This window comes from Rhinoraja longicauda, chromosome 17 (genome assembly GCF_053455715.1).
Source record: "Rhinoraja longicauda isolate Sanriku21f chromosome 17, sRhiLon1.1, whole genome shotgun sequence".
Lineage (NCBI taxonomy): Eukaryota > Metazoa > Chordata > Chondrichthyes > Rajiformes > Arhynchobatidae > Rhinoraja > Rhinoraja longicauda.
In genome coordinates, this window is record NC_135969.1 from 20,270,846 (window position 1) to 20,324,509 (window position 53,664).

The following is a 53,664-nucleotide window of genomic DNA, read 5'->3' on the forward strand; positions in this document are numbered from 1 at the left end:
GAAAGATGTCAATGTCAGGGGGTGGTGGGTGTATGGAACGAGCTGCCGAAGGAGGTAGTTGAGGCAGGTACTATCACAACATTTAAAAGACATTTGGACAGGTACATGGATAGCAAAGGTTTAGAGGGATGTGGGTCAAATGCGGGCAGGTGGGGCTTCTTAGTTGGCATGGACGAGATGGGCCGAAGGGCCTGTTTCCGTGCTGGATGCCACGGTGACTATCTACCTGAGGAGCACAGGCACAGGCATTGATAAGGATGGGGTGGACGGAATGAGCATACAATGCAAAGCAAAGAGGTTTTAAGAGTTTCTAAAGACATGTTTAGTTTAGAGATGCAGCATGGAAACAAGCCCTTCGGCCCACCGAGTCCACACCGACCATATATCACCCATTCACGCTAGTTCTATGTTATCCCACGTTCGCCTCCACTCCCTGCAAACTAAGGGCAATTTACAGAGGGCTGTTTAACCTATAAACCCGCACGTTTTTGGGATGTGGGAGGAAACCGGAGCACCCGGAGGAAACTCCACGCACACAGAGCTGAGGACAGGATGGAACCTGGGTCACTGGCACTGTGAGGTGGCAGCTCTGCCACTGTACTGCCCTACATATAAAACAAAGGATAAACAATATAGGACCCCCACACACACTGAGGTAGGAGAAATTGGGAGGTTTAGGTTTATTATTGTCACGTGTACCGAGGTACAGTGAAAAGCTTAGTTTTGCACACTATCCAATCAGGTCAGATAATAATGTGCATAAATACAATTGTCAAACTCAAGTACAATAGGTAGAGCAAAGTGCAGAATATAGTTCTCAGCATTGGAGAGCACTAGTTCCAGAGATAAGGGGAAGGGTGACCGTTGATGGCAAGACCCTTAACTGCATTGGTGAGCAGCGGGACCTTGGGGTCCATGAGGGGGGCAACACAAGTAGGTGGAGTGGTAAAGTAGGCATACGGTTCATCGGTCAGGGCATCGAGTGTATGTCTATGCCTTTGAGTGTGAACCCTCGGGATGCCTGGAGCTGCAGGGTGCTAGGTAAATGCAGTGCGCAGTGTCTTCCAAGGTGTGTGTGTATGGTGGAGTTTGCCCATGTGTCGTGAAGCGTGGGGAGGTTGGGAGGTGGAGGGAGAGGGTTGGGGAGAGGGAGATGGGGGAATTAGAGGGGGATTAGCCTTCACCAGACCACAGAGATGACGAACACTTGCTCTCATGCCCATTACAGCCTCTAACCAGCTGAACGGGACAGAGATGGGAAAGGACAAGACTGGCCTGGCCTCCCAGCCACCCCTTCTCAGCACAGTAAGTGACCCCGGGGTGGGGGAGGGGGCAAGGGTCATCCTGTTCACACACCCATCGCCTCTGTTTAAATGTCACCCTCACCGTGAACAGAACAATTAGACTTCTCCTTTCCCAATGCTGCAGCGGGTCGAGCCACTGCCTCGCAGCGCCAGAGACCTGGATTCCATTCTGACTTTGGGCGCTGTCTGGGTGCGGACTTCATACGTCCTCCCTGCGGCCGCGTGGGTTTTCTCCAGTTTTCTCCCACACTCCGTGCGGGTTTGTAGGTTAATTGGCTTCTGATAATCGCCCCTAGTGTGTAGCGAGTGGATGAGAAAGTGGGATAACATTGAAGTGGTGTGAAGCAGTGATCGATGGTCGGCAGGGGCCGAGGGGCCTGTTTCCACGCAGTATCTACACTATATGTTGCAGGGGTGGTGGTGGAGGGGGGCAGACACAATGGTGTTTAAGAGGATTTCAGATAGGCACGTGAATGGAGGGATATGGATCACGTGCAGGCAGTGGAGATTAATCTAACTTGGTATCATCATGTTGGGCATGGATGTTGTGGGCTGAAGGGCCTGTTCCGGTGCTGTACTGTGACACACATGCCCAATATCTTTCCAAACGGCACGTCCCATCAACATCTTGTCCAAATGATGGTACCCGAGGGTGACATTGGGCTCGGGCTCACTAAGCTGGGGTGTCTAAAGGCCCCCTTGGCAAAGCCATGGAACCTGGATTGCCATCCGGAGACGCAAGAGACAGCAAATGTTGGGACCTGGAGCATCTGCTGGAGGGACCCAGTGGGTCGAGCAGTGAGGGAGGGATTGGAGTCACAGAGTCACACAGCAGAGAAACAGGCCCTTCAGCCCACCTCGGCCATGCTAACCAACATGGCCCCTCTACGTTAGTCCTATCTGCCTACATTTAGCCTATATCCCGCTAAACTTCCTCCTCTTGTCAGCTTGTTCTATGAACCCTTCTCCCTCTGTGCGGAAAAAGTTGCCCCTTAAGCTCCTATTAAATCTTTCCCCTCTCACCTTAAACCTATATCCTCCAGTTGTTATCCAGGCTCTCTGTGTAAATAACCTGCTCCACACATCACTTTTCAGCTTTGCCCCTCTCACTTACAAGTTATGCCTTCTAGTTTTAGTTTAAGTTGTTTACTTTATTGTCACATGTAAAGCTTTTTTGTTGCGTGCTATCCAGTCAATGGAAAGACTATACATGATTACAATCAAGCTGTCCACCGAGTAGAGATGCAGGATTAAGGGAATAACGTTTCGTGCAAGGTAAAGTCCAGTAAAGTCCGATTAGTATTTGATTTTACACCCTGAGAGGAAGGTCCTTGACTGCCTCCCCTATTTATGCCTCTAATATTTTAATATATTTCTATCAGGTCTCCTCCCCACATCCTCCAGCATTCCAGAAAAACACAATCCAAGTGTGTCCAAACTCTCCCTGTGACTAATACCCTCTAATCCAGGCATCATTCTGGCGAATCTCCTCTGCACCTTCTCCAAAGCCTCCACATCCTCCCTGTAACAGGGTGGCCAGAACTGCGCACAATGCTCCTAATGTGGCATCATGTTTGTAGAACATAGAACAGTATAGCTCAGGAACAGGCCCTTCGGCCCACAATATCCGTGCCAAACATGATGCCAACTTGAACTGATCTCTGCCTGCACGTGATCCATGTCCCTCCATTCCCTGCATGTCCATCTGATGTACTGTGTACCTTTAAAGCTGTCAATGTCTGCACTGCAGGGGGCTCGGGGGCTGTGCCGGTGTTTGCTTCCCCACAGCTGTGTCAACAGACCTGGTTCCAGCACTGTGGTGTCCCCCACCCCCCATCCTGCCTCCCAGTTGTGGCCTGGGGCGGGCACATTGGCAGCAGGTTGTTCACATGTGGAGCCCACGCCTACTGACCACAGTCATTGCAACATTGCCATCACTCCCAGCTCCCCTGTCTACCCCCCCACTCCCCTCCCTGCTGGCTGGTGGCGGCGGGGGGGGGGGGGGAGGTTGTGATGTGAGACTCATAGACTTACACAGCTGGGGTCCGGATGGGCTGATGGCTTAGAGCGTAAAAGGGACAACAGTACTAGGCCCTTCGGCCCACAGCCGAATGTGATGCCAAGTGAAACTAATCTCCAAAAGCACACAAAGTACTGGAGTAACTCAGGCAGCATCTCTGGATGTCAAGAGCCTTCTTCAGACTTCTTCAAACTGATCTCCTCTGCCTGCATGTGATCCATATCCCTCCATTCCCAGCATATCCATGTGTCTTATCTAAAACCCTCCTAAACACTATCGTATCTGCTTCCACCACCACCCCAGGCAGTGCGTTCCAGGCACCCACCACCCTCTGTCCCGCACATCTTCTTTAAACTTTGCTCCCCTCACCTTAAAGCCCTCTCGTCCTTGATATTTCCATTCAGAGCAAAAGACGTCTACCCTATCCATGCCCCTCATAGTTTTATATTCTTCTATCAGGTCCCCTCCCTCAGCACCCGGTGCTCCAGAGGGAACAATCTGTTTGTACGATCTCTCCTTCGCTAACACCTCTGATCCAGGCAGCGTTCTGGAAAACCTCTTAATTTCAGTGAAACACTTCCAAGTTCTAGTGGAGCAGCCACGATGTAAAGACGTTTGGCTGTACTTCAGATTGAATATAAAGTTACAGATGTTTCAGGGTAGGCCAAGTCGGTCTGTCAGTGTGGTTGGAGTGCTTAGGAAACATAACGATTTGTGCCTGGCTCACTCTGGTTTCCATTATTTGCTGTATTTCTCTGGAGAGTTCTCCTTAACGTTTGCCAGAAATTTGGAATAGTTGCTGGGCTTGCAAACTATTGCATGGAGCAAGAACGAGTTGTTGGATGTGTTCTGTGTTTGCTTTAACAGAGGGGTTTTTAAAGTCAAGAGTATCGTTGTGGGGAAACGAGAGACTGCAGATGTTCAGATCTGAAGAATCCCAGTCTGCCCACCTCCCTCCCCTCCACAGAAGCTGCCCGCTCCTCTGGAACTTTCCCTGTGCTGCACAGGAACAGTGGGAGGAAGGATTCATTGGGAGACACAAGGAAATGCAGATGGTGGAAAGTGCCGGATCTGTAGAGGGCATGGTGAGGTGGCGTTTCCTGTCAAGACCCTTCTTCAGACCGAAGTAGGGTCCCAAATCGAGATGTTTTACAGTGCAGGACAGGCCCTTCGGCTGGCTCATGGTGCCCATGCCGATCATAATGCCAAGTTCAACTAACCTCTGCCTGCAGATGATCCACATCCCTCCATTCCCTGCATATCCATGCGTCTGTCCAAAAGCCTCTTAAACACCACCACTGGCAGTGTGTTCCAGGTCCCCACCACCCTCTCTGTAAACCTTGCCCCACATATCTCCTTTAAACTTTGCCCCTCGCACCTTAAAGCTATGCCCTTTGATATTTCCAGCCTGGGGAAAATGACTGTCTCCGCTGTCTATACCTCTCATGAATATATATACTTCTATCAAGTTCCAGAGAAAACAATCCATGTCTGTCCAACCTCTTCCTGTAGCTAATACCCCCTAATCCAGGCATCTTTCTGGTAAACCTCCTCTGCACCCTCTCCAAAGCCTCCATGTGTTTCCTGTAATGGGGTGACCAGAACTGCACGCTGCATTGTTGCCTCCTGACGTCACATTCGGTGTAGTTCACTGAAGCGTCCCGGCAATCTGCCAGTTTAGTTTAGAGATACAGCGTGGAAACAGGCCCTTCGGCCCACTGTGTCCGTGCCAACCAGCGATCCTTGTACAATTGCACTATCCTACATACACACCAGGGACAATTTACAATTCTACCAAAACCAATTAGCCTACAAACCTGTACGTCTTTGGGATGTGTGAGAAACCGTGAGCACCTGGAGAAAACCCACGCGGTCACGGGGCTAATGTACAAATTCCGTACAGACAGCACCCATAGTCAGGATGCAGCCTGGGTCTCTGACGCTGTGAGGCAGCAGCTCGACATTGTGCCTCGACACCACCAGTTGTTCAACAGGAAATCTTCTCCCATTGCTCTTAATTTTAAATGTGAAAGAAAACAATTATATGGTGGTCTCTTTCCCCACTTTGGGGCTTCAGCAGCAGTGAGAGCAGTCTCTGCTCTGGTGTGGAATGGGCAGGGATGTGACGGTGAGCTGCCCCGGGGCATTTGGCAAAGTGATGGACAGAGGGGTGGGGTTGGGGGTCACCGGGGCTGGGGGGTTGGAGGTACATGGAGAGACCACGAGGCACTCCTCCATGCTGACAGTGCTGCCTGCTGCCTGTTCCACATCCCTGGGCAGTGGTGACCAGTGATGGATAGTGACCAGTGAGCACCACCAGATGCTGACCATCACTGCCCACTGGTGGCCAGTAACCAAACGCTGACCATCACTGCCCACTGGTGGCCAGTAACCAGACACTGACCATCACTGCCACTGGTGGCCAGTAACCAGACACTGACCCACTGACCATCACTGCCCACTGGTGGCCAGTAACCAGACACTGACTATCACTGCCACTGGTGGCCAGTAACCACACACTGACCCACTGAACACAGCTAGACATTGACCATCACTGACATACAGTCCAACAGGAACCACCACTGACGAGTGACCCCCCACTGACTAGTGACTCCTATTGACCAGTTGACCATGGTTGACCAACGTTGACCACCACTGACTAGTATTGACCACCACTGACTAGTATTGACCACCACTGACTAGTATTAACCACCACTGACTCGTATTGACCACCGATGGTTGGTGTTGGCCAGTATTGACGACCATTGACCAGGGTTGACCATCATTTACCAGTGTTGACGATCATTAACCAGTGACTATAATTGACCACCATTGACCAGGATTGACTACCATTGACCATCGCTGCCACTAACCCCTGTGCCCTCTCTACAGCCGGCGTTCCCGGAGGCGCGTCGGGAGCAGCGGGCGCGGCGGGCGCTGCTGGACGAGGCGTGCACCTCTCACCGGCGGCAGGGTGAGGGTCCACGCCGGCTGCTGAATGCCAGCGACCTGCGGCACCTGGTGGTCGACGACCGGCACCGCCTGCTGTACTGCTATGTGCCCAAGGTGGCGTGCACCAACTGGAAGCGGGTGCTGCTGGTGTTGGCCGGGCAGGCGGCACAGCCACTGGACATCCCTGCAGGACGGGCGCACGTGGTCGGAGCCTTCCGCACGCTCGACTCCTTCACCCCGGCCGAAATCAACCGGCGGCTGCGGACCTACCTCAAGTTCCTGTTCGTGCGCGAGCCCTTCGAGCGGCTGGTGTCCGCCTACCGCAACAAGTTCACCCGCGCCTACAACACCGCCTTCCACCGGCGCTATGGCACCCGCATCATCCGCCGGCACCGGCGCCACCCCAGCGCCCGGGCACTGCGCCACGGGGCCGACGTCACCTTCGCCGAGTTCGTGTGGTACCTGACCGACCCACGGACCCGCCGGGACGGGCCCTTCAACGAGCACTGGGACACCGTCCACTCACTTTGCCACCCCTGCCTCATCCGCTACGACGTGCTGGGCCGCTACGAGACCCTGGAGAGAGACGCCCACTACCTGCTGAGCCTAACCACGCCCCAGCACCCCGTCACCTTCCCCCGCTCCTCCCGCTCCGTCACCACCACCAGCGTGGCAGCCGCGTACTTCCGCAACATCTCACCCTTCTACCAGAGGAAACTCTTCCAACTCTACCGGCTTGACTTTGCCCTCTTCAACTACTCTGCACCCGCCTACCTCAACATGGGTTGACCAGTCCCCCTCCTCCCCCCTGCCAGCCGAGTTGGAACAGCGTGCAATGGGCCAGAACGGGCTCGTCGGGCCGAGTAGCCAGCCCTTATCTTCCTGTGAATTTGCCTCCACTGCCATCATTATGCTTCAGCCGATGATCTGGTCTTCAAATGTCTCCCACGTGTCTGATGTGGACCTGCCCCATGGCAACTGTTCCCAATCCCCTCTCTCCACTCCCTGCCCAACACTCTCGTCATCTGCCTCTCCCCTGATTTAGTGCCTTCCCTCCCCCCAGGCACAGACTCACCTCTAGTTGTAACTATCATAAAAGGATGGACCTTTAGAAAGGAGACGGGGAAGAATTTATTTAGCCAGAGGGTGGTGAACCTGTGGAATTCACTGCCACAGACGGCTGTGGAGGCCAAGTCATTGTGTAGTTTTAAAGCGGAGATTGACAGGATAAATACAGGTTTTGGGGAGAAGGTAGACAGTAGATGAGTCTAAAACAAGAGGGCAAAGGCTGAAGGTGAAGGAGGAGAGAATTAAGGGGCAGGGTCAAGAGGATGGGGGGGTACATGGATCGAGCTGCCAGGGGAGGTGGTGGAGATGGTTACAGTTACAGCTTTATAAGACCGGGCTGGGACCATGGATAGGAACGGTTTAGAAGGTTGAAGCCCAACAGTTAGATGGTGCTAGCTGAGGGAAGGTTACCAAGCCTGGTGTCACCTCTGTTCCCTGTTGCTCTCCCACCGCCCTGGTTATCAACACTGTGGCGACCTCCATTCACTGTCAGAACCATGTGGCACAGCTCCACAGATCCGGGTTCGATCCTGACCTCGGCTGCTGCCTGTGTGGAGTTTGCTCGTTCTTCCTGTGACCATGTGGTTTTGCTCCGGTTTCCTCCCACATTCCAAAGACTTGTAGGTTAATTGGCCCCTGTAAATTGCCCCTGGTGTGTAAGGGATGGATGAGAAAGTGGGATAACGTAGAACTAGTGTGACTGGGCGATGGATGGTTGTCATGGACTCGGTGGGAAGAAGGGCCTGTTTCCACGCTCTATCTCTAAACTAAACTAGTCGTTACACCGGCAACTGGAGACAAAAGGATCTGCAGATGTCGGAATCCTGAACAAAACACAAAGTGCTGGAGGAACTCTGCGGGTCAGGCAGCATCTGTGGAGGGGATGGACAGACGAAGTTTCAGGTCGGGACCCTGCTTCATCTGCATTCTCTCTCCAGCTGTTAGCCACGTGCTAAGTGTTATGTCTTTTAACACAGAAGTATTTCATTGTTTACCGATGTCTTTTGTATCTGTGAATGGAGTGTTGGTACCACAGCATTGTTAATGTTTTGTTCATCAACAAACTGTTCTGGGGCTGGCCACGAGGAGCGTGGTGCAGTTATTGGATCACGACATGGAATGAGGGGGAGAAAGGTTGCAGGGGACCTGTTTATGAAAGGCCGTGACGGAGTGGATGTGGAGAGGATGTATCCATTAGTGTGAGAGTCTAGGACCAGAGGGCACAGCCTCAGAATAAACATACATTCAGAAAGGAGATGAGGAATTTATTTGGTCAGAAGGTGGTGAATCTATGGAATTCATTGCCACAGACTGAAGGGTCTACTTCTTCAGACTGAAGGGTCTCGACCCGAAACGTCACCCATTCCTCTCTCCAGATTTGCTGCCTGACCCGCTGAGTTACTCCCAGCTTTTTGTGTCTACCTCTGACACGTGGTAGTCGATCAATGGCCAGCTGATCTGAGTTCAGGTTCAGCACGTTCGTTAGGAGGGACAAGGGAAGGGAACTGTGGATGACCATGGAGGTTGGAAATTTAGTCCAAAAAGAAAGGAAGCAAGCCGGCAATTGGAAGGGCCAAAAGGGGCCATGAAATGTCTTTGGCAAGTTGGATTAAAGAAATCCCAACCTTTTGACAGTGCATTAAAAAGTAAAGAGAGGCTAGGACTGCTCAGGGATAAAGGAGGGAGCTTGTGCTTGGAGTCTGAGGTTGTAGGCGAGGTACAAGTACTTTGCATCTGTATTCACCGAGAAGGACATGGAGGACAGTGAGATCAGCGCGAAGAATACTAATGGACAAGGGCACTTTGATCAAGGATGAGGAGGTATTGGGGCTCTTGAAGAGCATTGTGGTGGATCATTCCCCAGGACATGATGGGATCTATCTCAGGTTATTGAGAAAGGCAAGAGAGGAGATTGCAAGAGGCTTGATGAAGATTATTGAAGAGAGGAGATTGCAAGAGGCTTGATGAAGATTATTGAAGAGAGGAGATTGCAAGAGGCTTGATGAAGATTATTGCATCTTCTCCAGCCACAGGCAAAGTGCTAGAGGACTGGAGAGCAGCTAACGTTGTTCTTTGGTTTAGGGAATGGTTAAAATCCTTGGTTAACCCTTGCTATGCATGTTTAAATTGGTTAATACCCTGCTTTGAATGATAATCAGTTCTTAATTCCTGCTTTATTCACAAAATGCTGGAGTAACTCAGCAGGTCAGGCAGCATCTCGGGAGAGAAGGAATGGGTGACGTTTCGGGTCGAGACCCTTAATTCCTGCTATTGGACAGGTCATTGTTTAAGGTTTGCTGCACTGATTTTGGGAATGCCAGCAATGTTAGGAATGTTGTCAGGAATCGAGGGAGCGGTTGGGCAGGCTAGGACTTTAGGAGGATGAGGGGGTGATCTTATAGAGGTGTACAAAATTGTGAGGGGGATAGTGTGAATGCACAATTTTCACCCAGTGTGGGGCAATCAAGAACCCGAGGCCATATTTAAGATGAGAATGAAAAGATTTAATAGGAACCTGTTGGCAACTTTCCTAGAGAGTGGTGGGTGTATGGAACGAGCTGCCAGAGGAGGTAGTAGAAGCAGGTATTATAATATTTAAAACATTAGAAACAAGGACACAAAGTGCTGGAGCAACTCAGCAGATCAGGCAGCATCTGTGGAGAACATGGATAGGTGATGTTTTGTGTTGAGACCCTTCAGATGCTTTGAAGGGTTCTTCAGAACTTTAAAGACATTTGAACAGGTACACGAACAGGAAAGGTTTAGAGGGATATGGGACTAGCTTAGATGGAGCATCTTGATCGGCATTGGATGAGTTGGCCCGTTTCCGTGCTGTGTGATCCTAAAACTGGTAAATTCTCTGTCATGGTTGGCGACACGGATGATTCCTTTTTTTTACTGATGACTGAAAATGTGAATTCGAAAAATATGGATGTAAAGTTGGTGGCTAAAAAATAATCTGAGCTACGATTTATCACAACTGGTGAAATATTTTTGTAAAAATAAAAGTGATTTTGTACGTTTCTGCTTTTGCGGTGGTCTGTCCTCTTCCATGGGAGGGGTAGAGTCGCCTCTGTGCTGGGACAGCCAAGCAGGGGAGGAAGGTACTACAACTCAAAGTGGTGCAGAAGGCAGGGGGTGAGTTGTGGCTTCACCACGTGAATCTGGGGTGCAGGTAAAGTCTGGGAGAGGGGAGGGAGGAGAGGGGACTCCCCTAGACCACATTCTATTGAGGCAGGCAGGTTAAACAAAGGCTGATAGGGTGAGGGTCAGTCTGTTGTGTCTGACCCGTCCCCCAGTGAGGGTCTGTCCTCATAGTCCCACACACACACACACACACTGACCCTCACTGGGTGACGGGCCTCACACACACACTGACCCTCACTGGGGATGGATCACACAAACACTCACTGACCCTCACTGGGGGCGGGTCACACACACACACACACTGACCCTCACTGGGGGCAGGTCACACACACACACTGACCCACTCTGGGTGACGGGCCCCCCCCCACACACACACACACACTGACCCTCACTGGGGACGGCCCCCCCCCACACACACACACTGACCCACACTGGGGATGGGTCACACACACACACACACACACACACACTGACCCTCACTGGGGACGGCCCCCCCCCCACACACACACACACACTGACCCTCACTGGGGACAGGTCACACACACACTGACCCTCACTGGGGACAGGTCACACACACACTGACCCTCACTGGGGACGGCCCCCCCCACACACACACACTGACCCACACTGGGGATGGGTCACACACACACTGACCCACACTGGGGATGGGTCACACACACACTGACCCTCACTGGGGACAGGTCACACACACACTGACCCTCACTGGGGACGGCCCCCCCCCACACACACACACACTGACCCACACTGGGGATGGGTCACACACACACACACACACTGACCCTCACTGGGGACGGGTCACACACACACACACACTGACCCACACTGGGGATGGGTCACACACACTGACCCTCACTGGGGACGGGTCACACACACACTGACCCTCACTGGGGATGGGTCACACACACACACACACACTGACCCTCACTGGGGACGGGTCACACACACACACACACACACACTGACCCACACTGGGGACGGGTCACACACACACTGACCCTCACTGGGGACGGCCCCCCCCACACACACACACACACTGACCCACACTGGGGATGGGTCACACACACACTGACCCTCACTGGGGACAGGTCACACACACACTGACCCTCACTGGGGACGGCCCCCCCCCACACACACACACTGACCCACACTGGGGATGGGTCACACACACACACACTGACCCACACTGGGGATGGGTCACACACACACACACACACTGACCCACACTGGGGACGGGTCACACACACACACTGACCCACACTGGGGACGGGTCACACACACACACACTGGGGACGGGTCACACACACACACACACACTGACCCTCACTGGGGACGGCCCCCCCCCACACACACACACACACTGACCCACACTGGGGACGGGTCACACACACACACACACACACACACACACACACACACTGACCCTCACTGGGGACGCCCCCCCCCCACACACACACACTGACCCACACTGGGGATGGGTCACACACACACACACTGACCCACACTGGGGATGGGTCACACACACACACTGACAGGAACGCTACAAAGTAGATCGCTGTACCTTTGAGAAATCTGGAAAGTTTTGTTTGACTTTGGTTATTTAACACAAAAGTTTTAGTCAGCTTGAGAATAAATGTGCAGCAGACCACACGAGACGGTGCAAAATAAATATTTACTGTTCGGTGGAGCAGGGAGTAAGCGACATTGCCGGCCTGGTGTGGGCTGTTCACCAGCGCTGGAGACCTGCCAGCACCTGAAACGGTTAGATGACCCCTCACTGCCGCTGGCAAACAGCCAGGCTGCTCTCACTGGGCACACTCCCATGGGGATGGGCGTGCAGGGGAGAGGCTGAATGGCCTGTTTCTGGAGCTGGGGTTGGTTCTGGGCAAGGGTGGGTCTAGCCTCCCCACTCCCTCCCTGAGTGCAGGCCGGTTGTGCACGTGCCCCGTGGGGTCAGTGCGGCGCGGCGATCACGGTAAGGTGTCCCCCCCAGAGTACGGGCTTGGGGAACAGCCTCTCCCTCTCCCCCGCCTCAATCTCCGGCTCCCGTCACCAGCGTGGCGTAGAAGCAGATTGCGAGGAAGCCGGTTCCTAGCAGGTCCCCGAAGGCGGTCAGGTACGGGATGGAAAAGTTGTCAGGATCCAGTCTCAGGCTCCAGGTCAGTCTCACCAGCAGCTCCGCGCTGTAAAGCAGCAGGAACACCTGTCCCCAGGGGAGAGCGGTCAGTGGCTCCCTCAGTACTGCCCCCCCCCCCCACCGTGCCGCCCCTCCATCAGTACTGCCCCCCTCCATCAGTACTGCCCCCCTCCCACAGTACTGCCCCCCTCCCACAGTACCACCCCTCCCCCGGTGCCGCCCCTCCCACAGTACCACCCCTCCCCCGGTGCCGCCCCTCCCCAGTGCCGCCACCCCCTCAGTGCCGCCCCCCCTCAGTGCCGTCCCTCCCCCAGTGCCGCCCCTCCACCAGTGTCGCCCCTCCCCCAGTGCCGCCCCTCCCCCAGTGTCGCCCCTCCCACAGTGCCGCCACCCCCTCAGTGCCGCCTCCCCTCAGTGCCGCCCCTCCCCCAGTACCGCCCCTCCCAGTGCCGCCCCTCCCCCAGTACTGCCCCCCTCCCACAGCGCGCCACTCCCTCAGTACCGCCCCCCCTTCAGTGCGGCACTCCCTCAGTACCACCCCCTCAGTACTGCCCCCCTCCCCCAGTACCGCCCCCCCTCAGTGCGGCACTCCCCCAGTATCGCCCCCCCTCAGTGCGGCACTCCCCCAGTACCGCCCCTCCCCCAGTACCGTCCCCCCCCTCAGTGTGACACTCCCTCAGTACTGCCCCTCCCCCAGTACCGCCCCCCCCTCAGTGCAGCACTCCCTCAGTACTGCCCCTCCCCCAGTACCACCACCCCCCCTCAGTGCCGTCCCTCCCCCAGTACTGCCCCTCCCACAGCGCGGCGCTCCCTCAGTACCGCCCCTCCCTGGGTACCTGGAGCATGGCGGCGGTGAGGTATAAGGCGGTAAAGATTAAGGTGATGGCGACGTGGCCGGCTCGCACCACGTGGATGGTTAAGAGGAAGAGCAGGTGCCCTGGCATCACCAGAATCATCAGCACGCGGGCAGAGTTCGAGTTCGGACCTGTGGGGGGCAGAGGGTATCCTGCTGACTATCTGTCTCAAACCCAGTAGCCAGCAACTGTGGGGCAAAATAGTCACCGAGTCTACGCTGAGTCACGCCAATGTAGGAGCCCACCTCGAACAACTTCCCTCCACCCAATGTCCCACCTGGACTCCCACCCATCCCCCCTCCTCCTCCTCCCACATTCCCTCTTCTGGCTTCACAATTTGCCACTCTGCAATCTCTCTGCCTCACAACTACTGTGGTTTCTTTACTCACACACTTTAATCTCTGCCCTTCATTTCAACCATCTGCCTCTCCAACACCCCGTCGCCTGTGTCCACCTATCACCTGGCACGCTTTGCCCCCCCCCCTAATCTGTCTGAAGAAGGGTCTCGACCCAAAACGTCACTTATCCATGTTCTCTCCAGGAATGCTGCCTGACCCCCTGAGTTACTCCAGCACTTTGTCTTTTTGTGTAGTTCCTTTTTGCTACATTCGGCACGTCTCCAATGACTTACCAACTTCTACAGGCGCACCGTAGAAAGCATCCTATCGGGATCCATCACAGCCTGGTTTGGGAACAGCTCTGCCCAAGACCACAAGACAGCACAGAGAGTTGTGGATGTAGCCCAGTCCATCACAGCCTGGTTTGGGAACAGCTCTGCCCAAGACCACAAGACAGCACAGAGAGTTGTGGATGTAGCCCAGTCCATCACAGCCTGGTTTGGGAACAGCTCTGCCCAAGACCACAAGACAGCACAGAGAGTTGTGGATGTAGCCCAGTCCATCACACAGACCAGGCTCCCCACCATCCACTCCATCTACACTTCACGCTGCCTCGGGAAAGCAGCCAGCATCAAGGACCACTCACACCCCGGGCATTCCCTCTTCTCTCCTCTCTTATTGGGCACAAGATACAAAAGCTTGAACGTGTGTACCACTAGACTCAGGAACAGCCTTTTCCCCGCCGTTATCAGACTACGGAACGGTCCTCCCATAAACTAGGGTGTAGTCCTCATCTTCCAACCTACCTCAGCGTGGACCTGGGGCTTTTTTAAATCTGCACTTGTCCTGTAACTGTAACACTATATTCTGCACTCTGCTATTTTTCTCTTTACCTGTTGGTGCTTGTGTACAGCTTGGTTGTACTCATAATCTGACTGATTTATCTAGAGAGCATGCAGAGAAAGTTTAACACTGAATCTCCGTACACACAACAGTAATAAACCAATACTTTGGAGCATGGCCGCACTGAGCCCAGTTGCTGGGTGTGGACAAGGAGTTGTGGGGGGAGGGTTTGGAGATCAGAGGAACTGCGGTTCAATGGAGGGGAAAGAGTGGGAGGAGGAGGTGAGAAACACTGGGGAAGGAGGGTGAGAGGGGGGAAGGAGGAGGGGAATAATGGAAGTGTGGGGGAAAACAGATGGGTGGAGGGGGGAGAAACAGGAGAGAGGGGAGAAATTAAGGGTGGGGGGCGAAATGATATGTTGGGGAGAAACATGGGAGAAAGCGGTGGGGAGAAATGGCGCAGAGGACTTGCATGGAGAGGCAAGGGGGGGCAGCGAGGAACAATGAGGGCACTCCCCCACCCCCGCCCCAGTGAGACCTACCTGAGCGCAGGAAGATTTGGCAGCAGGTGGGACACAGCTCCTGCATGCCTTGCGGCAGCAGTCCTGGAGTGCTGCTCTGGTGCAGGTAGGTGGAGATGCGACTGGCCTGGATCGCCACCAGGTTCCCACCGACTCCTGAAGGGGAGGGGCAAAGGTAAGAGGTCAGGGGGAGAGGATCAATCCCAGCCAACACACGCGTCGGACCGTGCAACAGCAGGACATTCAGCCCATTGAGCCCATTCTAACCCTCGGCACAACCCCAACCATTCCCAGCTCCCACATCTCCTCGAAGTACAACATTCAACTTGAAGACGGAATAGTAAAAGCATAGAAAATAGGCGCAGCAGCTGGCCATTCGGCCCTTCGAGCCAGCACCACCATTCACTGGAATTTAGAAGAATGAGAGTTGATCGTATAGAAAGATATAACATTCTTAAGGCACTGGACAGGCTAGATGCCGGAAACATGTTCCCAATGTTGGGGGAGTCCAGAACCAGGGGTCTCAGTTTAAGAATAAGGGCTAGGCCATTTAGGACGGAGATGAAGAAATATTTTTCACCCAGAGAGTTGTGACTGCGGAATTCTCTGTCACAGAAGGCAGTGGAATTTGGTACTGAATTTGGATGATCATTTTGAATGGCGGTGCTGGATGGAAGGGCCGAATGGCCCACTCCACCTATTTTCTATGTTTCTTTTTCCAGTTTGACAACATCTTTACTATAACATGGTGCCCAAAACTGAACACAATACTCTGTATCACTGCAACATGAACTCCCAACATCTATACTCAATACGCCACAAAAATACACCATCAGAAGACTGACCCCAAACGTCACCTCTCCATGTTCTCCACAAATTCAGCCCACTGACTCACCACTGATCACCCGTTCACATGAGTTTGATGCGATTCCACCTCCTCACCCACTCACTAAACACTAGGGGTAATTTACAGATGACTATTTTACCCACAAACCTGCGCGTCTTTGGAATGTGGAAGGAAACCAGAGCACCCGGAGGAAACCCACGCTTCACAGGGAGAACGTGCAAGTTACACACACAGAACAGCACCTGAGGTCAGGATCGAACCAGGGTCTCTGGTGCTGTGAGGCAGCAGCTCCACCCGCTGCGTAGTTGTGCCAGCTAGAGATTCCGGCTGCAATAACTGTACACAGAATACAGCAGCGCAGAAACAGGCCCTTTGGCCCACCATGTCAGTGCTGAGAGTGGGCTGAAGGGCCTTTCCTGTGCTGTTCTGTTTTATGTTTCATAACAGGAAATTAGGAATGTCTCTATCCATCTCCTCTGGCAGCTGGTTCCATATACCCACCGTTCTCTTTGTCAAAAACGTCTCCAGTACATCTTTACCCCCTCACCATAAACCAATGTGTCCTGATTCTCCTACCCTCAGTTTTAGCTCAGTTGATGGTCACATGTACTGGTAACCTGATGGGTGAACTCACCATTCATGACAGGTGTGAAGACGGCCATCCCCTCAAACCGCGGGTCTGTGATCATCTTGTCCAGGATCAGACCCCCACAACTGCAAAACATTCACCAGTGGAGAGAGACGTTTGATCAAAGGAGTGCCTCGAAAAAAACTCCAGCGAACCAGTACCGGGAGTGTGTGATGGGGGGGGGGGGGGGGGGGAGTGTGTTGGGAGGGGGGGAGTGTGTTGGGAGGGGGGGAGTGTGTTGGGAGGGGGGGGAGTGTGTTGGGAGGGGGGAGTGTGTTGGGAGGGGGGGGAGTGTGTTGGGAGGGGGGGAGTGTGTTGGGAGGGGGGGAGTGTGTGACGGGGGTGTGTGTGACGGGGGGGGAGTGTGTGATGGGGGAAGTGTGTGATGGGGGGGTGTGTGATGGGGGGGAGTGTGTAATGGGGGGGTGTTTGATGCGGGGATTGTGTGATGGGAGTGTGTGATGGGGAGTGTGTGATGGGGAGTGTGTGATGGGGAGTGTGTGATGGGGGAGTGTGTGATGGGGGAGTGTGTGATGGGGGAGTGTGTGATGGGGGAGTGTGTGATGGGGGGAGTGTGTGATGGGGGAGTGAGTGATGGGGGGAGTGTGTGATGGAGGAGGGGGTGTGTGATGGGGGGGAGTGTGTGATGGGGGGGAGTGTGTGATGGGGGGAGTGTGTGATGGGGAGTGTGTGATGGGGGAGTGTGTGATGGGGGAGTGTGTGATGGGGGAATGTGTGTGTGATGGGGAGTGTGTGATGGGGGGAGTGTGTGATGGGGGAGTGAGTGATGGGGGGGAGTGTGTGATGGAGGAGGGGGTGTGTGATGGGGGGGAGTGTGTGATGGGGGAGTGTGTGATGGGGGAGTGTGTAACGGGGGGGAGTGTGTGATGGGGGGAGTGTGTGATGGGGGTGTGTGATGGGGGGAGTGTGTGATGGGGGAGTGTGTGATGGGGGAGTGTGATGGGGAGTGTGTAACGGGGGGAGTGTGTGATGGGGGTGTGTGATGGGGGGAGTGTGTAACGGGGGGGAGTGTGTGATGGAGGAGGGGGTGTGTGATGGGGGTGTGTGTGACGGAGGAGGGGGTGTGTGATGGGGGGGAGTGTGTGATGGGGGGAGTGTGTGATGGGGGTGTGTGATGGGGGAGTGTGTGATGGGGGAGTGTGTGATGGGGGGGAATGTGTGATGGGAGGATTGTGTGTGATGGGGGGAGTGTGTGATGGGGGGGGGGAGTGTGTGATGGGGGAATGTGGTGATGGGGGGGGGAGTGTGTGATGGGGGGAATGTGTGATGGGGGGAGTGTGTGATGGGGGGGAGTGTGTGATGGGGGGAATATGTGACGAGGGGAATATGTGACGAGGGGAGTGTGTGATGGGGGGGGGAGTGTGTGATGGGGGGGGAGTGTGTGATGGTGGGAGTGTGTGATGGGGGGTGGGTGTGGATGGGGGGGAATGTGTGATGGGGGAGTGTGTGATGGGGGAGTGTGTGATGGGGGGTGTGTGATGGGGGCGTGTGTGATGGGGGAGTGTGTGATGGGGGGAATATGTGACGAGGGGGAGTGTGTGATGCGGGGGTAGTGTGTGATGGGGAGTGTGTGATGGGGAGTGTGTGATGGGGGAGTGTGTGATGGGGGGGGGAGTGTGTGATGGGGGGGAGTGTGTGATGGGGGGGAGTGTGTGATGGGGGGAGTGTGTGATGGGGGGGAATGTGTGATGGGGGGAGTGTGTGATGGGGGAGTGTGTGATGGGGGGGGAGTGTGTGATGGGGTGTGTGACGGGGGGAGTGTGTGATGGGGGGGGAGTGTGTGATGGGGGGGGAGTGTGTGATGGGGGGTGTGTGATTGGGGGGGAGTGGTGTGATGGGGGGAATATGTGGAGGGGGAGTGTGTGATGGGGGGGGAGTGTGTGATTGGGGGGGGGTGTGTGATGGGGGGTGTGTGGGATGGGGGGGGAGTGTGTGATGGGGGGAGTGTGTGATGGGGGGGAATGTGTGATGGGGGTGTGTGATGGGGGGGGGAGTGTGTGATGGGGGGTGTGGGGGGGTGTGTGTGATGGGGGGGGTGTGTGGTGGGGGGGGTGGTGTGATGGGGGGAGTGTGTGATGGGGGGGTTGTGTGTGGGGGGGTGTGTGATGGGGGTGTGTGTGTGGGGGGTGTGTGATGGGGGTGTGTGTGTGGGGGGGTAGTGTGTGATGGGGGGGGGGAGTGTGTGATGGGGGTGTGTGATTGGGGGGGGGTGTGTGTGGGGGGTGTGTGTTGGGGGGGAGTGTGGTGGGGGAGTGGTGTGTGGGGGGAGTGTGTGATGGGGCGTGGGTGATGGGGGAGTGTGTGATGGGGGGTGTGTGATTGGGGGGGTGTGTGATGGGGGGGTGTGTGATGGGGGGGGGGGAGTGTGTGATGGGGGAATATGTGACAGGGGGGTGTGTGATGGGGGGGGGAGTGTGTGATTGGGGGGGGGGGGAGTGTGTGATGGGCGAGGGGGTGTGATGGGGGGTGACTGAGAGTGGGACCCACCTGCTGATCAACATGGCCACCAGGACGGGTTGCCAGCCAGTGGACAGCACTTCTCGGCTCGAGCTGCTCCGCCGGGCGATCAGCAGCCACACGGGTGTCACCATGATCAGCAGCCCGCACACCGTAGGAGCCAGGTAGGTTATGTCTGGAGACAGGGACGGCAGTCAGACCCTCCCTCAGTACGGCCCCTCCCACAGCACCCTGCTCCCCAATGTAAGCCCACACCCTCCCCTTCTCCCCCCTCCTCCCCCCCTCCACCAACCCCCCCTCCTCCCACCAACCCCCCTCCCACTCCACCTCCCCCCCCTTTCCCCCCCTCCCCATCCAACCCCTCGTCCCCACCTACCCCCCTCCCCTCCTACCGGTGTAATGGTACAGGGTGCTGCTGATCACCGCAGCAGGGAGAGGGTGACGAGGTCACCGAGGCTGGCGGCGATCGGCGTGGCAATGTTGTCCGGGTTCACCCCCATCTTCTGTGCGCCCAGGATCACCGCGACCATCACCAGACCTGGGGGGGGGGGGGGGGGGGGGGGGGAGGGGAGGAGAGGGAATGGGGGAAAGAGGTTGAGAAGTAAGGGGGGGAGAGTAGGGGTACCGTAGGAGGAGTGGGGAGTGGGGCAGGGATGCAGGGAGGGGTGATTCAAGGAGGGCCTGTCATCGGCCAACGTCTCCGTCGTGTGGTCACCGGTGGAACTGCAGAGGGTGGAAAGTCAGCGGAAGAAATTATGTCTCCCCCCGTCTCCCCCCCCCACTCTGTATCAGGCAGGGGGGGAGTGAGGGGAGTGGGGGGGAGTGAGGGGAGTGGGCAGGGAGAGTGAGCGGGGAATGAGGGGAGTGGGCGGGGGGAGTGAGGGGAGTGGGTGGGGGAGTGAGGGGAGTGGGCGGGGGAGTGAGGGGAGGAGTGAGGGGAGTGGGTGGGGAGTGAGGGGAGTGGGAGGGGGTGAGGGGGGAGTGGGCGGGGGGAGTGAGGGGAGTGGGCGGGGGGAGTGAGGGGAGTGGGCGGGGGGAGTGAGGGGAGTGGGTGGGGGGAGTGAGGGGAGTGGGTGGGGGGAGTGAGGGGAGTGGGTGGGGGGAGTGGGCGGGGGGAGTGAGGGGAGTGGGCGGGGGGAGTGAGGGGAGTGGGCGGGGGGAGTGAGGGGAGTGGGCGGGGGGAGTGAGGGGAGTGGGTGGGGGAGTGGGCGGGGGGAGTGAGGGGAGTGGGCGGGGGAGTGAGGGGAGGAGTGAGGGGAGTGGGTGGGGGAGTGAGGGGAGTGGGTGGGGGAGTGAGGGGAGTGGGCGGGGGGAGTGAGGGGAGTGGGCGGGGGGAGTGAGGGGAGTGGGTGGGGGGAGTGGGCGGGGGGAGTGAGGGGAGTGGGTGGGGGGAGTGAGGGGAGTGGGCGGGGGAGTGAGGGGAGGAGTGAGGGGAGTGGGTGGGGGAGTGAGGGGAGTGGGTGGGGGAGTGAGGGGAGTGGGCGGGGGGAGTGAGGGGAGTGGGCGGGGGAGTGAGGGGAGGAGTGAGGGGAGTGGGCGGGGGGAGTGAGGGGAGTGGGTGGGGGAGTGGGTGGGGGAGTGGGGGGGCGGGGGAGTGCAGTGGCGGGTGAAGCTCAGGGAAATGGGGTCAGGCAGGGATCAGGGGCTATGGTCGGGGTCAGAGGTCACGTGCCAAGGACCAGCGTGGCAATGAAGATGGTGTTGCCGCTGCTGGCACTGGGGGGTGGGGGGGGGGGGGGGGTGAGGTCGGGGTGCTGGGTCCTGGGTCACATACCTAAGACCATCGCGGCGATGAAGGCGGTACTGGCGCTGATGGCACAGAGCAGAAGGGCGCGGTTAATCTCAATGTTGCCCCGAGAGATGGAGCCCAGGGTGATGGCCACCACTGCCGACAGTAAACCCACCACCGTGGCCTGGAGCTGTGGAGACACCGCAGGTCAGCACACACTACACATACATGCACAAGGCTCCTGAACTTGCACACGGCATGTGTACATGCACACGGCTCGTGAACATACACACGGCACATGTACGTGCACACCCCTCCCAACCATTCCGATTTCGCCTCACATTTTTTCTGCAAAATAGTCGGCAATTGCAATTTGTCAATTCGGCCGCTAGAGGTTGCTAAGGGTTCCGCGAGAAATCCTCTCGCCCTGGAAGTCTCCCCGAAAATGTGGCACCTCGGCTGGGCAAGGCAGCCAATCTCGACCTCATCTGGACTTCCACAGCCGATCGGTGGGTTGAATTTGCAACCTGCGGCCGGGGCTATGGAATTCCAGCCCAGCTGGAGCCAGCAAATCTATTCCCATCGCCGACTTCCTTGGCCAGCTGGATAAACCAGCAAAGCTCTGGAACCAAGAGTGCCAGAAAATCAGCGGTGGAACTGTAACGGGTAAATATTACATTTATGCAAGATTATATAATTGTATTAATTAAGACAGGGTTAAAATATAAAGCACAGCAGAAAAGCCAATTACCACCGTTTTGGGCTGATTATCAATGAATGTGCGAATTTACTTCAACAAGTACTACAGTATGCTTAGTTGAGTCGCACATATCAACTCTTTCTTCATAACTTAGTCATACATTTTATGACCATTATTCTTTTACTCAATACCAAGCGCATTGGGATGTGTAAGGAAAAAGCAAAATAGATACAACAAAACAAAACAATTTCTTCTTTGTGTTGCAAAAAGTATCTCTGTTCGATAACCATTCTATAAATAGCAGAATATACTCATGATAGGCCAGACATTGTACATGTAGTCCAAGAACTACAGACTGTTGGAATTAATAGTCGTTTATCACACATGAATGCAGTGCAATGCATACACCCATTTGGCGTGCATACTTTCTTTTGCTGAAAAGTTGCATTAAATGCCATATTATGAATTTTGATGTAAAACTCTGAATTTTGGACATCAAAATGATTAATTTGTAAAATCAAATGTTGGGAGGTCTGCATACAGCATTTGTACATGCCCACACACGTCATAAGGACATGCACAAGGAACATTAACATACGCATGGCACATGTGCATGCACACACATGGCTCATGTACATACACATTGCACGTGAACATGTACAGGCATGGCACATATTCCATTATACAGATATACATGGCATGTGTACACAGACACATGTATACAGCACATGCAAACATTTGGCAAATATACTCGTTCAGATACACATTGCACAAGCACGCACACATATATGTACACACGGCACATGTACATGCATACATGGAACATATACACGTACACACAAACTCCAAAGAATCTTACCAAGGTCTACAGATGCAGTGCGGAAAGCATCCTATCGGGATGATGCATCACAGCTTGGTTTGGGAACAGCTCTGCCCAAGACTGCAGGAAATCGCAGAGCGTTGTGGATGTAGCCCAGTCCATCACACTGACTAGACTCCCCACCATCAACACTTCACGCTGCCTCGGGAAAGCAGCCAACATAATCCCAGTCATTCCTTCTTCTTCTCGCTCCCGTCCGGCAGAAGGTGCAGAAGCTTGAAAGCGTGCACAGCCAGACTCGGGAGCAGTTTCTTCCCCTCTGTTATAAGCTAGGGTACTGCCTAATTCACCTCAACCCCATTGCGGACATTGGACTTTGTCTCTGGAACTGATGCGCTACAATACTGAGAACTATATTCTGCACTCTGTATCTTCCCCTTTGCTCTGCCTATTGTATATGTTTGAACTGTATTTATGTACAGTATATCTGATCTGATTGGATAGCATGCTAAACAAGGCTTTTCACTGTATATCTGCACATATAAATGTGCACAGACATACAAACAGCAAACGTAGATATAAACTCACAGCACATACGTGTTCACACACAGCACATGGACATGTACACATACGGAACATGCAGATGTACACACTGACAGTACACGTACACACATGCAGGCAGACATACAATACCTGTGAATACACACGCAAGCAAAACACGCAGAATACACATGTGGCCATACATGTGTAGAAAGAAAGAACTGCAGATGCTGGTTAATACACAAAAGGACACAAAGTGCTGGAGTAACCCAGTGGGTCAGGCAGCATTTCTGGAGAACATGGAATGGTGATGTTTCAGGTCGGGACCCTTCATGAGTCATGTTCTTCAGAAATGCTGCCTGACCCGCTGAGTTACTCCAGCACAATAAACCCTTGTTATTTCAGACCTCTTTATAACGGTCTGTCTCTTTAAGAACACAGGCTGCTAGTTCCACTGTGGAGGCCACTGAGATTGACACGCTTCCTTCCATACTTAACTATCAAACAAATTAACACACAGCCTGTGGTATTTTCAGCATGCAGTAACAAAAAGAAGCTGCTAAAAAGAACTTTGTAAATGAAAACAACTCGTTTCAGGGAGTGTCTGCGAGATGTTTGGAGTGAATCACTTACGCGGTTACAGGGGACAATCGGCAATAACGAACACCAACAAACAAAAACCCTCCGAGGATTTACCGTATTATGTGCCACATTTTGGCCGAATACAAGCACGGCCGCTGACAGTGGGCCGGGGGGAGGGGGTTCCGTGCCCTACCTGTATCAGGGCCAAGTTGCTTGTCACCAGCAGCCAGCAGTTAGCAGCACTGTCCAGTTTCCCAGTGTTCGCCTGTCACAGAAACAGCGCACAGTGTCAGTCAGAACCGGGGCTGAACACATCCCACCCCTCGCACTTGCCTCCCTCCCGTCCCTATAAACAGTACACAGACACACAATGTAACTCAGCAGGCGGTTCTCTCTAAGCCTTCCCTATCAACAGAAACCACCTGCAGAGCACAGCCAAAGTCTGTCCCAAAATTATTGGACTCCCTGTCAGAGCCCTCTCCACCCTCTGCGACCAGCAGATGCTGAGGTCAGCTGGCAGGATTTTACCGAACCCCTCACACGTCCTGTGCTCTGCGTTAGAATGGCTCCCCTCAGGATGCCGGCTTCACTGCCCAGGCTGTGGGACACAGAGGAGAAGGGCAACCTTTGTCCCCAAGGCTGTTCAGGAGATGTGCAGGACAGGTGTTTGTTAAACGGAGGGTGGTGGGGGCCTGGAACGCACTGCTAGGGGAGGTGGTGGAGGCAGATACAATCGTGGCATTCAAGAGGTTTTTGGAAAGGCACATGGATATGCAGGGAATGGAGGGATATGGATTATGTGCAGGTAGAGAAGAGAGGCGTGGATAGAGTAGAGTCAGAAACGTTTTCCCCAGGGTGGAAACATCAATATCTAGAGGGCATGACTTTAAGGGGAGGGCGGCAAAGTTCAAAGGAGATGTGCAGGACAAGTTTATGTTTTTTACACAGATTGTGGTGGGGGCCTGGAACGTGAGTTTTGAATGGGTGCGTATGCAGGGAATTGAGAGATATGGAAAATATGCAGGAAGTAAGAGATGGTCTTGGCATCATGTTCGGCATAGATGTTATGGGCCGAAGGGCCTGTGCCTGTGCTGTACTGTTCTATGTAAATCTTTCCCCTCTCACCTTAAACCTATGACCTCTGGTTCTCGGTTCCCCTACTCTGGGTAAAAGACGGTGCATTTACCCCATCTATTTGCCTCTTGGTTTTATACACCTCGATAAGATCACCCCTCAGCCTCCTGCACTCCAAGAAATAAAGTCCCAGCCTCAGGGTGCAGATGAGATTCACCAGAATGTGGTCTGGAATGAAGGGCTATGGTTGCAGGGATTGTACAGGCTGAGATTATTCTCACTGGAGTGTAGGAGGCGAAAGGGTGGTGGTGGAGGTAGATATGATAGTAGTGTTTGAAAGCCTTTTAGATCGGCACAATGGATATGCAGGGAATAGAGGGATATGGATCACGTGCAGGCAGTGGAGATTAGTTTAACAGCATCATGTTGGGCATGAATGTTGTGGGCTGAAGGGCCTGTTCCTGTGCTGTACTGCGTGACTCATGCCCAATATATTTCCAAAAGGCACGTCCCATCAACATCATGTCCAAATGACGGCACCCGAGGGTGACATTGGGCTCGGGGTTCCCATGACGGCTGACGGCTGACGGACGAGGGACTGCCCTGGGGAGAGGTCAGGGGTCGGGGGTCGGAGGTTGGGGGGTCGCTCACCGCCGTGGACAGCCTCGACGCCAGGGTCATCTCCAGGTTGCCCTTCAGCCCCACCAGGGCAGGAGCTAGGATGAAGATTTCCGACATTGCCTTGAACACCGGCCAGTGCTAGGGAGAGTGGGGGAGGAGAGACATCAGAGGTTAGTGACTGGCCGACCAACCGTCCCCACCGGAGTCCACGGCAACTCCAACTGCAATCATCAGGACCCTCCGGCCCCAGAAACCTCCAGCCCCACTGCTGCCGTTCCGTGCACACCAGGCAGAGGAATGGGCTGGATGGGTCTCCTGAAGTTCATAAGTTCATGGGGCAGAATTAGGTAGGCCATTCGGCCGATCAAGTCTACTCCACCATTCAACCATGGCTGATCTACCTTTCCCTCTCAACCCCATTCTCCTGCCTTCTCCCTGTGACCCCTCACTCCTTACTAATGAATAATCTATCTATCTATCCCCACTTTAAAAATACCGATTGACTTGGTCTCCACAGCCTTCTGTGGCAATGAATTCCACAGATTCACCACCCTCTGACTAAAGAAATTCCACCTCATCTCCCTCTCCAATGCCTGGGGCCTCCTCACTGCACGCAAGGGCCTCCACCCCTCACAGACAGATATCATGGGGGGGTGAGTCAATGCTCCTAACTCCCTCCCCGTCCACTTGTGGGGTTGGTCCAATCTCAACTATCCACATCATCGGCAAGGTGAATACTTCCGAGAAACCGTAGGGAAAGTTCGGCACGTCTCCACCTACTCTCACCAACGTCTACAGATGCACCAGAGAAAGCATCCTATCGGGATGCATCACAACTTGGTTTGGGAACAGCTCTGCCCAAGACTGCAAGAAATCACAGAGTTGGAGCCCAGTCCATCACACAGACCAGACTCCCCACCACCGACTCCATCTGCACTTCACGCTCTCTCGGGAAAGCAGCCAACATCATCAAAGACTTTCAAAGTCATTTGTTCTTCTCCCCGCTCCCGTTGGGCAGTCGGAACAGAAGCTTGAAAGCGCGCACCACCACACTCAGAAACAACTTCTCCCCCTCTGATATCAGACTTCTGAACAGTCTTTTCATAAGCTTGCATTCACCTCTACCCCATTGCGGACATTTGACTTTGTCTCTGGAACTGAGGCGCTACAACGCAGAGAACTACATTCTCCACTCTGTATCTTCCCCGTTGCTCATTGTTCTTGAGCATGAACTGATTGCATTCATGCATTGTATTATCTGATCTCATTGGATCATAAGCAAAACAAAGCTTTTCACTGTATCTCGGTACACGTGACAATAATAAACCTAAATCGGAAGAACACTGTCTACTATGTTATCACAACCCCTGGATAACCCAAAGTGCTTCACAGGACAGGAAATGCACCCAACATGGACAGAAGTAAAATACTGCACCCAGCACGTCCCCCTTACTGCAGCTAGACGACAGAGCAGAACACTATCAACCGTCTACAGGTGTACAGTAGAGAGCACACTGACTGGCTGCATCACGGCCTGGTTCAGCAACTCGAGTGTTAGGAATGAAGGAGACTACAGATAGTGGTGGACACTGCCCGGTCCATCACAGCTACTGACCTCCCCACCATCGAAGGGATCTACAGGAGGCGCTGCCTCAAAAAGGCAGCCAGCATCATCACAGACCCACACCACCCTGGCCACGCACTCATCTCGCTGCTACCATCGGGAAGAAGGTACAGGAGCCTGAAAACCGTGACCTCCAGGTTCAAGAACAGCTTCTTCCCAGCAACCATCAGGCTCTTGAACACTGCACAACACCAACCTCAGCAACTGTGATCTTCTATGGACTGGTCTTTGGTTGTACTACAGACTTCATTTTTTGCACTATTATGGTCACCCAGTGTTAGTTATTAATTTATTGTATTACTGATTATTATATATTTACTTGCATGTTATTATGTTTATGGGCCAGTTAAACCACAACAAGTAAAAAATGTCATTGTGGTGTTAACATTAAATAGTGCTCTACAGACTTTGGTTTTGCACTATTATGGTTACCTAATATCACGATTATTAATTGATTGTATTATTGAATATTTTTCATTTATCTGTATGTTATTGTGTTTACGATCCTGTCAAGCTGCTGCAAGTAAGAATGTCACTGTTCCCTTGTTGGTATATACGACAGTTATGCCTCTTGGTGTTCGACCCATCTCCCTCGAAACCTTTCCTATCCATGTGTCTCTCCAAATGTCTTTTACATGTTGTTATCGTAGGGTGCAGGAGAGAGTCACCACTTTGGACATTAACAGGCAATTGGTCATGTTAATCCAGACTTAAAACTCCCCCAAAAAACTAATCACTGCCATTAATCACTCCTCTGGCAGCTCATTCCACATACCTACCACCCTCTGTAATAAAGAGAGAGAGACAGGGAGAGAGATATGACGAGGGTGGCCATGGAAAGGAGAATGAGAAGGGAAAGGGGAGGGATGGAAAGCGCGAGTGTTTGAAACACTGTAAGAATCAATAGAATACGAGTCAAATTTTGAGTCAAATATGGCAGCAATGTGCAGCGGGTGAACCACTGCCTCACAGCACCAGAGACCCAGGGTTGGGTGCTGTCTGCGTGTGGAGTTTGCACGTTCTCCCTGTGACCACATGGGTTTCCTCCCACATCCCCAAAGAAAGTGTGGGTCTGTAGATTAATTGGCCCCTCTGGAAATGTCCCCCTAGTGTGGAGAGAGTGGTTGAGAAAGTGGGATAACGTGGAACAAGTGTGAATGGGTGATCGGCGTGGACTCAGTGGGCCGAACCGCCTGATGCCACACAGCCTCTCTGAACTAAACCAAAACATTTTATCAGCAACTGTCAGCAACCTAAACACAGGCGCAGTCACATCTCAGACACACCATTCCTATGCTGTAAATAGAATTAAACTTCCAGATAAAGAAGCAAAGTGACGTTAGTTTGGGGGGTGGCAAGGGGTGCAGGAGAGAGTCACCACTTTGGACATTAACAGGCAATTAATTGGTCATGTTAATCCAGACTTAAAACTCCCCCAAAAAACGAATCACTGCCATTAAGCCTGAAAGTTTGGTTTTCACCAGAATCTCAGGATCCATACATCATCATAGTTTTAGGGAGGGCCGCACTGTGGAGGGGGGGGGGGGGGTACTGGGGGGGGGGGGGGGGTACTGGGGGGGGGGGGGGGGGGTACTGAGGGAGGGGGGGTACTGAGGGAGGGGGGTACTGAGGGAGGGGCGGTACTGAGGGAGCGCCACACTGTGGGAGGGGCAGTACTGAGGGAGCATCGCACTGTAGGAGGGGCGGTACTAAACGAGCACCCCACTGCCCAGTTAATGCTGGTTGCAAGGTCACCAACCCCTTTAGCCTGTGCTATCCCATCTTCAATACCTTGTTACCCATGCCCTGCTGCACACTGTCCCTGGTTTTGGATTTACGAGCTCAGTCCGTGGCAGATTACGGATAGAACGTTCCGGATCCCTGTGTCCCACCACCCCATGACGTCCCACCCTCCTTCGTGCTACCACGTTAACCCCCACCCCACCCCCCCACCCCATGGGCTCGAGTCACGGTCTCGGCCTCGGGTGGAGCGCGGTCTGCAGGAATACCCACTTGCACCAAGTCCATGACGATTCCGGCCGCCACCATCCCGATTCCAGCCAGCAGGAAGGGCAGGCTGATCTGGGAGATCAAGGTGAGGCCAGTCTCCGGGTGGAGGCCCGGTGGGAATTTGGCCTGGCTGCAGGTGAACCTGCGTAGACGCCCCTCCGTGAACCAGAGCTGGAGTTTGAGCTGCGTCACACGCATGGTCCTCCTGCCACCGTGTGGCGAGCTAGCCCATGGCCACCAGCTCCTTCCCCCTCAGCGGCTGCTCGTCCAGCCGCCCTCCCAGCCCGGGCTGGCCAGGGGATGGAGCGGCCGGGACCCCCGGTGATGGCTGCACCAGCCGCGGCACGGGTCAAACCAGGCGCTGCCTCTGGGAAAACGTTCCCAGCAAAAGACTTCAGGGTGACTTTGCCCTTCGCTGGAAGATCAGAGGATCTGACGAGTTACACAGAGATTAAACTAGAATCCTCTCTCTGCCCCACTCCCCCTCTCTCTGCCCCACTCCCCCTCTCTCTGTGTCCCTCCCCCTCTCTCTGTGTCCCTCCCCCTCTCTCTGTGTCCCTCCCCCTCTCTCTCTGTCCCTCCCCCTCTCTCTGTGTCCCTCCCCCTCTCTCTGTGTCCCTCCCCCTCTCTCTGTGTCCCTCCCCCTCTCTCTGTGTCCCTCCCCCTCTCTCTGTGTCCCTCCCCCTCTCTCCCTGTCCCACTCCCCCTCTCTCTGTGTCCCTCCCCCTCTCTCCCTGTCCCACTCCCCCTCTCTCTGTGTCCCTCCCCCTCTCTCTGTGTCCCTCCCCTTCTCTCTCTGTCCCCCCCCTCTCTGCCACCTCCTTCTCTCTCGGTCCCTCTCTGTCCCTCTGCTCCTCCCTCTCTGTCTCTCTTGGTCCCTCTCTGTCTCTCTCGGTCCCTCTCTCTCTCTGTCCCCCCCCCCCCCCCCCCCCCCTCTCTGCCACCTCCTTCTCTCTCGGTCCCTCTGTCCCTCTGCCCCTCCCTCTCTGTCTCTCTTGGTCCCTCTCTCTCTCTCTCGGTCCCTCTCCCTATCGGTCTCTCTCTTTACAATGACACAGGCTGGGCAGATGAATGGTTCTTATTTCTGTGTTGCTGCCTCACAGTGAGTCAGACCTGTGCTGCAACCAGAGCAGCTGTTCAGTTCGCCGTTTGCATGCGGAACAGGCAGCTCCGGCCAATTCTGCTGCCTCAGCAGCAGGGCACAGAGTCAAGGCTGGTCTGGATGTACTGGAGGTGTTGGAGAGGGGGAAGGTGTTTACCAGAATGCTGTTTGGATTAGGGCATTTCAGCTACAGGGAGAGGTTGGACAGACTTGGATTGTTTTCTCAGGTGTTGGAGGTTGAGGGGAGACCTCAAATAAGTATATAAAATTATGTGGGACCACCGGTTAGAAGTATATAACAAAAATAAACAAACAATAAATAAATAAATTGACGAGTAAACAGGCAGATGATTAATAATTACATAAATTGACAGATTGACAAATAAATAAATAGATAAATATAAGGATAAATGGATAAATTATGAATAGTAAATAAATTATAAAATTATAAAATTATACAGGGAGACCTAATAGAAGTATATACAATAAAGAGGCATAGATAGATAGGGGAGACAGTCAGAACCTTTTCCCCAAAGTGGAAATGTCAAAGACTAGAGGTCATAGGATTAAGGTGAGAGGGGCCAATGTAAGGGAGATGCGTGGGGCAAGTATTTTTACTTGGGAGGAACCTGCTGCCAGGGGTGGAGGAGGCAGATACAATAGGGGCGTTTCAGAGACTTTTGGATAGGCACATGAACATGCAGGGAATAGAGGGATATGGATTATGTCCAGGCAGATAAGAGATGGTGTTGGCATCATGTTCAGCACAGACATCATGGGCCGAAGGGCAATAGTTCCGTGTACTATTCTGGGACTTTGGGAGAGGAGGGGGGAGGGAGGGCTCAGAACCACGTGAAGGTCTCATGGAGTCAGAGGGCAAAGGTTGGGAAGGAGCAACCCCCCCCCCTCGCTCCCCACCGTGAAAGCAACATCACCAACAGATGACTTCAGGCAGGGTGGTGCCTGGTGGGCCCAGTGTTGGCTAGATGGGATCTCAAGAGGGAAACGATGTGGTGAACTGTGGAATTGGTTAAATGACTAGAGTGGAGGAAGGGGGCAAGGGGGGAAGGGGAGGGGAGGGGAGTGTTGGTAGGTTATTTTGCCACCTTCTAGCCTCTGTCTCCCCTCGCTCACTAACCATGGCTCCAACTTCCATCAACGCCCCCCATCACCACATCTGCTTCCCCACCTCCAGCCTCTGACCCTCCCCTCTGCAGGTCCCAACTCAAAATGTCAACCACCCCTCTGCCTCTACGGACACTGCCTGATCTGCCGAGTCCCTCCAGCATGCTGCATCTTGCTCCAGGTTCCAGCAATCTTTCACTGGTGTAAATTAAACAGTTCTTGAGAAACTCAGCAGGTCAAGCAGCCCAGTTTAGAGATAAAGCACAAAAACAGGCCCTTTGGCCCACTGAGTCCACTCCAACCATCAATCACCCGTTCACACTAGTTCTATGTTATCCCACTTTCTCATCCACTCCCTACAGGCTAGGGGGCAATTTACCGAGGGCCAATCAATCTACAAACCCACACACACATTTTTGGGATGTGGGAGGAAACCGGAGCACCCGGAGGAAACCCACACAGTCACAGGGAGAACTGCACACTAATACTATCCTACACACACTAGGGCCAATTTTACAATTGTACCAAGCCAATTAACCTACAAACCTGTACGTCTTTGGAACGTGGGAGGAACCTGGAGCACCTGGAGAAAATCCATGCGGTCACAAGGAGAATGTGCAAACTCCGTACAGATAGCACCTGTGGTCAGGATCGAACCTGTGTCTCTGGTGCTGTAGGCAGCAACTCTATCGCTGTGCCACCGTGCCATCCCAAGATTATCTGAAAATCTAAAAAAAATCACATGGACTAACTCGCCCCACCCCACCCCTCCTTCATGAACGCCCCTGCATTAACTGAAGGAGCCCACACTGACCAAGGTGGCTGAATCCTGAAGGACATAATGGGCAGACTTGGCAGCAGTGGGCAGTACAAGGAACCTGATTGAGTCTGCCTGGTGTGGAGAGGGGTGTGGCGGCACTGAGCAAAGGGAAGGGCAGGGGGTTGTACAACATCCCATGTGACGGTGTGGACCTGCCGGGGGAAGGGGGGGGCAGCCGAGACCTGGCGACACAAATTCAAACAACAATCTGTGACATCACACCAAGGCAGCTGGCTGATTGGACGGACACAACTCACGTCTGGGCCTCTGGTGACACAGCAAACTGCAGGTGCTGGTTTACGAAAAAAGACACAAAGTGCTGGAGTAACCCAGTGGGTCAGGCAGCATTTGTGGTGGACATTTCAGGTCGGGACCCTTCTTCAGACTAGTCACCTATCCATGTGTGGGAAGGAACAGCAGATGCTGGCTTATACCGAAGATAAATACAAAGTGCTGGAGTAACTCAGCGGGTCAGGCAGAGTCTCTGGGGAACATGGATGGGTGACGTTTCAGGTCGTGACCCTTCTTCAGACAGAACAATGGACAGGGATGCCTGTCAACCATTTGGCTACACACTAATCTTGTCACAAAGTGGTGGGGGGGGGGGGGGGTGGGGGAAGAACAATGGAGGACCCGGTGTGGGGGGAGCGCCGTGAGGGAGGGGGAAGAACAATGGAGGGCCCAGCATGGGGGGACTGCCGTGGGGTGGGGGGGGACAAAGGAGCTGGCAGGGGTACTTTGTAACGTTGTCAGCGCCGTTTACGTGATGACTATTCACATACCTTGGATATGCAAGCAAAATATTTCACGGCGGCTTGTCACATGTGACAATAATGTATTCTATTTCAAGTGTAAAAGGAAAAATGAGATACCAAGCAACTGTGGATGCTGGTTTACAAAGAAAAAACACCAATTGCTGGAGTAACCCAGCGTATCAGGCAGCATCTCTGGAGAACATGTCAGGTCGGGATCCTTCAGATTACTCACCTATCATAGAAACATAGAAAATAGGTGCAGGAGTAGGCCATTCGGCCCTTCGAACCAGCACCGCCATTCAATATGATAATGGCTGATCATCCAAAATCAGTATCCCGTTCCTGCTTTCTCTCCAGATCCCTTGATTCCGTTGGTCATACAAGCTATATCTAATTCTCTCTTGAAAACATCCAGTGAATTGGCCTCCACTGCCTTCTGTGGCAGAGAATTCCACAGCTTGACAACTCTGGGTGAAAAAGCTTTTCCTCATCTTAGCTCTAAATGGCCTACCCCTTATTGTTACACTGTGACCCCTGGTTCTGGACTTCCCCAACATTGAGAACATTTTTCCTGCATCTAGCCTGTCCAATCCCTTAAGAATTTTATATGTTTCTATAAGACCCCTCTCAGCCTTCTAAACTCCAGTGAATACAAGCCCAGTTGAGCCATTCTTTCCATGTTCTCCAGACATGCTGCCTGACCCGCACTGAGCTGCCAGAGGAAGTGGTTGAGGCAGGTAGAATAACAATACTTACGAGACCATGGGATAGGGAAAGACACAAAGTGCTGGAGTAACTCAAGAGTGTCAGGTAGCATCTCTAGAGAATATGGGAAGGTGACCTTTTTTTATAGTTTAGTGCTATTTGCTGAACTACAACTTATGTTTAGGTTTATTATTGTCACACGTACCGAGGTACAGTGAAAAGCTTTGTTTTGCATGCTATCCGAACAAAACAGATAATACTATACATATATATAATCAGGTCAAACTCAAGTACAATAGGTGGAGCAAAGGGGAAGATACAGAATGCAAAATATCATTCTCAGCATTGTTGAACACCAGTTGCAGCCAGACTAAAAATAAAATAATTAATTAATGCTGTTAAACTTGAAAGAGTGCTGAAGATTTACTTGAAAGAGTGCTGAAGATTTACGAGGATGTTACTTGGACAAGGGCCTGAGCTACAGGGAGGGGTTGGGCAATCTGGGACTTTGTTCCTTGGAGCACAGGGGGATGAGAGGTGATCTTATTGAGCTGTACAACATCAGGAGGGGAATAGATAGGATGAATGCACAGTCTTTTACAGGGGAATCAATAGACATAGGCTAAAGGTTAGAGGGGAAAGATTTAATCAAGATTTTTTCACACAGAAGGTGGGGGGGGGGGGGGGGGGGTGTATGGAACGAGCTGCCAGAGGATATAGCTGAAGCAGGTAGAATAACAACATTTAAGAGACATTTGGTCCGGGAAAGACACAAAGTACTGGGGTGACAGCGGGTCAGGCAGCATCTCTGGAGAACACGGAGAGGTGACAATTCTGGTCGGCACCCTTGTTCAGACAGGTACATGGATCGGACAGGTTTAGAGGGATATGGGGAGAAAGCAGGGGTACTGATTTTGGATGATCAGCCATGATCATATTGAATGGCGGTACTGGCTCAAAGGGCTGAATGACCTACTCCTGCACCTATTTTCTACGTGTTCTATATGGGACAAACACAGAATGGGACTGGTAGATGGAGCGTGTTAGTCAGCATGGACGAGTTAGGCCTATTTTCGTGCCGTACTTGGGGGTCAATTTTCTTCCCCCAAAAATAAACTCTATTCAGAATTGTAAAAAAAAAACTATACTAAAAACTCTTCATACATCATTCTCAGTGTCTAACATTCAACAGTGTCCTACTCAGTAATGTTCACACTTAGAAGGTATTTATTCACAAAATGCTGGAGTAACTCAGCAGGTCAGGCAGCATCTCGGGAGAGAAGGAATGGGTGACGTTTCGGGTCGAGACCCTTCTTCAGACTGACACACTTATCTTTGAACAAAACACCCTTGCCACTCATATGGCCCCCGAGGGTGATATCCCTTCCCCTGTTTGAGGGGTGTACCCAATGTCTGCTGCCCAATGTCCAGCAGCGGAAGGACCCTAGACTGTGGTCCTCCCCCACAGAGCCTTGGCGTTGGCTGCACCGAGCTTCAGTGCGTCCCTCGGCACGTACTCCTGCAGTCTGGAGCGGGCCAGTCGGCAACATTCCCTGCTGGGAGGTCAACAAGTTTCGGGCAGATCATAGAGCATCTTTCACCAAGTTGATGGTCTTCCAGCAGCACCTGATGTTTGTCTCCAAAGGTGTCCCTGGGAACAGCCCGTAAATCAGAGAGTGTCCCCTGTTAGGGAGCTGTTTGGGGTGTTTTATGGCGGCACAGTGGTGCAACATTAGTGTTGCTGCCTTACAGCACCAGAGACCCGGGTTTGATCCTGACTGTGGGCGCTGTCTGTTACGGAGTTTGTGCTTCCTCCCACACTCCAAAGACATGCAGGTTTGTCGGTTGATTGGTTTCGGTAAAAATGGTTAAATTGTGCCTAGTGTGTAGGATAGTGTTAGTGTACGGCGTGATCACTGGTTAGAGTAGACTCGGTGGGCCGAAGGGCCTGTTTCCACCCTGTATCTCTAAAGTCTAAAGGGATGAACTGTGACAAGGACCCATGCATCCTTCTCCAGACTCTTCACAACAGCACACTCTGCGATAACTGGGTGGGGGTTGGGGGGGGGGGGGGGGGGTTTGAAGTCACTCCCTCTTCTCCCCTCTCCCATCAGGCAAGAGGTACAGAAGTGTGAAAACGCACACCTCCAGATTCAGGGACAGTTTCTTCCCAGCTGTTATCAGGCAACTGAACCGTCCTATCAACAACTAAATTAGTAAGCTGTCCTGAGCTGCCATCTACCTCACTGGAGACCCACGGACTGTCTTTATTCAGACTTTACTGGACTTTATCTTGCACCAAATGTCACTACTCCCTTTATCCTGTATCTGTACACTGTTAACAGCTCCATTGTAATCATGTATTGGCTTTCCGGTGAAGATAGACACAAAATGCTGGAGTAACTCAGCGGGTCAGGCGGCATCTCTGGAGAAAAGGAATATGTGACATTTCAGGTCGGAATCCTTCTTTAGATTGATAGATGGAGATGAGGGGGAGTCCAAAATGGAAGGATGGAGCCCATAATGGCCCATTGTTGACTGGGGAAGATGTGCTAACGACAATATACAAGGATGGGAACAGTGGAACTCTTTCCGCTGACTGGATAGCTTGCCACAAAATGATTTTTGCTGTACCTGTACATGTGGCAATAAACTAAACTACTACTAAGTATTGTAGCGCATCAGTTCCAGAGGCAAGAGGCAAGTCTCACCCCGGCCACTCCCTCTTCTCCCCTCTCCCATCGGGCAAAAGTTATAGAAGTATGACAACGCACACCTCCAGATTCAGGGACAGTTTCTTCCCGGCTGTTGTCAGGCAACCGAACCATCCAACCAACAACAAGAGAGCAGTCCTGAGCTATTATCTACCTCATTGGAGACCCTTGGGCTATCTTTGATCAGACTTTACTGGATTTATCTTGCACTGAATGTTATTCTCTTTATCATGTATCTACACTGTGGACTGCTCGATTATAATCATCTATTATATTTTCTGTGACTGGTTTGCAGGCAACAAAAGCTTTTCATTGAACCTTGGTACTCGTAGCAATAAATAAACTCAAACAGTCAAGGTCCAATGCTGGTTCCCTTGTTGGTGATCAGTGCAATACCGCGGTAAACATGACAATAAACTAAAAGGGACTGACTTGAATAATGTCCAGCTCAAATCCGGCCAGCACCATGCCTAGTCCAGCCAGCAGATAGGGCAGCGTGACCTGTGAAGCCACCCTCCAGGTCGTTTCCCCCGCCTCCTCTTGCCCCCACTCGGGCCGATCCCTGTCCTCGATCTCCCTCCTCCTCCTCCGAGTCTTCATGCCTTCCATGGGCGACTCTGGAACACCAGGGAGAGGGATGGGCAGAGTTAGGCACGGGGTGTAGGCTGTTCCTGGGTTTGGGAGTCGGGGGGGGGGGGGCAACAAGACAGTGGGGGGGGGTGTCACACACTCAATTCTCTGCACCCCCAGTAGGGAAGAGCCCTCGATACGCACGGGAACCGCTCAGCAGCTTGGGGGGGGGGGGGGGGGGGAGGTGGAAGATAAGCAAGGGAGAAGGGGCAAGGAGAGGGTAGGGAGGGTGATGGGGACGTGTGGGGGAGAGGGTTGGGCAGGGGTGGAGGAGAACTGGAGAGTAAAGGGGAGATGGTGAGGGAGGAGGGGAGGATGGGCAAAGGAGGAGATGAAGGGTTGGGGTAGGGGAGGAAGGGAGGATGGTTGAGCAAGGGGGAAGGCAGGAGGGGGGAATGGCAGAATAGCTGGGGGCGAGGAGTGTGGTTGCAGGGGAGGTGGAGAGAAATGAAAGGTGGGAGGGGGACAGAAAGGGAAAGGGGTGGAGGCGAGGAGGTTGGTTGAAGGGAGAGGAGGAGAGGGGTGAAAGGGGGGTAAAACGAGTGGGTGGGCTTGGGAGAATGCGGTATTGTTTTTAGGGAGGGAGGTGGAAGGGGGCACTACGTGACCCAGGGGGAGGGGGGGGTTGTGGAGGGGGGGTGTAGAGGGGGGGGGGTGTAGAGGGAGGGGGGGGTGTAGAGGGAGGGGGGGGTGTAGAGGGAAGGTGGTATAGAGGGAGGGGGGGTGTAGAGGGAGGGGGGGGTGGTGGAGGGGGGGGTGGTGGAGGGGGGGGTTGTGGAGGGGGGTGTGTGGAGGGGGGGTGTAGAGGGAGGGGGGGTGTAGAGGGAGGGGGGGTGTAGAGGGGGGGGTGTAGAGGGGGGGTGTAGAGGGAGGGGGGGTGTAGAGGGGGGGGAGGTTGTTGAGGGGGGTTGCAGAGGGGGGGTTGTAGAGGGTAGGGGGGTTGTAGAGGGTAGGGGGGTTGTAGAGGGTAGGGGTTGTGGAGGGGGGGGTTGTGGAGGGAGGGGTTGTGGAGGGGGGTGTGTGGAGGGGGGGTGTAGAGGGAGGGGGGGTGTAGAGGGAAGGTGGTGTAGAGGGAGGGGGGTGTAGAGGGAGGGGGGTGTGGAGGGAGGGGGGGTGTGTAGGGGGGGGTTGTGGAGGGGGGGTTGTGGAGGGGGGGGTTGTGGAGGGGGGTGTGTGGAGGGGGGGGTGTAGAGGGAGGGGGTGGTGTAGAGGGGGGGGGGTGTAGAGGGAGGGGGGGTGTAGAGGGGGGGGAGGTTGTGGAGGGGGGGTTGTGGGGGGGGGGGTGTGTGGAGTGGGGGGGTGTAGAGGGAGGGGGAATGTAGAGGGAGGGGGGTGTAGAGGGGGGGGTGTAGAGGGAGGGGGGTGTGTAGGTTGTGGAGGGGGGGTTGTAGAGGGTAGGGGGGTTGTAGAGGGTAGGGGGGTTGTAGAGGGTAGGGGGGTTGTAGAGGGTATGGGGGGTAGAGGGGGGGTGTGGAGGGGGGTGTGTGGAGGGGGGGTGTAGAGGCGGGGTGTGTGGAGGGGGGGGTGTAGAGGGGGGGGTTGTGGAGGGGGGGGTGTAGGGGGGGGGGGGGGGTTTGTAGAGGGTGGGGGGGGGGGGGGTAGAGGGGGGGTTATGGGTTCGGGAGGGGAGCACCGGCCGGCGGGGACAGGGCTGGCTGCGCGGCTCGGACAGAAAACGTCCTGAAAAAAAAAAACTTTCACTAAAAGTTTGGCAAAAGTTTTTTAGAAGTCCGGCAGAACTCTTTGGTAACCTCTGACTCTGGGACGTGGTCCGCCCCTTCCGCCTCCAGCTCCAGCTCCCACCCCTGAGCCACCCTACCCTACCCGACCCCCACCCCTCCCCCAGCCCCCAGCCCACCCCACCCCACCCCCATCGCGGCACCGGCAGCTTCACGCCGGCCGATCTCCGCAGGTCCCCTCCCTCCTCATTGCCAGCTCACTCATTGCCCTCACCGAAATCCACTCCCTCCGGGGCCGTCCCACAGTAAACAGCAGCTAGAACAGGCCCCTCGGCCCCTCTTACCTCCTCCCCCCCCTCCCAACCCCGCCGTTCATCAATCCCATTGCCCTGTTCTATCCCTCAACTCCCTCGGTAATCCGGCGCGCAGGTTGTATTTGGATCATTTCCAGACGTACAGCACGGAGACCCTCTGTTAAAAAAAAACCAAAATACCTCTCAGATTCCTTTTCAACCTTTCCCCCCCCCCCCCCCCCACAACTTAAGCCTATGTCCTTTGGTTCTCGACTCCCCCCCCCCACTCTGGGCAAAAGACTGTGCGTTTACCCAAGCTATTTCTCTCATGATTTTGTACCCTCTAAGATCACCCCTGCGCACAATGGAATAAAGTCCTCGCCTGCTCAACCTCTCCCTATAGATCAAGCCCTTGAGTCATGGAAACATAGACAATAGGTGCAGGAGGAGTCCATTTGGCCCTTCGAGCCAGCACCTTGTCCATGCTAAGCAAGTTGACTTACTGGGCTAGTCCCATTTACCTGCATTTGGCCCACATCCTCCAAATCATTCCTATCTGTCCAAATATCTTTTCATATTCATTCTACATATTTTAATTGATCTGTATTGGGGTTTTTTTTAGACACTTTTATAGCGTCGTGATAATTATCCCAGTGAACCCAGTGAGCTCGGAGGGAGCAAAACACAAACTGCTGGAAGAACTCAGCGGGCCAAGCAGCATCTGTGGAGGGAATGGGTAGACGACGTTTCGTGTTGGGACCCTTCCTCAGTTCAGCGAGAGCACGGGATCCCAGTCAGCAGAACTGGGGCCACCATGAGTGGAAGGGAATGGGGCAAACCTTACCCAGTGTGTCAGTCAGAGTTACACAGCATGAGAACAGGCCCTCCTGCCCAACTCATCCATACCGACCAAGATGCCCCATCTAAGCTTGCCCTGTTTTTGCCCTGAGTATAAACATGATACAAATATTGTATTACAAATAGAGTGAAGATGGTTGTAAAAAATTGCAGCAGGATCTTGATCGGTTGGGCAGGTGGGCTAAGTAATGGTGGATGGAATTTAACAGTAGATGGGGTGGTCAAAAAGGCTTTTGGCACACTAGCAATCATCAGTCAGGGTATTGAGCATAGAAGTTGGGAGGTCATGTTGCAGTTGTATAAGACATTGGTGAGGCAGGCACAAGTTGCTGATTGTGGATGATCAGCCATGATCACAATGAATGGCGGTGCTGGCTCGAAGGGCCAAATGGACTCCTCCTGCACCTATTGTCTATGTTTCCATGACTCAAGGGATTGATCTATAGGGAGAGGTTGAGCAGGCGAGGACTTTATTCCATTGTTTTCAGGAGGATGAGGGGTGATCTTAGAGGGTACAAAATCAAGAGAGAAATAGCTTGGGTAAACGCACAGTCTTTTGCCCAGAGTAGGGGAATCGAGAACCAAAGGACATAGGCTTAAGTTGTGGGGGGAAAGATTTAAAAGGAATCTGAGAGGTAACTGTTTTTTACAGAGGGTGATGAGTGTACGGAAGGAGCTGCCGGAGGAGGTAGTTGAGGTAGGTTTAAGAAGCATTTGACAGGTACGTGGATAGGAAAGGTTTCAAGGGATATGGGTCAAATGCGAGCAAATGGGACCAGCATAGATGTGACATCTTGGCCGGCATGGAGAAGCTGGGCCGAAGGGCCTGTTTCAGCGATGTACGACTCTGTGACTCTATTTGTTTGACTGTTTTTGTGCCATCTTGCATGAAGGAAGAAGACACAAAGTAATTGTATCAGGATTTGGTTTTTTTTCCTGGAACTTCGGAGGTTGGGGGGGGGGGGGGGGGGGGAGACCTTCTCAAGTTCACAAGTTATAGTAGAATTAGGCCATTCGGCCCATCGAGTCAACTCCGCCATTCTGATAGAAGTATTTAAAATCGAGAAAGGCATAAATAGCGTAGAGAGACAGAACCCTTTTCCCCAGGATGGAAATGTCAAGGTTTAAGGGAGATGTGTGGGGCATGTTTTATTACACAGAGGGTGGTGGGTGCCTGGAACATGCTGCTGTGGTGGTGGCGGAGGCAGGTATGATAGTGGCTTTTAGAGAGTTTGGGATAGACTCATGGATATGCAGGGAATGGAGGGGTATGGTTCACGTGCAGGCAGAGATTCGTTTAACTTGGTGTCACGTTCGGGCACGGACATCGTGGGCCGAAGGGTATGTTCCTGTTCTGTGTCTTAACCCATCAGCCCACCTTCTTCCTTTCTATAAAAGTCTGCATCTACCACATTATGTGTAGAAAGGAACTGCAGATGCCAGTATATACCGAAGACACAATGTGCTGGAGTATCTCAGCGGGTTAGACAGCATCTCTGGAGACAGCGTGTGGATGACGATTCAGGTCACGGGCACACATTATGTCGGGCATGGACATTGTGGGCTGAAGGGCCAGTTCCTTCTATTCTATGTTTCCATCAATGGGACGGCCTCTGTGTCAGGGCCGTTTTTACAGCATTATGGGCCCCCGGGCAAAGCAGTGTACTGGGGCCCCTACCGTTACTCTCCCCCACCCCCCTTTCCCTACCAGCCCCCCCATGTCGTGCCGGCGAAAAGCACTTACCGAAAAGCACTTAGCGATGGACTTAGGGTGCTACATTGTTGTGAGAAGCACTTAGGGACCGAAAATGTTGCGAAAAAAGCACTTATTGAACCTACATTTTTAAAGTAGTATTTATTTATTGCAAGTCACTTAACATACACAGATCAGCATGGGGCCCCTATGCTCGTGGGGCCCCGGGCAAGTGCCCATCAGGCCCATGCGTTAAGACGGCCTGGACTGTTGTGTGTGGAACCTATCCAGCCTTGCCTGACCCGCTGAGTTCCTCCAGCACTGTGTTTCCCCCCCGCATATCCTGACTGTTTGCAAGAGGCAAGCTGCATGACAAAAAAAATAAATGATGTAGAACAAAACGTAGAGTGGACATACCTTGTTGTGGGATCTTTGCCATTTTGCTGGGCGGTCTACGGCCACAGGTCGTCAAAGTCTGACCAGACCCACGGTGAATGCTGTCCTGTTGGTGGCTTCCTTCTGACCGCTCGGGCTATTTTGGGAGCTTTTAGCATCGGGTTTCAGCATCGTTGGCAAGTTGCGAGTCCGTGAACGGGTCAGGTGAGGGGTGTGTGGTTAGAAGCAGAGCCCCCTTCCTCCACTGACATTCCTTAAAGTGGGATCAAAATTCCTTCTCTGCTGACTTGGCAACAGTTGACTTTCCGCCCCAGCAGCCCAGCACTGTGGGAGGGGCGGTACTGAGGGAGCGCCGCACTGTGGGAGGGGCAGTACTGAGGGAGCGCCGCACTGTGGGAGGGGGGTACTGAGGGAGTGCCGCACTGTGGGAGGGGCGGTACTGAGGGAGGGTCACACTGTGGGAGGGGCGGTACTGAGGGAGCGCCGCACTGTGGGAGGGGCGGTACTGAGGGAGGGTCACACTGTGGGAGGGGGGTACTGAGGGAGTGCTGCACTGTGGGAGGGGGGTACTGAGGGAGTGCCGCACTGTGGGAGGGGGGTACTGAGGGAGTGCCGCACTGTGGGAGGGGGGTACTGAGGGAGGGTCACACTGTGGGAGGGGGGTACTGAGGGAGTGCCGCACTGTGGGAGGGGGGTACTGAGGGAGGGTCACACTGTGGGAGGGGGGTACTGAGGGAGTGCTGCACTGTGGGAGGGGGGTACTGAGGGAGTGCCGCACTGTGGGAGGGGGGTACTGAGGGAGGGTCACACTGTGGGAGGGGGGTACTGAGGGAGTGCCGCACTGTGGGAGGGGGGTACTGAGGGAGTGCCGCACTGTGGGAGGGGGGTACTGAGGGAGGGTCACACTGTGGGAGGGGGGTACTGAGGGAGGGTCACACTGTGGGAGGGGGGTACTGAGGGAGGGTCACACTGTGGGAGGGGGGTACTGAGGGAGTGCCGCACTGTGGGAGGGGGGTACTGAGGGAGCGCCGCACTGTGGGAGGGGGGTACTGAGGGAGTGCCGCACTGGGAAGGTTGTTTTCTCTAGAGCGTCAGAGGTTGATGAAAGATCTGATTATATAATCATGTGGGTGTATGGAACAAGCTGCCAGATGAGGTAGTTGAGGCTGTGACTATCCCAACATTTAAGAAGCAGTTAGACAGGCACATGGATAGGACAGGTTTGGCTGAATATGGACCAAACGCCGGCAGGTGGGACTAATGTAGCTGGGACATGTTGGCCGGTGTGGGCAAGTTGGGCAGAGGGGCCTGTTTCCACATCTTCACTCTATGACCAATACCCAAAGTGCTGGAGGAACTCAGTGGGTTCAGCAGCATCTGTGGAGCGAATGGACAGGTGACGATTCGGATCCGGGACCCTTCTTTAGATTACTTTGGTTTATTGTCACGTGTACTGAGGTACAGTGATAAGCTTTTTTGTTGCATGCTATCCAGCCAGTGGAAAGACTATACATGATTACAATCAAGCTGTCCACAGTGCAGATACAGGATAAAGAGAGTAACGTTTAGTGCAAGTCTAGTAAAGTCCGATAAAAGATAGTCTCCAATGAGGCAGATGGGAGGTCAGGACTGCTCTCTGAGTTGATAGGATGGTTGTTGCCTGGTAACAGCTGGGAAGAAACTATCCCTGAATCTGGAGGTTTTCACACTTCTGTACCTCTTGCCTGATGGGAGAGGGGAGAGGATGGAGTGACCGGGGTGAGACTGGACCTTGATTATGCTGGTGGCCTTGCCGAGGCAGCGTGAGGTCTAGATGGAGGTTGGTTTGCGTAATGATCTGGGCTGCGTCCACAATTCTCTGCAATATCTGGTGGTCTTGGATGGAGCTGTTGCCTGCAACGTTTGGGCAGCTTGTGGAAACTGATTTAAAGAGATTTTAAGATCAATTTATTGTCACATGTACCAATTAAGGTACTGTGGAGATGAGGAATGCAGAGCCAGATCTGCGCGTAGTCCCTCTCCGACTTTCAATCTCCATCAGTCAGAAGGAGAAACACCAACAGTATCACCTCTAAAGGGGCTGCTCCTTGCTTTTTGGCTGCATTTTTCACCCACCATCCTCATCTTTGGACACCCTGTGCGTGGGGGAGAGGGTAGGGCCGAAGATGTCCTTGTTGGGTTGCTCCTGAGCCTGGCCAAGCTAGCCATCCGCGACTCACGGCGCCAGGTGGAAGAGGGCTCTGCCCGAGCCGGCTGCCTACCCCTTTTCCGGGGTTACATCCGCGCCGGGTGGTGTTGGAGAGGGACTATGCGCTGTCCACGGGCACCCTGGGGGATTTCCGGGACCGCTGGGCACAGCGGGGGATTGGATGTATCCTGGATGGGGATTGTAATATAATTGTATAATAGTTCCAATTGGTATATTTGTTTGTATAGTATTCTGGTGATGGGTTCTGTTTTGGTTTTATTGTATTGTATATATTATTTTAATATTTGAATAAATATTTTTGATTTAAAAAACAAACATTCGCTGGGCAACGACAGACAGAACATCATCTATCAGCATATACCGTCCCATCACACACTCTACACCGTCCCATCACACACTCTACACCGTCCCATCACACACTCTACACTGTCCCATCACACACTCTACACCGTCCCATCACACACTCTACACTGTCCCATCACACACTCTACACTGTCCCATCACACACTCTACACTGTCCCATCACACACTCTACACCGTCCCATCACACACTCTACACCGTCCCATCACACACTCTACACCGTCCCATCACACACTCTACACTGTCCCATCACACACTCTACACCATCCCATCACACACTCTACACCATCCCATCACACACACCCAGAGTCAGACACAGAGTGAAGCTTCCTCTACACCATCCCATCACACACTCCTGGGCAAGGATGGCACGCAATGTGAAGAACATTTAATGTTGGTAACAGTGCATTTTTCTCCAGTTTTATTACAACTTTGCGGGATTCTTCCCCAATGCCCCTCTCACCGCGGGACCCTCGTACTGTGGTGGTACGGGGCAGTTAGTTGTGCAGCTTGCTCCTTGGACCTGGCATCTTCACCGCCCTGAGGGCTGTAATGAGAGGAAGGATCTTAAGGGACTGTCTCCCAAAATACTCTACCAATGTCAAACATACCAGGGGCTGTGATTCTGCACACAAACACATTTCCCCTTCCATAAAACATCTCCACACTACAGGGAAGACAAGCACCTGGTACCCTTTAGCAGGGACTAGACTCTTGCAGGTAGATTCCTTTCCCCAAATTTGCACGATTACAACACTTAAGTCATGGCAGAGTAGAGGAATCTAGGAGTGCAGGTACACTGTTCCCTCCTGAAAGTGGTGTCAAAGGGAGACAGGGTGGTGAATAAAGCTTTTGGCACGCTGGCCTTCATCAGTCAGGGAACCAAGTATAGAAGTAGGCACATTATGTTACAGTTGTACAAGATGTTGGTGAGGCCGTACTTAAGAGTCTTGTGTTCCGTTTTGGTCACCATGCTAGAGGAAGGTTGCCATTAAGCTGGAACTATGTGCACAGAAGATTTACAAGGATGTTGTCAGGATTTGAGTGCTTGAGTTATAGAGAGTTGTTGGGCAGGCTGGGACTTTATTCCTTGGAGACCAGGAGGCTGAGGGGTGATTTTATAGAGGTGCATAAAATCATGAGGGGAATAGATAGGGTGAATTCACAGTCTTTTACCCAGGATAGGGGAATCAAAAACCATAGATTTATCAAGTCATAGAGTCGTACAGCATGGCAACAGGCCCTTCAACCCAACTTGCACTACTATTGTTTGTTTGTTTTTTGAGTATGTGTGTGTGTGTGTGTGTGTGTGTGTGTGTGTGTGTGTATATATGTGTGTGTGTGTGTGTGTGTGTGTATATGTATATGGATACGTATATATATGTGTGTACTTGAGGGTATGTGTACATATACACACTGAACTTTTGTTTTCCCCTCGTTTATTATATTGATTACAGTGTACTATGTTTGCATATTCTGTTGTGCTGCAGCAAGTAAGAATTTCATTGTTCTATCTGGGACACATGACAATAAAACACTCTTGACTTGACCACTCCCTCATGGCCCATATCCCTCTAAACCATTCCCATTTATGTACCTGTCCGAATGTCTTTAAGGTGAGAGGGGAAAGATTTGATAGAAATTTGAGGATGGTGGGTAAATGGAACGAGCTGCCAGAGGAGATAGTTGAGGCAGGTACTGTAACAACATTCAAAAGACATTTGGACAGGGACATGGACAGGAATGGTCTAGAGTGACACGCAAGGAACTGCAGATGCTGGAACCTCATGTAGAATGCAAAGTGCAGGTCACAGTGATCTCTGGAGGACATGGATAGGTGGCATTTCCTGTCAAGACTTCTTGAGTTTGAATAAGGGTCCTGACCCAAAACGTCACCAATCCCTCTCCAGCAAATCTGGCAGCAAATCTACCACTGCACTCTCCTCCCCACTCCCTCCCACCCCTCGTGTCCTCTCCTCCTGTCTCCTCCAGCCCCCTTCCCTTTGCTCACACCCACACCTCCCTCCTCTGCGCTCCCACCTTCCCTCCTCCTCCTTTCCATACTCCTTTCCTCCCCTCCCCTCTCCCTTGCGCTCGTACCCCTCCCATTCCTCTCCTCTCTGCCAGACTCCCTCCATACCCCTCCTCCTCTCCCAACTGTCCTCTCCAACCCTCCCCTGCCTCTCCCCTACACGCCCTCTATACCTCTCTCCTACCTTCTCCATTTCTCCTGCCATCCCTCTCCACTCCCCAACTTCCCTCCCTTTCCTCTCCCCATCCTTCCCTCCCCAACACCATATCCCTCCTCTCCTTCTCCTCCTCTCCATCCCTTCCTCCCCTCCTCTCCCTCTCTCCTGTCTCCCCCCTTCCCTTCCACAAAACCCCAGAACCTACCAGTCCCTGTGGGAGTGGCAGCCACCCCAACCACGGTGCAGAGGGGGGGCAGGAACCTCCTGGGTCCCTCTTGGCCGGCGCTGTCGTTGATGTCGGTGAGTGGGTTGGCGTTGAGGATGATGGCGGCTCGTTCCCGCTGCCTCTCGGCGTCTCTCCGGACTCCCTCCACTACAGCCCGCCGGTGGGTGGTCGCCCAAATGGGTGGCCTCCTGCCCACTGCCGGCACGCCCGTCTGACACACACACACATGCACGCACACACGCAGCCACACACACAGACATGCACACACACACACACGGACACACACACACACACACACACACAGACACACACACACAGACACACACACACACAGACACACAGACACACACACACACACACATACCGACATAGACACGCATACACCCACACACACACACACAGACACACACACACACACGCACACACACACACACACACACAGACACACACACACACAGACACACACACACACACACACACACACACACACATACCGACATAGACACGCACACACCCACACACACAGACACACACACACACAGACACACACACACACAGACACACACACACACACAGACACACACACAGACACACACACGCACACACACAGACATACATACATACCGACACAGACACACACACACACACACACACACACAGATACATGTCAGTATTGGCAGCTTTAGGCTGCACTCAGAATATGATGTGAAGTTCTGGTCGCCCCATTACTGGAAGGATAGCATCATCAGTCAGGGGATTGAATAGTTTAGTTTAGTTTAGTTTATTGTCATGTGTACCGAGGAATATGTAGCAAGCGTCAAGTAAGTCAAGAGTCAAGAACGTTTAATTTTCACATGTATCAGTAATGGATCAATGAAATTCTTACTTGCTGAAGACTAACGGACCTGTAAATGATTATTATTATGTGTAATGATGGACAGTGAAAAGCTTTTTGATGCGTGCTATCCACTCAGCGTAAAGACAATACATGATGACAATCAAGCCGTCCAAAATGTGCAGATATAGGATCAAGGGAATAAGATTTAGTGCAAGATAAAGTCCAGTAAAGTTCAATTAAAGATAGTCCAAGCGTCGCAAAATGAGGTAGAAGGGAGGTCAGGGCCTCTCTCTCTAGTTGGTGAGAGACACTTCATTTGCCTGATAACAGCTGGGAAGAAACTGTCCCCTATCGTGGATAGTCTGATGGGCTTCTGCCCCTCCCTCAGGCACCCCCTGTCACCCCCTCACCTGGACCAGCTGCACGAGGGCCTGAGAGCTCCTGCTTCCGGAACCTTCTCTAACACATCGCCACAGCCGCTCGGCTGTCACCGGACCTGCAAAGGTAAAGTTGGTGAGTCAGAGGGCCGCACAGCATGGAAACAGGCCCTTCAGCCCAATCCGTCCGTGCTGACCAAGCCGCACCATCTAGGCTGGTCCCATTTGGCCTATATCCCTGTAAGCATTTCCTATCCATGTGCCTGTCCAAGTGTCTATTAAATGTCATAATCCTATTGCCTCAACCATCTCCTATGGCAGCTCATTCCATACACCCACCACCCTTATGTGGAAAGGTTGTCCCTCAGGTTCCTATTAAATCATTTCCCTCCCACCTTAAACCTGAGATTCCCTAACGGTGCCAAACAAATTGTGACCATTCACCTTATTCATATCCCTCATGATTTTATAATCCTCTAGATGGTTTCCCCTCAGTCTCCTCCGCTCCAGGGAAAAAAAGGCCCATCCTACTCAGCCTCTCCCTGTAGCTCAAACCCTCTAGACTCAGTAACATCCTCGTAAATCTTCTCTGCACTCTTTTCAGCTTAATGGCATCCTGCCTGTAGCAGGGTGACCAAAACTGGACACAAGTGCGGTCTCACCAACATCTTGTGCAACTGTAATATGACTTGCCAACTCCCGTGGACAACTCCTGAGTACTCCTCTGCTGGAGTAACTCAGCGGGTCAGGCAGCATCTCTGGAAGACATGGACAGGTGAGGTTTCGGGTCGGCACCCTTCTTCAGATTGATTGTAGGGAGAGAGAAAAAAGCTGGAAAAGGGGAGAGGCAGGACAATGTGCGGCAGGTAATAAGTGGACATTGGCAAGGGGGAGTTTGATCGGCAGATGGTTAGAACAAAAGCCAGGGATAAGAGCAGAAGGTGAGAGACTGGTTTGAATAATTGCGAAATGTGAAGTCAGATGAGGAAAGCAGGAGGGGGAGGGTGAAATAGGTGGGAATCCTGGTGGGACACAGGGGAGGCAGGATTGGGGAAAGAAATAGGAGGGGAGGGGGGGAGTTAGTTAGAGGTTACTTCAAATTGGAGGGATATGGGCTAAATTGAAGCAAATGGGCATGAAGCAGATGGGGCATTTTGTTCGGCATGAACGAGTTGGGCCAAAGGGCCTGTTCCATGCTGTATGACTATGACTCAGTCCCTATGCTATGTACAGCCCCTCCCAAAGTCAACACCTTTACTATCAGGAACAGAGGAACACCACCACCTGTGGGTTCCCCTCCTGGTCATACACTCTCCCATCTTGGAAATCTATCATCATTCCTTCACCATCACGGAGTCTAGATCCTGGAGCTCCCTCCCCAACAGCACGGTGTGTCCCGCTCAGCCCCCGTGATCCCATCACCGCACCTCCCATCCTCTGGAGAAGCTGCTGGACCGAGGGGTTGGGCGGCTCCCGTGCCGGGTCAGGGTGGAGGAAGGTCTCCGCCACATCACGTCCAAAGAGCCTGGAGGGGAAAAACAGAGCAGCAGGCGTTAACGGAAGCAGTCTGTCGGCTCATGGTCGCGGGGGGGGGTGGGGGAACGCAGGGCGAAGGGGGCAGCGGTCAAGGGAAGGGAGAGACCTGCCTGTAGATAGACACAGAAAGCTGGAGTAACTCAACGGGACAGGCAGTATCTCTGGAAAGAAGGAATAGGTGACGTTTCGGGTCGAGACCCTTCTCTCCTGAGATGCTGCCTGTCCCGCTGAGTTACTCCATCTTTCTGTGTCTATCTTCGGTTTAAACCAGCATCTGCAGTACCTTCCTACACATTTTGACTTGCCTGTAGAGCTGTCTCTTGTACTCGGGCTCGCCGCTGGGCTCCCATTGGCTAGGCTCTTCTGCTGAGGACCCCCATTGGCCAGCTTCTGATAAAGGGCCCCATTGGCCAGGTTCCTTGGGCGCGGGCTCCCATTGGTCAGGTTCCTTGGGCGCAAGCTCCCATTGGTCAGGTTCCTTGGGCGCGGGCTCCCATTGGTCAGGTTCCTTGGGCATGGGCTCCCATTGGCCAGGTTCCTTGGGCATGGGCTCCCATTGGCCAGGTTCCTTGGGCGCAGGCTCCCATTGGCCAGGTTCCTTGGCCGAGGGTCCCAATTGGTCAGGTTCCTTGGGCGCGGGCCCCCATTGGCCGGGCTCCCCTGTCGGGGGGTATCTTTGCCACACGTGGCCTACCGTTCCCCCTGGAGAGAAGCCGCCCACACCAGAGGTGGCGTTGTCCATCTTGACCCGGGCCATCCTGCCGACTCGTCTGGCAATGGCAACACAACATGTAACACATCCCCGCGATAAACCACAACACACTCCTCCAATAAGTCAGTCATCAATCCGTGCAATGTTCCTGGAATGACTCTTGTTGTGGATTCTTGTGACCTCACTGCGATACACCCTGTCACACACATACAATAACCGCAGGACACAAAGGGCTGTTGCGGAACAGAGAGACAAAGTGGCCTGAAAGTGGCCACACAGGTGGATAGGGTGGTGAAGAAGGGTGGTGCCGTGCATGCCTTCATCCAACCTATGAAGGCATGCCTATCCAAAAACCTCATAAACGCCACTCTTGTAACTGCCCCCACCACCATCCTCGGCAGCCCATTCCAGGCACCCACTGACCCCTGGGTAAAAAAACAACATGCCAGCACACCTCCTTTAAACTTTGCCCCTCTCATTTAAAGCTATGGACTTTAGTGTTTGATATTTCCGTCCAAAAGGTTCTGACTGTCTGTCCTATCAATGCCTTTTGTAATTTTATATACTTCTATCAGGTCTCCCTGCAACCTCTGACACTCCAGAGAAAACAATCCAAGTTTGTCCAATCTCTCCCTGTGGCTAATACCCTCTAATCCAGGCATCATTCTGGTAAACCTCCTCTGCACCCTTTTCAAAGCCTCTGCCTCCTTCCTGTAATGGGACGACCAGAATTGCATGCAATACTCCAAATGCGGCCTGATGAAACTTTTGTCAAGACTTCCTGACATAATGCCCTGACCGATGAAGGGAAGCATACCATACAACCTCTTTACCACTCAATCCTCTTGTGTTGCCACCTTCAGGGAGTTGGGGACTTGGAGCCCAAGATCCCTCCATCTATCTTATTAGCTGGTGGGACAGTCTAGAGGGGAAGAGTAGCCTCCCCCTGCCCTTCTGTTCCAGAGGCAGGATGAGATCTGCCTGGGCTAACTCCCGATGGTTTGATTTGTTTGGGGTCTGTGAAGTGACGTTCCTTGAGATGCCTTCCCAGGTGGAACAGCTTGCCAAGGTTCAGTATCTAGGCCAGCAGTGTATCCTACCGCTTAAATAATGGGAAGCCCTCCCTACGCTCATCTCCCTCCCCGAGTCTCTCATTCCCCTTTTACCCCTCCTCTTTCCCCATGTCCCATCCCTTTCCACCCACATCTGGCTTTCCATGTCCCGCCTCTTCTCTCCTTATATGACACCTAATTTGAGGAAGGACATTCTTGCTATTGAGGGCGTGCAGCGTAGGTTCACTAGGTTAATCACTGGAATGGCGGGACTGTCGTATGTTGAAAGACTGGAGCGACTGGGCTTGTATACACTGGAATTTTGAAGGATGAGAGGGGTTCTTATAGAAACATGTAAAATTATTAAGGGATTAGACACGCTAGAGGCAGGAAACATGTTCCCAATGTTGGGGGAGTCCAGAACCAGGGGCCACTGTTTAAGAATAAGGGGTAGGCCGTTTAGAACAGAGACAAGGAAAAACTTGTGGAATTCTCTGCCTCAGAAGGCAGTGGAGGCCAATTCTCTGGATGCTTTCAAGAGAGTCAGATAGAGCTCTTAATGATAGTGGAGTCAGGGGGTATGGGGAGAAGGCAGGAACTGATTGTGAATGATCAGCCATGATCACATTGAATGGCGGTGCTGGTTCGAAGGGCCGAATGTCCTCCTCCTGCACCTATTGTCTATTGACACCCTTTTGTCTCCTTCTCACCTCCAACCTTTGTCAATTACTCCACCCATCTGCCAATCACCCCCCTCAGCTGTATCCACCTATCACTCGCCAGGCTTTGTCCTGCCCCCACCTCTCTTTCCCAGCGCCAGGGTGATCTGTATCTGGTAACAGGGAGAGGACGGCCCCCCATTCGAGTGACGGTCTTCACGGCAACCCGAGGTTGAGGTGCGTCAGGAATGGGCTGGGGGGACCCTCGACAAATCCGAGGAAAAGACGGTGGGATGAAAAGGAGAGAAGCATTCCTTACCTGAGGAAAAGAGGGGTCAGAGAGTGAGGTTGTGGCCCTCCCAGTGCGGAGATGTCTACACTGGGTGCGGGCTGGAAGCTGTAGATCGCTATCAACCCTCTGCTGACCTCGGACAAAGTGGAACACTCGGTTTGGCCTTCAGTTCTGGCCCAGATCCTCCTCTACATACCAGCCCATTGAAACAAGACCATGATTGATGTGTTCCGCATGGGAACACGTTTACAGTCGTTGCATTGAGAACTGACACCTTGGCAGGTTGAAGTTGAGGGTTAAGCAGGAAGGAGTGCAGAGACGATTTACGAGGATATTGCCAGGATTCGAGGGCCTGAGCTCGAGGGAGAGGTTGGGCAGGCTTTTACCCAGGGTAGGGGAATCAAGAACCAGAGGACAGAGGTTTAAGGTGAGAGGGAAAAGATTTAATAGGAACTCGAGGGGAAGTGTTTTCACTCGGAGGATGGTGGGTATACGGAACGAGCTGCCAGAGAAGGTAGTTGAGGCAGGTGTTATAACAGCATTTAAAAGCCACGTGTAAGAAAGTTAGAGGGATATGGGCCAAATGCAGGCAGTTAGGACTATCTTGGATGTGACAGCTTGGTTGTCATGGATGGGCCGAACGACCTGTTTCCTTGCTGTACGACTCTATGACTCTAAGTGCCTGCCCTTTGTCTACACCAGTGTCTTGTCCTTAATGCACTCATAGACTATCAGTGCTGAATAGCACGGAAACAGGTCTTTCAGCCCACCAGGTCCATGCTGACCAATGTAGCATTCAGGGTTAATCGTGTTTCCTTGCACTTGGCCTATATCCCTCTAAACCTTCCCTATCCACGTATTTGTCCATATGTCTCCTCTGGCAATTCATTCCATACACCTACCACCATCTGTGTGAAAATGTTGCCCCTCCGGTTCCTATTAAATCTTCCCACTCTCACCTTAAACCTCTGTCCTCTGGTTCTTGATTCCCCTACTCTGGGCAAAAGACTCTGTGCATTTACCCTATCTATTCCCCTAATGACTTGATACACCTCTATAAGATCACCCCTCAGCCTCCTGCGCTCCAAGGAATAAAGTCCTAGCCTGCCCAGCCCCTCCCTATAGCTCAGGCCCTCTTGTCCTGGCAATATCCTTGTAAATCTTCCAGCTTACTGAGATCCTCCTACAGCAGAAGAGAAGAGAATCAGAGCGGCCTTTATTGTCATCCAAAAAACATGTTACCCACAGTCCACAATGTGACCAAAACTGAACACAATACTGCAAGTGTGGCCTCACCAACGTCTTGTACAATGGCAACAAAACATCCAAACTTCTGTACTTCATTCCCTGGCTGATGAAGGCCAGCATGCCAAAAGGCTTCTTCACTGTCCTGTCTACCCGCAACAACAAATGTCACAAACCCTGAGGGCAGAGGTGCCCAGAGTTGGTGAAAGGTGCCAAAGAAAGACAAATCTTTCTCTCTTTGGCCACCTTGCTTATTACCAGCCTTTTTCCTGTATAATGCAACCTTGTATTTACCTTCTATCCCTTTAGGAGTTGGCGGAGAGAGGGGTGTAGGAAAATAACT

At 53.1% G+C, this 53,664-nt stretch overlaps 2 protein-coding genes across 3 annotated transcripts in view; one reads left to right on the forward strand and one right to left on the reverse strand.

The window, feature by feature from the left end:
• Positions 1 to 10,357, forward strand: part of LOC144601818 (carbohydrate sulfotransferase 11-like) — a 13,950-nt gene extending 3,593 nt beyond the window's left edge. Inside the window, exons 2-3 of one of the 2 annotated variants that reach the window (XM_078414266.1) lie at positions 1,229 to 1,305; positions 6,217 to 10,357. In XM_078414266.1, coding sequence (XP_078270392.1) covers positions 1,229 to 1,305; positions 6,217 to 7,065 — 926 coding nt within the window. In that variant the 3' untranslated portion in view covers positions 7,066 to 10,357. Of the gene's footprint in view, positions 1 to 1,215; positions 1,306 to 6,216 lie in introns of those variants that run through there. The other variant, XM_078414267.1, reaches the window with a different exon arrangement.
• A 1,813-nt stretch (positions 10,358 to 12,170) lies between these two features.
• LOC144601629 (solute carrier family 41 member 1-like) lies at positions 12,171 to 38,360 on the reverse strand. The gene is given in 12 exon segments (XM_078413854.1): positions 12,171 to 12,712; positions 13,483 to 13,631; positions 15,224 to 15,358; positions 16,684 to 16,763; positions 19,186 to 19,330; positions 19,548 to 19,583; positions 19,586 to 19,693; positions 20,930 to 21,074; positions 23,720 to 23,791; positions 25,252 to 25,359; positions 36,509 to 36,693; positions 38,340 to 38,360. Coding segments are annotated over 11 exon segments (1,326 nt in total). The 5' UTR covers positions 36,686 to 36,693; positions 38,340 to 38,360; the 3' UTR covers positions 12,171 to 12,541.
• Between the last annotated feature and the right edge of the window lie 15,304 nt (positions 38,361 to 53,664).